At 38.0% G+C, this 72,089-nt stretch overlaps 5 protein-coding genes and 1 non-coding gene across 6 annotated transcripts; 4 read left to right on the forward strand and 2 right to left on the reverse strand.

Annotated features, from left to right (window-relative positions):
* The first annotated feature begins 20,895 nt into the window (after positions 1-20,895).
* LOC113340826 (protein NRT1/ PTR FAMILY 6.2-like) lies at positions 20,896-23,799 on the forward strand. Its single transcript, XM_026585888.1, has 6 exons — positions 20,896-21,029; positions 21,145-21,245; positions 21,827-22,043; positions 22,155-22,705; positions 22,779-23,116; positions 23,191-23,799. Exons 1-6 carry the CDS (start codon positions 21,027-21,029, stop codon positions 23,757-23,759), a joined length of 1,779 nt encoding a protein of 592 aa, XP_026441673.1. The 5' UTR covers positions 20,896-21,026; the 3' UTR covers positions 23,760-23,799.
* Positions 23,800-26,918: 3,119 nt separating this feature from the next.
* Positions 26,919-28,142, reverse strand: LOC113340955. The gene has a single exon (XM_026586001.1). It carries the CDS (start codon positions 28,140-28,142, stop codon positions 26,919-26,921), a length of 1,224 nt encoding a protein of 407 aa, XP_026441786.1.
* Positions 28,143-28,782: 640 nt separating this feature from the next.
* TRNAS-AGA lies at positions 28,783-28,864 on the forward strand. The gene has a single exon. It is a non-coding gene; the product is annotated as a tRNA-Ser (tRNA).
* An 18,333-nt stretch (positions 28,865-47,197) lies between these two features.
* Positions 47,198-50,600, forward strand: LOC113341013 (protein NRT1/ PTR FAMILY 6.2-like). Its single transcript, XM_026586055.1, has 6 exons — positions 47,198-47,520; positions 47,630-47,735; positions 48,484-48,701; positions 48,819-49,369; positions 49,449-49,786; positions 49,891-50,600. The coding sequence occupies exons 1-6, from the start codon at positions 47,518-47,520 to the stop codon at positions 50,433-50,435; spliced, it is 1,761 nt and encodes a 586-aa protein (XP_026441840.1). The 5' UTR covers positions 47,198-47,517; the 3' UTR covers positions 50,436-50,600.
* Positions 50,601-51,623: 1,023 nt separating this feature from the next.
* Positions 51,624-53,908, reverse strand: LOC113341014 (3-ketoacyl-CoA synthase 1-like). Its single transcript, XM_026586056.1, has one exon. It carries the CDS (start codon positions 53,420-53,422, stop codon positions 51,824-51,826), a length of 1,599 nt encoding a protein of 532 aa, XP_026441841.1. The 5' UTR covers positions 53,423-53,908; the 3' UTR covers positions 51,624-51,823.
* Positions 53,909-55,057: 1,149 nt separating this feature from the next.
* Positions 55,058-58,104, forward strand: LOC113340956. Its single transcript, XM_026586002.1, has 4 exons — positions 55,058-55,360; positions 55,758-56,237; positions 56,325-56,556; positions 57,632-58,104. Exons 1-4 carry the CDS (start codon positions 55,058-55,060, stop codon positions 58,102-58,104), a joined length of 1,488 nt encoding a protein of 495 aa, XP_026441787.1.
* Positions 58,105-72,089: the final 13,985 nt, after the last annotated feature.

Here is a 72,089-nt window from a genome sequence, read left to right on the forward strand (position 1 = left end):
TGCAAATCTTAAAGGATGCTGATGAGCGAAAGCCTTTTCTTGCTGATCTCTTAAACTTCTGAGAGATGTTAGGTTTATACTTGGGTTTTTGATATTTAGATGGTTTTGGATTGACTGATGGTTGAAGATTTTCTTGTAGATTTGATAGAGATTTTCTTTTACGAAATATGAACCGAATTTTGATAAATTGCTGAATTCAAATACTGATTGCAAGTATTGCAAATTTTTTGGAGGAATCGAAATACAAATGAAAGAAAATCCTAAATGTTAAGTCCCAACGCCATGAGTGCTTCAAACGCCCAATACCTTAAATGTCCAATAATTTCAGATAAACGCCTTGAGCCAATTTTCGTGAATTACTGGTAGGGTTCTGCCATCTGTGTTGGTCAATTTGTAGTATCCTCCGGCCACAGATTCAGCGACCATGAATGGTCCTTCCTAATTGGAGTTCCTTGTAGAATGAAGACCGCGTTGAACTGCTTTGAGAACCAGGTCTCCTTCATGAAACTTGTTAGCCTTAGTCGATCCTGCCTTGAATATCTCCCACTGATTCGGAATTCCCTGTTTGATGGAATTCCTTGACTGTGGCCCGTATGGACACTCACGCAGAAGAGAGTATCCAGCATAGCATTGATCATGCTTAGCCAAGTCTTCAGCAATAAACCTCTCGACGGAGTGACCGATTTGAAGAAGTTCTGAATCCAACCATTGAGTGTAATATTGTTGAGGTGAAGTTACCCACTCGTAGCTTTTGATGACTGCTAAATTATTGATGGGGAGAAGTCCCTCGACCATAGTAGCGTATTTGAACGTTGGTAATATTGGAGCAAGAGGAGGAATAAGACTTGCCTGAGATCGAAACTTTCTGAAAAAGGTGTGCGGATTATCTCCAAGTTCCTGCGTAAGTCCCATCAGAGTTTTTACTTCTTCCAGATGCTCAAACGGTGATGCGTCCTCTGCTTCGTCTTCCGACTTGGAATCTTTATCGATGACAGGATGTGTTGAAGGCATCGTTGTCCTTTCAGCATGAATCCAAGTTCTCCCAAGGACCATGTCGTATCCAGGATCTTCCCGGATTATGAAAAACTTGGCCTCAGTGCAGATCGATCTTTCCGTAACTTTGAGAGTGATGAAGCCGTATGAGTTTCTGGAGATTCCTTCGTGGTCCCTAATTGCTATGGGAGCGTGGGTGGCTTCCCATCGAGTAATACCAGCAGCTCTGAGAGTTTTCAAAGGGATGATGTTGACGGCGGTACCAACATCTATGAACGCCCTATTGAATTTATTTCCTTTAGTGTGCACTGTGGTGGGCAGTCCCCAGTCATACATTTCTGTTTCGGTGGCTGAAGGTTCAGTGGTGGTCTCTTGGATCAGCGGACGCCTTCCGGACACGATGTGGTTCAGTGCAGCAAACATGTCTTTTCTTTGAGCTCTCGAAAGATACAACAGCTCGCAAACATGTTCGATCAGAGATTGGACCGTTTCCTTGACAGGAGGTTCGGAGATGGTAAAAGTTCTGACAGGGAGGGGGTTTTTGTGCACCCCCTCAGTCCCCAGGTTGAGCTCTCCGGATTCGACCTTTTCTTTGAATATGCGCTTCAAAATTTTGCAATCATTCGTGGGATGGCTGACGTATCTATGGAAGTGGAAATACCGAGGATTTTCCATGCCTCTTTAGTTGGTTCCTTCTTAACATAAGGCAATTTAATTGCGCCGTCTTGAATCCAGGCATCGAGTAGTTCGTTAACTTCTTCCTTTGAACAGGGAAATCAGGAGCTTCTGGATCTTCCGTATGCTGAGGAGGGATTTTCGAATTCTCCTTCTTGTGTGTCTTTGAAGGGGTGGAGGAAGTCTTCTTGTGTTGTGGTTCTGCTTTTCGCTTACTCCCTTCCCCGACAGCATTGGTTGAAGGTTGCAGGTTATACTGCTTGTTGATCAGACGTCTGCTTCCTTGAGTGTCTTTTGAATCTTCAGTCTTTGTTGACTTTGCTCTTTCCAAAAGAGCGGGTGCAGTGGTTGCCGACCTCTTCGCAGCTTCGTGAAGCTCTGAGAAAGTCTGGAATCGAAGGTTTTCCAGTAAGGCCTTGTACACTGGAGCATGCCATTGATGCACAAGTCCACCGATTGTTGTTCCGTGACGTTTGGGTCATGACAATCCAGGGCTTGGACTCTGAACCTTTTCACATAATCATTGGGATTTTCGCTGACCCTCTGAAACATTCTTCCAAGGTCGGAGAGGGTGACTTGTTCTGACACGAAGAAGTATTTCCTATAAAATATATTAACCATTTCTCCCCAATTGTTAATGGTCCCTGGTGTGATGCTGTTATACCAGGTGTATGCCCTGCCTTTCAGAGATTTTGAGAATTCTTTGAGACGGACGACATGATTATGTTCATGTTCTCCCAAGGCTTCGATAAAACGAAAAACATGTTCCCGAGCATTGCCAGTTCCATCATACAAGGTGAAAGTTGGAGAAACGTAACTTTTGGGGAGTGGAATCCTCTACGTAGCGGTAGGATAAGGAGGTTGATGACGATGGTCATGCGATGTCTTGCCTTTTCCATGGTTCTCTAAGAGGTGCTCCAGATCCTCGCGAGTGATGAAATTCGGTGATCCCTTCGCTGATGAGTTGTCTGCAGCAGTTTTGTGGACTTCGTCGTCTTCTACTGTATGGATTAGAATTACTTCAGGACCGTCGTCTGAGGATTTCTCCTTCTCCTTTCCCTTCTCTTGAGTCTTTTCTGACATCTTGTCAGTAAGAGTTTTGAGATAATTACACAGCTCCTTCTGTGTAGCATCCATGTCAGTCTGGTTCTTTGCAAGAGTCTCCTACTCTTTGATAAGATCAGCAATGGTAGGCGGTGGATCTCCTCTGACTTCTTCAGGGTGTCGTCCGGACAGTGGATGGTCTTCGGCGTGAGGAGGAGTAGCGTCACCACCATCAGTGTTGGAAGTCGGAATTGTCTCCGGGATATTCTGATTGTTGTTGTTGCTAGTGCTAGCACGGTTTGTGTTAGGATTTGTAATTGAACCTGACCTGAGATCAACCATCTTGTGATATTCTGAGATTGCAACCGAGAGAATGACCTCCCACCGTGGTCGCCAATCTGTAGATGGGGAAAAACGATTTGTTGGTTTTTAAGGAATTAAAGAGATGACCGTACGGAGGAGACTCCTCGAACCGAGCGAAATGTTAAACCTCACACAGATGCACCGCCGCAAAGGGGGTGCTTTAGATGCGAGAGATCAATCTGTAGTACTCCGGCCTAAATGAAGACAATGACCGTTCCAGAGTAAATTCGGTCACAAGAGAGGATGGGTTGATCTGTAGGAGGGAAGCTGAGAATGTGTGGAATTAATGGTAATCAAAGATTGTGGGTGTGTGAATTCCTAATACGATAATCTCTGAGTGATTGAAATTGCTCAATTGAGAGTAGTTGCTCGATTGATGAGTTGATGATCTCGTGTTGTCAGTTGATGATACTGATGATGATGATGATGATGATTCAATCATGATTCAGAGACTTATTTATATTGCTGGAATTTTTAGACACCGTGATTCCATGAAGTGTGACAGTTGATGGAATCAAGGAGTGGGGAATTGGAGATCGTGTTTGAAACCAGTTGCTCAACGTGTGGAGACTTGGTCGATTTTCCACCCACTACCTCGTAAATTCCTTTAACTGATTGCACGACTTGCTCACATTCCAAAGTGTGTTTGTACACACATGCCGTAGACCGCCAGACCAAAACCCTAAGTTATATCCCCCAAAGTGACACGATTGACGTCTCGTGGTATGTTAGTCAATTGATGACTTCGTGGTTTGATGGGACGATGAGTCCATGTAGTTGCTGAATTGAACATGATATTCTGAAACTCATGAGTTGAACATGTCATGAGACAAAGGTATAGTTCTTATGATGAAGCGAGCAAGTATTGCTCATTCGACGGATCGTTGAATATTGGTTGTTGAACCAATATTCTTTGGCTTGAGAAAATATTTATCATCTGAGCAAGTGTTGTTCATGTGATGAATTGTTGAATATTTGATCGTCTGAGCATGTGTTGCTCATCTGATGGATTATTGGCAGCGTTCCAAAAATATTAATTAGAATACTGGTCGTTGAACCGAGCATAATTAATAAAATTAATGACCATGAGGTCGTCGTAAAATTATTAAGGTTGGAATCTGGAATGATGATCCTTGGATTCAGAAACCCTAATTTGATCAATTGATGATCAATTCATGGTTCGTCAGAAGTTTAACCATGGGATGAAGCAGGGAGCGACTACATGGGACCGTGGATCAACCATGTAGTTTCCATATGCTCACGTGAGCAAATACGAAGAACTCCTGAAGAGTTTACGATTTGTTGGTGGAAGAATGATTAAATGCTGGCTTAATCATTTATTCAAAAATGCTCGTCTGAGCCTTAGGTGAGAAAACCTAATTAATTATGACGAGGCGAGGGGACCGACCATGGAGTCATGAAACCGGCCCTGGGTTGTCACGTGACGCCTGACGATCACTTCATGAAAATCCAAAGTGTTTGGAGAGTTTTGGACCTAATACGAGCAATTGTGCAAATTAGGTCAAAACTGTGAAAATTGATGGGACCGGCTTCCGTGAGCCAAAGAGCCAATCTTGGTCGGTCAAGATAGCGTGCTCGTGTCCCAAGGCGTCCGTCTCAGTCCTGAGAATTTTGATATTTTCTGGCGTGCAATTGAGCATCCATTCGAGAAAATATGCCAAAATTAGGGTTTCGACGAAACTGAGGAAAACACCATGAGATGATGAAAAATAATTAAAATAAGGAATGAGGAGGCGTGGGGACTCCGTGGTCAAGGCATGGTCGGCCGGTCGTGACCACGGTCCCGTGGTGCCTTTTCCTTAATTTTATAATATTTTGATGATTTTATGAAAAATTCATGAATTTTGAGAATTTGATGAATTTTGGGAGTTTCCATGAATTGAAGGAGTTTCATGAGTTCAAGGAAGCAAAAAATATTAAAATAATAAAAACAAGGGTGTTTGGGATGTGGAGGCATGGCCGGACGGCTTGGTGGTCCGGTCCCACGAGTTTCATAATTTTTAATATTTTTAGGTATTTTGATGATTTGAGGGAATTTTTCCTAATTTGAGAGAAATACCATGAAATCAAGGAATTTGATGAATTCAAGGAAAACTAATAAAATAATAAAACAAAGGGGCGTGTGGGACCGGCTAGGGCATGGCCGGCCGGCCAAGGCCCGGTCCCACAAGTTTTCATAATTTATTTTATTTTATTATTATTTGATGATTTGTGCAAAAATACCATGAAATCAAGGAGTTTTTTCATGAAATTAGAATAATAATATAATAATAATAAAATAATAAGGAACCGTGGGTGTGGGGCCGGTTGGGACCAAGGCATAGCCGATTGGCCAACGGTCACGCCCCACACTCCTTTCCTTAATTTTATATTAATTTTATGGATTTATGGAAGTACCATGAAACCGAGGAGTTTCCTCGAGACGAAGGAGATTCGATAAAATGAGAGGATTTTCATCAAATCATGGAAAATAATAAAAATGCATTAAAAATATAAAACTGGCGTGGGATTGACCACGACACGGTCGGTCGGTCGTGTGTCCGTGCTCCCAGCACCCTGGTCAATATTTTAAATTATTTGTTATTTTCTTCTCTATTTTGCATAGGTTCATCGTTTTGTTGTATTTTTGAAATACTCGTTCTTTCGGTGACTGTTAGTGTATCATCGTTGAATACACCTTCACCATTCGAATCGGGGTTTACTTAGAGGTAGCTCAGACGCCCGATTGTTGATTATTTATTACTAATTGTGGAATTCAGTGGAGAATAATTCACAAAACTGAGTAATAAGATGTTTATTATTAATTCATAGGATCAGCTGAGGATTCGACTACGAATTCAGAATAATAAAGTGAGCATTACCATTCCATGGGATCGTAGATTCGACCATAGAATCAGAGTAATTAAGGTTTATCTATTACCATTTATGAGACCAGTTGTGGATTCGATCATGAAATCATAGTAATGAGATAATATAGTTATTGTTATTCTATGAGATCAAGATGTGGATTCGATCATAGAATCAGAACAATTGTTATTGCCATTCCATGGGACCAGTTGTGGATTCGACCATGGAATAGGAGCAATAATAGATTATTCCGGGAATTCGGTAGTGAATGTCACGGCAGAATCAATCTTAATTAGGAATAATTAACTTTGTGGCTCTATACTAGCAGAGCAAGCTGTCTAGGAGCATTAATTATCCCGATATGAGCTTGTCGGTAAGTCATATCCTTTATATAGTCAGGGTAAACTCGTTGTTTGTTTCTGAAGATGTTATCGCTCTAGCAGAGCAAGCTGTCTAGGAGCTGTCCATCTCGTGATACTATATAGAAATAATCACTGAAAGTATTCAGTACTCATGAGATATGCCGTTGTCCAGTCGTGAGACTACATATCTACATGTACTCTGAGAGAAAGTACTCTCCGTTGAGAATTCGATGAGAGACTCGTGTCTCGATACTCACGTCCGATTGTTGAATCGGAGTTTCGTATAATTATGAGTTTACGAATTTAGCCTTTATCGAAAATCCACCATCTACAGCAGTATGTTGGATAATCTATTATTTGATGTTCCTATTAGTGAATCGGAGGAAGTAACTATGATTAACACCTTAGTTAATGAGCCTTTACTAGAAACTTTCGATGGTAATCCTTTATATGATTGTGATGATGGTTTAGAGGAAAGAGTTTACCCTGAGAATAATGTTTTAGAGTCTAGCGATTTAGAAATACTAATCTTAGAAGACCATAAACTCGTAGAGATGAGCGAGGATGAACCAGACTTAGAAGAATCAATTGACCATTTTCAGGAATCTGATGACCTAGAAATTAGGGAAGTTGTGACTAGTCTTTCTAGATACACAGAAAACTCTAAGTTTGGGGGTAATTCTCCGTGTGCTTTAACTATTAGAAAGTTCCCTCGTGTAGGACTTGACATTTGTGCCTCAACCATCTTACAACATTATCTTCATACACATTTTACCGAACCTAATGATGTCCAGAAAGAAGCTCAGTTGTTAGAAACCCATCCTCTGGTTGATGTGGTTTACCCAGGCGATAATACCCAAATTGACTTTGTTTTCCCGCCAAAAACTTTTTCAAACGGAGAAGATGGGTGATGTGGATTAATTTGGGCTACACATAGCCGTGGGTGCTGAGAATAAGGGTGACCCTTAGCAAAAGTGGGGGTCCGTATAGCAATTGTCCTCCGGGGGTGCTCCGAGCAACTTTTCGCGCCGAATTTTCCAACATTATTTATTTTCCAAAAATACCTAAAAACACACAAAACACCATAATAAGTACGAAAACGAGTACTAACAATACGGAACATTGAGGATAAATTAGACACATAAATGCTTCTATCAGTAGTTTATTCTTAGGCTCCTTGTATTACAACCTGGACTCCTTGATTATAGACTCCAGTGTGTCGAACGGCTCTATGAAGATTGAGTGTTATGCCAACACGATGTTTCTTCAATCTTTGATGTGGGAGCACTTTAAGAATTATGCACCTACTCCACGTAATGTTCTTCAAGGACCGAATACTGATGCGCCATACTTTCCCTGAGAAAGATAATGCTAGGATCATGCATTGGTCCACAAAGCAGCCTTGTTCTAAAATACGCTTCATTGATGTGTTAGATGAAGAATCTGAGTTCAATTTTCGCATGGGTGTCAGTCCCTGATTATGTTTCTCAGCCGATGAATTTCAATACTGGAGAAAGCACGAGTTTGACGTCTGGTGCCCATCTGAGTGATGGCGAAAGATCTTTCATGTTGAGTTGCACCTCTGGTCATTTGCTATCAGCCACGTTTGGAGAGCTTTCAGTGGAGGAGTATAATATTGATAGAGCAGCTCGACAAATGGGTATGGATCAGTATGTTCCAACCATACGGAGAAGGAAGCCATCAGTTGAGCAACTCAGGACTCATTTGGATCATACTCACGTGGAAGGGAGTAGCTACTGGTTTCCTGGTTCTGATAGATTCGCATACGTAACCCCAGGTTATGTAGAATTCTGGGATCAGCAACTTGGGTGTTTGCGTGGCTTTGTAAGGTTTCCCAGACCTCCATTCAAGGATCTTCCTTCGGCTGAGATGATTTCCATTCGACCAAGATTGAAGTATCTTTCTGGTGATAAACGAAAGTCGTCTCCAGGATGCTCTCAGGTATGTTTCTTCATATAATCTTCACGAAATTATAAGAACTGTATTCTGATTATATTATTGGATTTCACCACAGGACGGTCGTAATATACGACCTCGAATCGGTGTAGATCTCTCAGAGACTGAGGCGGTTATTCATGGCGGAGAAGGCAGGCATAAAGGATATAAGTTGTTACCCAATACCGTAAAGTCCCCAGTTGGTGCTTTGGTGAGTTTCCAGTATTTTCTTTGTTGTGACTCTTTCTCTCCCATATTATTAGGATCCTGAAACCGATATTGTTATCCCGTTGCAGAGTTTTGCTCCATCAAGTATTGATGGTCTTCGGTTCTCCGCCTTTGAGCAAGCAATTCCTAACTTGAGCGATGAAGAAAAAGTTGTAAGTATCTCTTCACATGTTCGATTATGATGCTTTATCGATGAAACACTAATTGTTTGAGAATATGTCTTGGAGGATGTCGTTATGGAAATGGAGAGTGTTACTACTCGACCGTCTCTTGAGAATAGAGACACAGGCGGTGCCAAGGATTTGAAGCCGAATGAAAGTAATGATCCTCCCATCTCCTTGAACGCTTTGGATACCTCTCAAGTAAGCATATACCATGTACCTTCTTCATAGAAGTATAAAAGTGCTGATTTTTGAATTAATGAATGTGAATCCATGTGCGTATATGAAAACTTAGTCAAATTTCGTCGTTAGAAAATTCGGAACCCAGCTTTTTAGTAAGAATGTCGTAGAATCTTCGTGCGAAATCGGATTTTGATGATATGTATGTGAAAATTCAAGCCCGGAAAATTTACAAGCTTTAGCAAAGAATCTTTTTAAGTTTTGAGCACGTTCAGAGCCAGAAAAATGCAAAATAGTAAACTTCCAGGAGACTTCCAGGACTTTTTCAGATTGCGCATCACTTGATATTTTGGCCACATCTACTTGCTCGTTCATCGGATTGTCATGAAATTTTGAAATATCGTAGAGGACATCCATACGAAGATAATGGTATATGTTCCATCCTCAAATTCCTTATAGTTTGCTCCCAGTTCGTATCCTAGTACATGGGAGAGTTCAGTTTCTTCAGACGGACTCATCGTAAAACGTGTTTTCATGAATTTTATGTTATTTTCTCGTGCCTTGAATGTATTATGATGAACCTTGATGATGTTTCCTTGCTGGTATACTGCATTTCATAATCTCCTTTGGATTCGTGACTCTAACCTCATGTAATCTTCGTATTAGGTGCTAAATACCGAAGTTGAGGATACTGGAGCCAACGATGATAACTCTAACCATTCTGGAGTTATTGATGAAGAGAAAACCATCCCTAAAATGAAAGGCCATGAAAAAGTCTCTACTGATGTTATGGAAACCCAGATGGTTGTTTCCTCAGTGATAGAAGGAACCGAGACAGCAGCGGAGAATACCGAAGGAATTATCGCTTTGGTTGTGGAAGCCGCTCCAGTGACTGAGAACCGTATAATAGTGTATGAATATCCAACTTCAGAAGTTGCTTTCGATCCTCCATTTGACACTTCAATCCCATATCATGAACTGATAGGTGGATTCAACGTTCCCATTGGATATGCACGCTTGTACGAGACAATATGGAAGAACCACATGATCGTTGACAGGAATCCTGGGCGTGCTTATGCTTTAACCATGCAAGTAGGAGTTATCTTGCGTGTCGTGAGTGATATGCGTGCCAGACCTAGGAATACTGTGACTCCAAATATACTCTTTGATTGGGAGTTTAACTTAGAGAATTCAGAGAGACTTGGCCTCAACGTGAAATGGCTTCGCAAGCAAATAAACGTTATCAAGGATTCATGTGAGGAGAACATACCCTTTCCCAATGATGCTGTGAAGGAGAAGGAGGACAAGATTTCCAAGCTGACCGAGGATTTGAACAAGGAGAGGGCGGCTTTGCAAATCTTGAAGGATGCTGATGAGCGAAAGCCTTTTCTTGCTGATTTCCTTTGATTATCTCTTGAACTTCTGAACTTCTGAGAGATGTGAGGTTTATACTTGGGTTTTGATATTTAGATGGTTTTGGATTGACTGATGGTTAAGGATTTTCTGATAGAGATTTTCTTTTACGAAATATGTACTGAATTTTGATAAATTGCTGAACTCAAATACTGATTGCAAGTATTGCAAATGTTTTGGAGGAATTGAAATACAAATGAAAGAAAATCCTAAATGTTAAATCCCAAACCATGAATGCTTCAACGCCCAATACCTTAAATGTCCAATAATTTCAGATAAACGCCTTGAGCCAATTTTCGTGAATTACTGGGGGTTCTGTCATCTGTGTTGTCAATTTGTAGTATCCTCCGCCACGGACTAGCGACCATGAATGGTCCTTCCCAATTGGAGTTCCTTGTAGAATGAAGACCGCGCTGAACTGCTTTGAGAACCAGGTCCCTTCATGAAACTTGTTAGGCTTGGTCGATCGTGCCTTGAATATCTTCCGCTGATTCGGAATTCCCTGTTTGACGGAATTCCACGATTGTGGCCATATGGACACTCGTGCGGAAGAGAGTATCCAGCATAGTGTTGATCATGCTTAGCCAAGTCTTCACAATAAACCTCTCGATGGAGTGACGATTTGAAGAAGTTCTGAACCCAACCATTGAGTGTAATATTGCTGAGGTGAAGTTACCCACTCGTAGCTTTTGATGACTGCTAAATTTTCATGGGGAGAAGTCCCTGGCCATAGTAGCGTATTTGAACATTGGTAATATTGGAGATGAGGAGGAATAAGACTTGCCTGAGCTCGAAACCTTCTGACAAAGGTGTGCGGATTTCTCCAAGTTCCTGCGTAAGTCCCATCAGAGTTTTTACTTCTTCCAGATGCTCAAACGGTGGTGCGTCCTCTGCTTCGTCTTCCGACTCGGAATCCTTGTCGATGACAGGATGTGTTGAAGGCATCGTTATCCTTCATCATGAATCCAAGTTCTCCCAAGGACCATGTCGTATCCAGGGTCTTCCCGGATTATGAAAAACTTGGCCTCAGTGCAGATCAATCTTTCCGTAACTTTGAGAGTGATGAAGCCGTATGCGTTCTGGAGATTCCTTCGTGGTCCCTGATTGCTATGGGAGCGTGGGTGGCTTCCCTGTCGAGTAATACCAGCAGCTCTGAGAGTTTTCAAAGGGATGATGTTGACAGCGGTACCAACATCGACGAACGCCCTCTTGAACTCATTTCCTTTAATGTGCACTGTGGTGAGCAGTCCCCAGTCATACATTTCTTTGTCGGTGGCTGAAGGTTCGGTGGTGGTCTCTTGGATCACGGACGTTTCCGGACACGATGTGGTTCAGTGCAGCAAACATGTCTTTCCTTTGAGCTTTCGAAAGATACAACAACTCGCAGACATGTTCGATCAGAGATTGGACCTTCCTTGACAGGAGGTTCAGAGATGGTAAAAGTTCTGACTGGGAGGGGTTTTTGTGCACCCCTCAGTCCCCAGGTTGAGCTCTCCTGATTCGACCTTTTCTTTGAATATGCGCTTCAAAATTTTGCAATCACTTGTGGGATGGCTACGTATCTATGGAAGCGGCAATACCGAGGATTTTCCATGGCTCTTCAGTTGGTTCCTTCTTGACATAAGGCAATTTGATTGCACCATCTTGAATCCAGGCATCGAGTAGTTCATTAACTTCTTCCATTGAACAGGGAAAATCAGGTGCTTCTGGATCTTCCGTATGCTGAGAGGGATTTTCGAATTCTCCTTCTTGTGTGTCCTTTGAAGGGGTGGAGGAAGTCTGCTTGTGCTGTGGTTCTGATTTTCGCTTACTCCCTTTGCGACAGCATTTTTGAAGGTTGCAGGTTGTACTGCTTGTTGATCAACGCCTGCTTCCTCGAGTGTCTTTTGAATCCTCAGTCTTTGTAGACTTTGCTCTCCAAAAGAGCGGGTGCAGTGGTTGCCGACCTCTTCGCAGCTTCGTGAAGCTCTGAGAAAGTCTGGAATCGAAGGTTCTCCAGCAAGGCCCTGTAGACCGGGAGCATGCCATTGATGCACAAGTCCACCAGTTTGCTCCGTGACGTTTGGGTCATGACAATCCAGGGCTTGGACTCTGAACTTTTCACATAATCATTGGGATTTTCACTGACCCTCTGAAACATTCTTCCAAGGTCGGAGAGGGTGACTTGTTCTGACACGAAGAAGTATTTCCTGTAGAATGCGTTAACCATTTCTCCCCAATTGTTGATAGTCCCTGGTGCGATGTTTATACCAGGTGTATGCTCTGCCTTTCAGAGATTTTGAGAATTCCTTGAGACGACACATGATTATGTTCATGTTCTCCCAGGCTTCGAGAAAACGAGAGACATGTTCCCGAGCATTGCCAGTTCCATCATATAAGGTGAAGGTTGGAGAAACGTAACCTTTGGGGAGTGGAATCCTCTGCGTAGCGGCAGGATAAGGAGGTTGATGACGATGGACATGCGATGTTTGTCTTTTCCACGGTTCTCCAAGAGGTGCTCCATATCCTGCGAGTGATGAAATTCGATGATCCCTTCGCTGATGAGTTGTTGTAGCAGTTTTGGACTTCGTCGTCTTTACTGTATGGATTGGAATTACTTCAGGACCGTCGTCTGAGGATTTCTCCTTTTCCTTCTCTTGAGTTTCTCTGACATCTTGTCAGTAAGAGTTTTGAGATAATTACACAGCTCCTTCTGTGTAGCACCATGTCAGTCTGATTCTTTGCAAGAGTCTCTGCGCTTTGATAAGATCAGCAATGGTAGGTGGTGGATCTCCTCTGACTTCTTCAGGGTGTCGTCCGGACAGTGGATGACCTTCGCGTGAGGAGGAGTATGTCACCACCATCAGTGTTGGAGGTCGGAATTGTCTCCGGGATATTCTGATTGTTGTTGTTGCTAGTGCTAGCACGGTTTGTGTTAGGATTCATAACTGAACCTGACCTGAGATCAACCATCTTGTGAAATTGTGAGATTGCAACCGAGAGAATGATCTCCCACTGTGGTCGCCAATCTGTAGATGGGGAAAAACGATTTGCTGGTTTTTAAGGAATTGAGGAGACGACCGTACGGAGGAGACTCCTCGAACCGAGCGAAATGTTAAACCTCACACAGATGCACCGCTGCAAAGGGGGTGCTTTAGATTCGAGAGATCAATCTGTAGTACTCCGGCCTAAATCAAGACAATGACCGTTCCAGAGTAAATTCGGTCACAAGAGAGGATGGGTTGATCTGTAGGAGGGAAGCTGAGAAATGTGTGGAATCAATGGTAATCAAAGATTGTGGGTGTGTGAATTCTGAATATGATAAGCTCTGAGATTGAAATTGCTCAATTGAGAGTAGTTCTCAATTGATGAGTTGATGATCTCGTGTTGTGATGAGATGAGATTGATGATACTGTGATGCGATGATTCAATCATGATTCAGAGACTTATTTATATTGCTGGAATTTTAGACACCATGATTCCATGAAGTGTGACATTTGATGGAATCAAGGAGTGGGGAAGTGAAGATCGTGTTTGAAACCAGTTGCTCAACGTGTGGAGACTTGGTCGATTCTCCACCCACTACCTCGTGAATTCCTTCAACTGATTGCACGACTTTATCACATTACATCGTGTGTTTGAACACACGTGCCGTAGACCGCCAGACCAAAACCCTAAGTGATATCTCCCCAAGTGACACGATTGACGTCTCGTGGTTTGTTAGTCAATTGATGACTTCGTGGTTTGATGGGACGATGAGTCCATGTAGTTGCTGAGTTGAACATGATGTTCTGAAACTCATGAATTGAACATGTCATGAGACAGGTTCTTACGATGAAGTGAGCAAGTATTTCTCATTCGATGGATCGTTGAATATTGATTGTTGAACCAATATTCCTTGGTTTGAGCAAATATTTATCATCTGAGCAAGTGTTGCTCATGTGATGAATTGTTGAATATTTGATCGTCTGAGCATGTGTTGCTCATCTGATGGATTATTGGAAGCGTACCAAAAATATTAATTAGAATACTGGTCGTTGAACCGAGCATAATTAATAAAATTAATGACCATGAGGTCGTCGTAAATTATTATGGTTGGAATTTGGAATGATGATCCTTGGATTCAGAAACCCTAATTTGATCAATTGATGATCAATTCATGGTTCGTCAGAATTTCAACCATGGGACGAAGGAGGGAGCGACTACATGGGACCGTGGATCAACAATGTAGTGTCCATATGCTCACGTGAGCAAATAAAAAGAACTACTGAAGAGTTGACGATTTGTTGGTGAAAGAATGATTAAATGCTGGTTTAATCATTTATTCGAAAATGCTCGTCTGAGCCTTAGGTGAGAAAAGCTAATTAATTATGATGGAGTGAGGGACCGACCATGGGTCATGAAACCAACCTTGGGTAGTCACATGACCGCATGATTATCACTTCATGAAAATCCAAAGTGTTTGGAAGAGTCTTGGACCTAATACATGCAATTGTGCAAATTAGGTCAAAACTGTGAAACTTGATGGGACCGGCTTTTGTATGCCAAAGAGCCAATCTTGGTCGGTCAAGATAGCATGCTCGTGTCCCCAAGGCGTCCGCGTCTCAGTCCTGAGAATTTTGATATTTTCTGGCATGCAATTGAGCATCCATTCGAGAAAACATTCCAAAATTAGGGTTTCGACGAAACTGAGGAAAACACCATGAGATGATGGAAAATAATTATAAAATAAGGAATAAGGAGGCGTGGGACCGCCGAGGCCAAGGCATGGTCGGCCGGTCGTGGCCACGGTCCCGTGGTGCCTTTTCCTTAATTTTATAATATTTTGATGATTTTATGAAAAATTCATGAATTTTGAGAAATTTGATGAATTTAGGGAGTTTCCATGAATTGAAGGAGTTTTCATGAGTTCAGGGAAGCAAAAAATATTAAAATAATAAAAACAAGTGCGTGTGGGACCGTGGAGGTGCAGCTGGCCGGCTAGGTCCCGGTCCCACGAGTTTTCTTAATAATTATTTTTTGTAGGTATTTTTTCATGATTTGAGGGAATTTTTCTTAATTTGAGAGAAATACCATGAAATCAAGGAAAATACAAATAATAATAAAACAAAGGGGCGTGTGGGACCGTCTAGGGCATGGTCGGCCGGCCAGGGCCCGGTCCCACAAGTTTTCATAATTTATTTTATTTTATTATTATTTGGTGATTTGTGCAAAATACCATGAAATCAAGGAGTTTTTCATGAAATTAGAGAAATAATAATAATAATAAAATAATGAGGAACCGTGAGGTCTGGGGCCGGCTGGGACCAAGACGCGGCCGGTTGTCCCATGGTCACGCCCCACACTCCTTTCCTTCATTTTATATTATTTTTTATGGATTTATGACAATACCATGAAACCGAGGATTTTCCTCGAGACGAAGGAGATTTGATCAAATAAGATAATTTTCATCAAATCACGGAAAATAATGTATTAAAAATATAAAACTGGTGTAGGACTGACCACGACACGGTCGGTTGGTCGTGTGTCTGTGTTCCCAGCACCTTGGTCAATATTTTTAATTATTTATTATTTTCTTCCCTATTTTGCATAGGTTCATCGTTTCGTTGTATTTTGAAATACTCGTTCGTGCGGTAACTGTTAGTGCATCTTTGTTGAACACACTTTCACCATTTGGATCGGGGCTTACTTAGAGGTAGCTCAGACGCCCGGTTGTTGATTATTTATTACTAATTGTGGAATTCGGTGGATAATAATTCACAAAACTGAGTAATAAGATGTTTATTATTAATTCATAGGATCAGCTGAGGATTCGACTACGAATTCAGAATAATAAAGTGAGCATTACCATTCCATGGGATCGTAGATTCGACCATGGAGTAATTAAGATTTATCTATTACCATTTATGAGACCAGTTGTGGATTCGATCATGAAATCAGAGTAATGAGATAATATAGTTGTTTCATTGTTATTCTATGAGATCAAGTCGTGGATTCGATCATAGAATCAGAACAATTATTTATTTCCATTCCATGGGACTAGTCGTGGATTCGACCATGGAATAGGAGCAATTGTTATTGCCATTCCATGGGACCAGTCGTGGATTCGACCATGGAATAGGAGAAATAATAGATTATTCTGGGAATTCAGTAGTGAATGTCACGACAGAATTAATTTTAATTAGGAATAATTAACTTTGTGGCTCTATACTAGCAGAGAAAGCTGTCTAGGAGCATTAATTATCCCGATATGAGCTTGTCGGTAAGTCATATCCTTTATATAGTCAGGGTAAACTCGTTGTTTGTTCCTGAAGACGTTATCGCTCTATACTAGGAGAGCAAGCTGTCTAGGAGCCGTCCATCTCGTGATATTATATAGAAATAATCACTGAAAGTGTTCAGTATTCATGAGATATGTCGTTGTCCAGTCGTGAGACTACATATCTACATGTACTCAGAGAGAAAGTAATCTCCGTTGAGAATTCGATGAGAGACCCTGTCTCAATACTCACGTCTGATTGCTGGATCAGATATTCGTATAATTATGAGTTTATGATTTTAGCCCTTGTCGAAAATCCACCATCTACAACGTTGTTGAGAAAAAAATAAACCAGAAGAAGTGCGAGTCGCCTCAATGCCAAGAAAGTAAGAAAAAGAACCAAGATCTTTAATTGCAAATTCTTGTTGTAAGCGAGTGAGAACAGAAGCAATACTTGTGGTACTTGAACCGGTAACAATAATGTCATCCACATAGACCAACAAATAAATAGTACCATAAGTTCCATTGTAGATAAATAAAGAAGAATCACACTTTGAAGTAATAAACCCAATTTGTAGAAAAAAAGTACTAAGTCTGTGGTACCATGCACGAGGAGCCTGTTTAAGTCCGTAAAGAGAACGATGTAATTTGCAAACATGTGTAGGAAAACGAGAATCCACATACCCCGGAGGCCGTTTCATATACACTTCTTCTTGAAGTTCTCCATGTAAAAAAAGCATTCTGCACATCTAGCTGATGAATTGACCAGTTTGAAGATAAAGCCAATGTAAGTATAATTCTTATAGTACATGGTTTAACAACCGGACTAAACGTTTCAGAAAAATCAATTCCCTCTTGCTGATTGTAACCTTTCGCAACCAAACGAGATTTACGACGTGAAATTGTACCATCATGATTTCTTTTGATACAAAATACCCATTTGCATCCAATAACATTCATGGAAGGATCATATGGCACTAGAGACCATGTACCATTCGGAAATAATGCATTAATTTCGTCATCGGATGAAGTACGCCATTCCGGATCCTTATGAGCATGTGCAATACAAGTTGGTTCACTAAGCGAATCACATACCAGTGCATATTTAGAGTTGGGTTTAAAAATGCCATCCTTAGACCTTGTCACCATTGGGTGTACCGGAATAATTTGTTTTACATCAGCAACATGATCACTGGAGTCTGCTGCCAGTTGTGTGGACGCTAACATATCAACGGAAGATACTGGAGCTGGTTGTGGAGACCGACCATTGGGTGAAACAGGTGCATACGGGACAAAAGTATGAACATGTTCTGCGTCAGTAATAATGCTGGCAGATTGAACCGGTTGTGAATGCGGTGATGTCAGCTGTTGTTCAACTGATGTTGGACGTTGTGGAGACCGAGGAGATAGTGGATGCTGAACAAGCATAGGTTGGCGGACTACAGATGGAGTTGTAGATGGTCGAGTAGAAGCTGCTGAATCTGACAGCAACGGAGATACAGTAGGACGAGGAGAAGAAAACAAAGGCAAAGAAACAGATAGGGGAGAAGATGAAGTTACCTGTGAAGAAGTCGATGCCGGTGAAGGTAAAGTCGCGGGTGCAAAAGGAAAAGTAGTCTCATCAAAAATAACATGACGGCTAACTATATTCGACCTGTAAGAATATGAAGACACTTATAACCTTTGTGAGATGGACTATAGCCAATAAAAACACAAGGAGAAGAAAGAGACTCCATTTTTGTGAGATCTATACGGACGTAAGTGAGGATAACACAGACAACCGAAAACACGAAGAGAAGTATAATCCGGTGGGAGACCAAAAAGAGCTTCATATGGGGAAGAATTATTAACAGAGGTCGAAGGAACACGATTCATTAAATAACAAGCAGTGTAAAACGAATCATACCAATACGAAGATGGTACATAAGCCATATTTAGAATTGTAAGACCAGTTTCACGAATATGACGATGACGACGTTCAACCAAACCATTTTGCTCAGAAGTATGTGGACATGAGAAACGATGAAAAATCCCAAGTTTCTGGAGATGCGGAGTAAGTTTGAGATTCTCAAGCGCATTGTCGGACTGAAATATCTTTATCTTGCGATTAAAAAGATTTTCAACATGCTTTTGAAACAAAAAAAAATAGAAAAAACATTAGATTTTTGAGACATAGGAAACATCCAAGTAAAACGACTATACGCATCGATAAATATGACATAATATTTGTAACCTTCATTACATAAAATATGAGAGGGTCCCCATACATCCGAGACAATTAAATCTAAAGGATTCAAATAAATAGTTGTACTGGATTTAAATGGTAACTTATGACTCCTATATTCATGACAGAATGAACAAAAACTAATAGTTTGGTTTGAAACTGGCATGTCAGGCCTGTAAACTAGCACGTTCACCTACGCAAGCTTGAGGAGATTGAGACGAAGTATCAAGTTGATAGAGACCACCCTTCCTACTGCCGCGAATAAGAACCAACCCGGTACATCGATCCTTCACAAGACAAAAATTTGGATGAAATTCAAATAAGACATTATTATCAGTGGTAAGACGAGAAATAGATAAGAGATTATGAGAGATTTTTGGTACAAAGAGAACATTGCGAAGCTGCAACTTACAATTGGGAGTTCCTAAAATAGAGGAACCAACATTAGAAATTGGTATAAAAGAACCATTACCCAGCTGTATTTGATCAGGACCAGTATATTCAGTTGGAAATTGAAGACGAGAGAAATCATTAGTGATATGATCTGTAGCACCACTATCGGGAGTCCATGAGGGTGATGGAAGTAAGTCGGGTCCATGAGCAGCATAATCACGAGGTACAGAGGCTTGTGGTTGACGACGAGGAGGACAAAAGCTTCGATCAAAGCGATTCCAACAGTCTGGAGCTTCATGGTTTGGACGAACACAAAGCTGGCAAGGAAGTTCAGCTGGAGCAACAGGACGTCCACGTTGAAATTGATTAACTGAGGGACGATGTGATGCAGTAGCGAAGCGGTTCGGGGTTGGGGCATTAGAAAATCTGTTTGAAGCAGCACCAGACGAGACTGAAGACGAGTTGGTAGTATCAGAATATCGGTTCGAGTTTGAGGCACTGGGACGGGATTGCGCAGCAACATTAGCAACTGGCTGAATAGCTTGTTTGTTGGTCTGATGCTCTATACGGAGTTCAAAAGTTAGAAGAAAAGTAATAATATCTTCCACAGTTAGAGAACCTATTGTTGTAGTCAAGGAAGTAACAATAGCATCATATGAACTGTCAAGACCAGCGAGAAGACAGTGTCGAAACTCCTTGTCGGTGACTGTGGTATTAGTAGCAGCAAGATTATCCACCAAATTTCGAGCATAATTAATACATTCTCTCATGGTTTTAGACCCTTTCTGAAGAGTACGGAGCTCACAATGAAGATGGTGAATTTGAGCATCAGATTTAGAGGCATATTGAGCTTCAAGAGAGTCCCAGATTGCTTTTGAAGTTGTAAGACGATGAACATGACGAAAAACAGCCGGTGTAAGAGAAGAGAACAACCAACTTACTAGTATTTTATCTTGTTTTATCCAAGAGAGAAACTCCGGTGTAGGGATTGCACCATCAACAGGAGATGCTGGACAAGGTGTTGTGCCAGTAATATGACCATCGAGATCGTAACCTTGGAGATACGGTAGGAACTGAGAGCGCCACAACGAGTAATTGGTTTCATCCAATTTGACGGTGATGATGTGATGAGGTTGGGAAAATTGTACTGACGACATAACAGAAGATTGTAGAGAAGAGATACTTGAGTTGATAACAGCGGAAGTAGTTGATGACAGAGTTGAGGATATGGTTGAAGATTCAATTGACATGATGTAGGATTGAAGGTGGTTGATGAAACTAGGGTTAAAAGGACCTAAACCTAGTTGATACCAAGCTAGAACTAAGTTAGGGTTTTGATTAAGTTTAAGAAGACACAGACAGAGATAAGAAGACGTAGACAAAGATAGAACTAACTGAAGAAGACTTTCTTTGATTGAATTCGTACATACACTTTCATAGGAGATACAAGATATTTATACAGAGAGTTCCTTGAACTTCAAGACAGATAACTTTCTAACTAAAACAGGTTTCCTAAATTACAATTTCTGTAACCAACAAGGTATCGTGTGTCACTTGACACACGTACTAGATGATGAGTTAACATGGAGAACCAAAACTTGACAAAACATCAAAATTTATTTCGTAATTATACAGTTCAAACAAAATTGTAGTTAGGACGTCAATTTCGTTTTAAACATGTGAATTATTGAACCTCTCAATTTAGTACGATTTACTCGGTAAATCCAAAATCTCAGATCTAAACTCCTAGTAATGTGTATGTTATTATACTCAATAAAATGAATTTTGTGTATAAAAGGAGGACTCATTAGTCATAGACATACTTAACTGTAAGTTGCAGAGAGAACTTACACAAACACAAGTACTAGTAGTATCGGCAACAGCTTTGTTTTGTGGCTGCCTCTCCAACTGAGCTAGCTTTTAGATAAATGGTTTGCAATATTCTTCTTGTATTTTGAGTACATTTTAATTATTCAAAGATATATATATATAGTACTTGTCATAGAGAAACATCAGCTAATTTGCTTAGATTCGTCTCATCGTCAGGAAGAGAGCCGGTCGATTGCAGATACTGTAGATTACAAAGGATCTCCGGTCGATAAATCTAAAACCGGTGGTTGGGTACCAGCTGCTTTGATCCTTGGTTTGTTCCCGTTTCATTATTTTTCTTAATTGGTACAAACTATCATATACATCTATTTATTGGTCTAAGTTCGATTCATGAATGAATATATACTGGTTCACAAAAGAATATACATGCAGTTTTCCATCATAGTCCATCTAAGCCGTAAATCTTGCTAGGAATGTTGATTTATTTCGAAAATGATGAGCCCTGCACGAAAATTATATCAAGATGACAACCTTAACTGATGATACAGTAATGGTGTAAACATTTTGAGTCAAACATAGGAGTAAGTGAGGGTCAAATAAAGGAGATGACAACCTTAAAAAATGAAAGGATAGCATATCGGGGTTAGCATATCGGGGTTGTCCTCATTCCAAGATCTAAGATTCCCATGGCAGATATAACATGGGTCGACGCTTATTAATATTAATATATCGCAATAAGATTAAGAATTCATATTTAACTCTAAACCTCAAATAACTGAAAGTATAGACTATAGAGTCAATGAATTATGATTTTGAGAAGATCATCACTGATTATGATTGTATTAATAATGTTACGTGTTTATTTTGGTGATAAATACTGTCAATTTTTTTTGATAAGAACTGAAATATGCGAGAGGTTAACGACCATGGGTATAGCAGTAAACCTTGTAACATATTTAGGAGGGACGATGCATCTCCCAAGTGCTACATCTGCAAATATCGTCACCGATTTTCTGGGAACGTCGTTTCTCCTTTGTTTACTAGGAGGTTTCCTTGCGGATTCATACTTACGCAGATACAGAACTATTTTGATTTTCGCTCTTATCCAAGGACTGGTAAGTCTTAATTATACTGCACGTACGTACCTAGATTTCTAGCTTCAGCTTCAGCCCCAGTACTGCATATAGTTGCAACAACAATGAATGACGATAGTTTTTTTTCTTCAGGGTACTGCCGTATTATCCATATCGACAAAATTGCCGCAGTTACGTCCACCACCATGTAATAACACCATAAGCCCTGAAAAATGTGAAAAGGCCAATGGATATCAAATGGGAGTTCTATATCTTTCACTGTATCTGATTGCACTTGGCACTGGAGGACTTAAATCGTGCGTATCAGGATTTGGAACCGATCAGTTCGACGAGAAGGATGAGAAGGAGAAAGTCCAAATGGATCACTTCTTTCAACGACTATTCTTTTTTGTTAGCTTAGGTACACTAACGGCTGTCACGGTTTTAGTCTATATACAAGATGAAGTAGGTCGAAGTTGGGCTTATGGTATCTGTACAGTTTCAATTCTTATCGCCGTCTCTATATTTGTATCGGGGACTAAGAGGTATAGGTACAAGAAAATCACTGGGAGTCCTGCTGTTCAGATATTTCAAGTCATTGCGGCTTCTGTAAAGAAAAGGAAACTTGAATTTCCTTCTAGTATCGAGTTAGCGTACGAGGATTCATCTGAGGATCGGAGACTTCAGCGCACGGATCAGTTTCGGTATGTGACCTCAAGCCACAAGGGTTTTACTAGAAGTACGCACTTGTACTAACGTTTACGTTTTGATTTACAGTTTCTTGGACAAAGCTTCAATTATTGCTGGAGACAACGAAAAACCTAAGCATTTGCCACCAAACCCCTGGCGGTTATGTTCAGTGACAAAAGTGGAGGAAGTGAAAATGATGATCAGATTGCTGCCGATTTGGGCGACAACAATATTTTTCTGGACAACATATGGGCAGATGATGACGTTCTCTGTTGAGAAAGCTGCAACCATGCATAGGTCCATCGGGAATTTCCAGATTCCAGCAGGCTCTCTTACTGTCATCTTTGTAGCCGCGATTTTGATAACTATAGCAGTCTATGACCAGCTGGTGATGCCACTTTGGAAAAAGTGGAAAGGAACTCAAGGTATTACACACACACACAGAACTTGGTCTCCTATATAACTTGGTCATGACATGGTTGAGCTTTATTTGAAACAGGATTTACAGATTTACAGAGAATTGGTTTAGGGCTTATGCTATCGACACTGGGAATGGCATTTGCAGCTATCTTTGAGGTTAAGCGTTTATCAGTCGCCAAGCATGCTGGTGATCATGTCTCCGCTAAGTCGACCCTGCCAGCAAGCGCTTTCATCTTGATACCACAGTTCGTCTTTGTTGGTTCCGGAGAAGCATTCATTTACACAGGTCAGCTTGATTTCTTCATAACCCGGTCGCCCAAAGGGATGAAGAGTATAAGCACAGGACTCTTCCTAACAACTCTATCACTCGGCTTCTTTGGTAGTAGTTTCCTAGTCTCAGTTTTAAAGAAAATAACTGGCCGAAATGGTGGATGGTTAGCTGATAACATCAATGATGCAAGGCTTGACTGCTTTTACGGGCTTTTGGCTGTGTTAAGCTTCATCAACTTTGGATTGTTTATCTGGAGTGCAGTTTGGTACAAAAGAAATGAACCTAGTAAGAATTCTTCCGTGGAAATGGAACGCATTAAAACTGTTGGCACAGCGGAAATCAGAAGTGAACACAGGTATGTTTTGGAGCAACTTTAATCTTTGTTATTGAAATTGTTGCTTGATTACAACACTAACAGCAAGCCAATTTATAGGCACTTACAAAGGAACCGAAAAGACTAGGTATTAAAACTCCAATACATTATTCCATTAACAGAAAGATTAAGAGTTTTGTAACTCCTGTACATTATTCCATTAACAGAAAGATTAAGAGTTTTGTAACTCCTGTGGAAGATCAATCTAGAATATAACCTAAGGATTAGATGATTCTAGATCAAACTCTTGGACTACCTGAAACAGTGGATTCAAGTTACTAATCTTTTTAACACTCCCCCTTAATTTGAAATCTTCATACAGCTTCTGAAAAAGTTGAACTTTTTAGTTGGAAGAGCTTTAGTAAAGATGTCAGCAACTTGCAAATTTGTATTGCAAAACTCTAGCTCCACTTCATTGCTTTTGACTAAGTCTAGAATGAAATGATGTCACAACTCTATGTGTTTAGACTTGCTATGAAAAACTGGATTTATTGTCATTGAGATTGTTGACATGTTGTCGCAGTAGATGGTGGTTGCTGACTCTTGTTGTTGTTGGAGATCATCCAAAACTTTCTGTAGCCAAATTGCTTCACAAGCTGCACTTGTTGCAGCAATATACTCAGCTTCAGCGGATGATAATGCCACTGTATTCTGCTTCTTTGATGACCACGTAATCACTTTAGAACCAAGAGAAAAAACATAGCCAGAAGTACTTTTTCGATCATCAATTGAACCTGCCCAGTCACTATCGGTATATCCGACAAGACTATTATCTTCTTCCTTCGAGTAGTTGAGACAAAAATTCTTAGTACGTTTGACGTACCTTAGAACTCTTTTTGCAGCAGTATAATGAATTTTGTTGGGGTCATGCATGAATCTAGATAACACTCCTACTGAATGAACAATATCAGGCCTTGTGTTTGTGAGATAAATGAGTGAACCGACCAGGCTTCGAGAGAGAGATGCATCTGCCTTTTGCGCTCCATCATCTTTTGAGAACTTTTCATTCAAAGCCATGGGTGTTGCAACTGGTTTGCAATCACTCATACTGAACTTCCTCAACAAATCGGTAGCATACTTCTCTTGTGATAGTGTTATACGATATTGTGACTGATTCACTTGAATGCCAAGGAAGTACTTCATTAGGCCCAAGTCAGTCATTTCAAACCTCTTGATCATGGATTTTTTGAACTCCTCCACCATTTCTAAATTGGTACTTGCACAGATTAAGTCATCCACATAAATGCAGACAATAAGAAGCTCATTATTACTTCTTTTCTTGATGTAGAGAGATGGTTCACTGGGGCATTTTGAAAAACCATTTTCCAGAAAATATTTATCAATCATGGTATTCCAAGCACGTGGTGCCTGTTTAAGACCGTGGAGTGCTTTCGAAGTCGATAAACTTTTCCCTCCTTTCCTTTCTGAATATACCCCTGCGGTTACTCTACGTACACTTCTTCTTCGATTTCACCATTGAGAAACGCTGATTTGACGTCGAGTTGGTGAACTGTCATGTCGAACTGAGCCGCTAAAGCGAGAATTACTCGGACTGTTTCCATCCTTGCAACAGGTGCAAACGTCTCGTTGAAGTCGATTCCAGGCTTCTGAGAATAACCTTTCGCCACCAAACGAGCTTTGTGTTTTAGAACTGAACCATCTTCATTAAACTTGGTTTTGTAAACCCATTTTAACCCAACAACATCCTTACAATCAGGCTTGTCAACAAGATCCCAAGTTCTGTTCTTGGAAATCATTTTTATCTCTTCATCCATTGCACTTCGCCACTTTTCATCTTTACTAGCAACTTCAAAACTTTCAGGTTCAAATGCAGCAAATACAACATCACAAGCATCATAGATTTCTTGTAAAGGTCGCATCTTTTTAAGAACACTTGAATCAGGAGATGATTCAATTTCTTGAGATGGTTGTCTTACTGGACTTGCTGGTGGAGTATGCGGGGTATTTGGTATGGTGCCAGATTCACCATTTTCTTGTTCTTCTTCAAAAAATTGAGGAGAGCTGATGTCACTGCCACTTTCCCACTTCCAAGATGTTAGTTCATCAAAAATAACATCCCTTGAAGTAACCAATTCATTAGTCACCGGATGAAATAATCGATAACCTTTAGATTTTTCACTACAGCCAACGAAAATATATTTTTCACCTTTTGTATCAAACTTTTCTCTTTTTTTGTGATGGAATGTGTGCATAGGAAACACATACGAATACTTTGAAAGAGTTTACCTCCGGCTTTCTACGATGCCATGCTTCATAAGGAGTTTTGTTCAAAACGGCTTTTGTTGGTGATCGATTAAGAATGTGAACAGCGGTATTGACAGCTTCTGCCCAGAACTTGTTGGGAAGTCCCTTTGCTTTGAGCATACTTCGTGCCATCTCTACAATTGTGCGATTCTTCCGCTCAGCTACTCCGTTTTGCTGTGGAGTATACCTTACCGTCAGCTCTCTTTTGATGCCGTTCTCGGTGCAGTACTTGGCAAATTCATTTGATGTGAACTCGCCTCCATTATCAGTACGAAAAACTTTCTAAGTGATGATCACTTTGCTTCTCCACCAAAGCTTTGAACTGTTGGAACTTGGAAAATGCTTCGGATTTGTGTTCAAGAAAATATATCCACATCAACCTGCTAAAATCATCAACAAAAAGAAGAAAATATCTTTTTCCGTTAAATGATGGGATTTTGGTCGGACCAAAAATATCTGCATGAACAAGTTCAAGTGTCTTTCTTGCTCTCCATGAAGTCATAACAAAAGGAAGTCGATGAACCTTCCCGTACATGCAGCCTTCACAAACTTGCTTGTTGTTGTTAAAAGAAGGAAGACCAATCACCATATTTTTCTTTTTGAGAAGATTGTGTGAGCCATAATTAAGATGACCATACCTCATGTGCCAAAGTACAGTTTCATCAACATTTTCAGCACTCAAGGAATAATTTTCGTTTGGTGCCATAATAAGAGGAAACACCTTGTTTGATGCCATTTTCACAGTAGCCACTAGCCTCCGTTGTCGCCTACTTGCATCAAAGATTTGACACTCTCCATTTTCAAAATTCACAACATAACCTCTTTGTATGAGTTGCCCCACACTTAGAAGGTTTTGAGAAAGACCAGGAACATACAAGACATCATGGATTAATTTCTGTCATACTTTAGATGATACAAAAATAACACCTTTTCCTTCGGCTTTGTGTAGTTTTCCATCTCCTAGTTTAACATGATAGTTAATATTTTCATCCAAACTAACAAAACAAGTTTTGTCTCCAGTCATATGGTTACTACAGCCACTATCCAAATACCAAATTTCTGGTGATTCGGATGTTTCTCGGTTTTCTGGTATTTCTTGGTGTGAATTAAAGCATGAAAAGAATAAACTTTCAAAAGTATTATCCTTTTCGGAGAAATTTGCTTCATTGTCTTGCTTAGACCAACAATCTTTCTCCATATGGCTTAATTTCTTACATATGGTGCACTTGTATCGACAATTTTCACTTTCATGGCCAGATTTCTTACATACATTACAGTAAGGTTTTGAATTGTCGTACCTTGAGGTGTTATGAAAAATACCTCTTCCCCGTCCATGGTATGATTTTCCTCCACGGTTGAAATTTTTCTTTCCATTAGAGTGAAAAATGCTTTTGTTGTGAGATCGATTTCCATTTTCACCATGGTTGTTGTTGTCTTTGATGTGCAACTTGGACTGAAATGCTTGCTCTATCGGCTTTTCGACGTATCTACTTATCCGTTGTTCATGAGCCTCAAGGGAACCCATAAGCTCATACATTGAAAGTGTGGAGATGTCCTTTGATTCCTCAATTGCAGCAACAACATGCTCAAACTTAGATGGTAAACTTCTTAAGAGTTTCTCAACAATTTTCTTCTCTGTTATTGTATCCCCAAAAGCTTGAATCTGATTTATAATGGTTGAAGCTCTCGAGAAAAATACTTGAATTGTTTCGCTTTCTTTCATCAACAAAGTATTAAAATCTCTCCACAAGGATTGAAGTTTTATGGAAATAATTTTCTTTGAGCCATGGAAAGCTTTCTGTAGAATTTCCCATGCTTCTTTTGCATTTGTGGCGTTTGAAATTCTGGGCAAGATGTGTCTACTTAACCCTTGCTGAATGAAACGTAATGCTCTTGCATCTTTCTTTATGCTTTCCTTGTGATCTTTTAGTTGTGCTGGATTAAGTGTTGCAATCGCTTCCGCATCTGGAGCATCATATCCATCTTCTACAAATTCCCAAAGATCTTGTGAGATGAATAAGGTTTTCATTTGAAGACTCCATAAATCGCAACTTTCACCTTCAAAAACGGGTATCGGGTTTTGAGAGTAATTGAAAAGATTTGAATTAGAACTTGAAGCCATATCAGGAGGCTCTTGATACCAAATTTGTTGGCACAGCGGAAAACAGAAGTGAACACAGGTATGTTTTGGAGCAACTTTAATCTTTGTTATTGAAATTGTTGCTTGATTACAACGCTAACAACAAGCCAATTTATAGACACTCACAAAGGAACTGAAAAGACTAGGTATTAAAACTCCACTATATTATTCCATTAACAGAATTAAGAGTTTTGTAACTCCTGTGGAAGATCAATCTAGAATATAACCTAAGGATTAGATGATTCTAGATCAAACTCTTGGACTACCTGAAACAGTGGATTCAAATTACTAATCTTTTTAACAAAAACTAACTCCTGCAGTCAAGCAAAGTGATGCAGATTTTGGAATAGGTTTTACATAGCGTGTTCGTTTCCTTGTTATTGCTCATGTAATTCATCATTTGATTTATGAGAACCTTTCTGCCTGAATAAAGCTTTGGTGCCCGAAAAGCACTCTCTGTAAAACCACTGAACAAAATGTAGTGGACTGTATTTCACGAGGAACGCTTTCATGCCTGCATTGCATTGTCAAAAAACATTGCAGATATATTAGCCTAGGGAAACCACAAAAAATAGTTGATGCTATCAACGAGTAACTTGATTTGTTCGTAATCAACAACAAGGTGGTCGTGCCGGAGTGGTTATCGGGCATGACTAGAAATCATGTGGGCTTTGCCCGCGCAGGTTCGAATCCTGCCGACCACGCTTTTTTTTTTTTTTTTTTTTTTTTTTTTTTTTTTTTTGCAATTCTAATTTGATCTTGGAAGAACCAATCTTCGGATTAGGAAATATTTTCTTATGCAAAAACAAAGTAAATTCTAAAGGATTTGCTAGCTATGCGGATAAGGGTTTACATTACAACAGTACCAGTACTCTTATTCTTCTTCATATGTTCCCTCGCGGTAAGACCAGACCCATTTAAACTATACAGTTGTAGCACTGGGATGAATCACATGGCAGTTGCTGAGTGAACATGGTCTAAATAAGGTGGTACAAAAGACACTAACAAAGATATCGAATATATGGTTATTCTCCAATGGAATAACTTTGATCGAACATGGTTGATATCCTTTGTCTTCATGCCGTATACCCACATACATGTGCAAAGATCTATAAGAAAATATTGACAACATCTGTCTCTTGAAAAGTACATGAACACTCCGGGAATCCAAGATTGATTGACCAAAAGTTGCACTCCATGACAATAAGGATTTCAGAAGTTTTTTGTAATGGAACATCTGACAGTACTTGAGATTAGGACGCAGCTTCTGTTTCATCACAGGTTTCTACTGTTGCTCTTGTTTGAAAATAAATAATCTCAAAGTTGGTCCTTCGATTTGCATGGCAGCTAGATATTGGTACAGCCCAGGCAAATTAATATCTCCTATTAGTAATGTTTCACATTTCAAAATTTAAATCTCAAATTTTACTTTCTTGATGATGGGAAATTAAATGTATTGGAGAATGTAAGCAGTGGAGAGTTTTACTATGGGTTTCTTCAGGTACTTTCCAGAAGATCACAGTACTTATGCTCCCAGTAGTGGAAGCCTTAATCTGATCAACTTGTACTCTGAACGATGCGTGTTGCTTAAATGGCTGGTCTGGTGGACACTACTTATGATTATATTTTGTATACCTCCATCGACTGAAAGGAACGTGACCTAAGTTTTTGCTGGTACAAAACTTTACATTTGTGTAAGGTGAAAAATATGTATTTTCACCGATCTTTTAGGATTAAGAAAATGACTATAGGGGACCAAATTTCACTAACCATGAGATAAAATTAAAGTGGGTGTTGATTAAAACATGGGTACTCTGGCCTGGAAGTGTCGGTGTACACACACGAGTCTCTCTGTGGGTGAGTTATGTCTGCGTGACAATGAAAGTTCGAAACACTTGTCAATCAAGTGTTGCTTCACAAAGCTAGTCTGGCCATGAAATGTTGCCTTAATCCAGAGGTAGCAGGTCAAGAAGTGTAGCAAACAGTTGAAAGAAAAGAACTCTCAACAAATACTTTTGCAAACATACTTGAAAGATATTGATCTCTCCATGATTAAGGCAAAAAAAAGTCGATTGATTGGCATAATTGCAACATTCTAGAAGAGTGGAGGGCCGGGATTCTTATAATCATTCAAGCTAAAATATTAAAAAAGGATTAATAAAGTGCAAGTGATTAGCCACGTATATAATATGGATTGGAGTTTCAGACCCACCCCAGTCCCATTGATAGAAGATCAAAAATATCGTAACAACTTCTCTAAACTAATTAAGTGTTGTAATTGTTGTCGATCATTGTTTTCTTATTTATGTGGTTTGGACTCTTTGGAGTCCATTAAAACCTTGGCTAATTCTCATAAAAACTAATAAAAAAAATAAAGAATACTTAATTTTATAATTTATGCACACTTTCTAATAAATGTTTACGTGATATTTTAATTTCAATTTTTTTTTTTATTCATTTCTGAGAGAACAATAGGGACGACATCCTTTTTCATTCCAGTAGGACCTTTTCAAGTTCATTCCTTCATTTAAAAATGGCTAGGATTTTGCACTGTTGATTTATAAATGCTCAACGTGGTTGTCTAATCATCCTCGTAAAAATCAATCTTAGTCCCACGTCCATGATGAAAGTCGCCTTCAAATGGAACTTACAAAGCTTATTAATTTGCATGAGTAATTTTCAACTTCCTATGATTAACTATTTCATCGATATCTCGGTTAGCTGACTCAGTCGTAGGGTATACATTGCATAGTCGAAATTATGGGTCTTCAAGATAAGTATTAACTGTTTGTTTTGTTCCCTTTTTTATCGTTTATAGAAAACTTTGTATTGAAATCTTAAACTTACCGATTTAAGAAATTAATCATAATTAATACTACATCATTCCACAAATACCCTTGAATGTAAAATATTTTCTTTGTTATATTTTCGGTTAACCATGCATGAGATCTTACAGCTTATGCCTTTCTTTAATCCCTTTTCATCCTCTCTTCTCGGGTGACGGTTATTATGGAACTGCCATTAAAAATCCAAATGAGAAAAATCAAATCAGCTATTGCCTATGGGTTTTCTGGGTTCAGTTGGTTAAAATATTTTCTTAAACTTCTACGGCTGTGTACTTAGGCTAACTCCTATGGGCTAGATATTTAGCTGTTAAATTGACCGTCCACGTCAGATTGGACAATCTTCTAACTCCTATGGGATGGACAATCTAACCGCGAAACGCCTAACAATTCGACGTTAAACGCCTAACAATATAGCGTTTCCGGAACGCCGAACCAAGCGTCGTACCGTAGGCAACTTTGATGCTAACTAACGTGCCCAAAATCAGCCACCTGTACTAAAGTTTATACGGTTCTATCGGAAGAGACGAAGATTGGCTTGGTCTTACTCCGGACCTACTCAAGACCACTGAAGTTTTGTGCACATGCGTTTATCTTTTCTCGTTCACTGCATCAAGTTGCCTGATGGTCGGGCCTGGTATCACAGCTCTTTATATAAACGCCCAATGGCTCGGCACTGATTCCAGGGAATATTCGGAAAACGCCGTTCTGTTTAGCGTTTGGACCATTTTTTGAGCGCCGAACGGTTCAGCGTTTCAATCTCACTGATAGTCGGACTGTGAGCACCTGGTAGGAGAGAGAACTATGAACTATCACTGTTAACTTTTTTCCAACACTTATTTTTTAATTTGCAATACTTTTTGGCCAATCTAGCACTCCAATGTATTCCATAGGGCTTAGTCTTAGGAGTGGTAAATGAAGAACATAACAAATATATGTGCTCTGGTGTTCAATGGGGTAGAAAATATGGGTTCTGTTGATAACCATGGAAAGATTAAGAAACAAAATTCCACCTTAACGTTGACCACCCAAAAAAATTTACCCCATGATTGTTAAAACCCTATAGACGAAAATCATAGATTTTATTCAAAAATCAAAGATCTATCCCTATCTTAGATAAAACCCTAAGAAAAGTTAATGAATTACTAACTGTGTATCTTTTTCATCTCCAGACGAAATAGATCATCTCTAATTCTGTATAGACGAAATCAAAGACACCGATTAGGTTAATTGTAAATAGTAAAAAAAACAATTGTGTCTGAGGGGTTTTTGAGCGTCTCATAATCCATCGAATTATTTTGAAATAGTGTGATCGGATTACACTTTACATCATCGTAAAAATGGAGAAGAAGAATAAAAAAGGAAGGAAGAAAAGCAGGATACGAGAGAGAAGATAGTGAAAAGCAGGATACGAGAGAGAAGATAGTGATTGTTTTTATCGCCGTTGTTTTTCTTCATTAATAAAGTCTAAGGGTAATAGTGGAAAACAATCTTAATTACAGAAAAATTTTAATGAGCTATTATTTGACGAATTGATTTCAATTTCCAACATAACTAAAGGTCCATGATATCCATGTTAACTTGTATACATGTGTACAAGTTAACAGGACCCCAAAATTATTTATCACAAATTGTCCACATTTGTACCGAGAACAAGTTTAGACACGTGGACGACTAACGTTCTATAACAACGTTGGTCTGGTTTGACTAAAACGAATAGTCAATAAAAATACCTGGCGTTTTTAGGGGCCACTCGAAAGGATTTAGGGGCCAACAATAAAATAAAAAAGGTCACCCAAAGGGAAAATGTAGCCAGCCCTTATCTCGTGTAATTCGTAATGGCGAAATTACCCTTATATATTCGGAGGATATGATAACATTGTTATCCTCCGATTGCAATCGGAATCCAAAATATTTCCCAGACTTCCGATTGTAGTCGGTGCAGTATTAGAATGATTTGTGTTTCATTTTTTCCATTTCTTTTTCATTTTTGAGTTGTTAGAGTTATAGAGAAGAAGGTGAAGGCTGCTATAATCGGAAGGGAATACAACTTAACAACCTACCGATTATAAGGAGCCACAGATCGAACCCTTGCCATATTCCATATGTTTTGAGTGTACACAGCCAGCCATAACCACTTGGTTCGTGTTTTGGATGCAGCGTTAATCGGGAGTTAAATATATTACAAAACCTACCGATTATAAGTTGCCCCCCAAATTCAAATTTTGAAAGCTACCATAATCGGTAGATATGCTAAATACAATACCTAGCGATTATTGGTTTCTCCACATTCAACTTTCGTCAAATTACCCGTTGGAGTTTTTGGGAAAAACAAAAAGAGTCGTTGGACCCTAAACCTATATGAAGAAACTCATATCTATCACCCCAATTGCACCAAACTCTTTCCTCTCTTCAGTTTTAATTTTCATAACAAAAAACATGGATATTGCTTTTGCCGAAGAAGAAGATTGTGCTATTTATAGAGCGTGGGTTGTGGTAACTGCTCATGATCGTGTTCACAAGCTCCACAAATCGGAATCCGAAGAGCAGATATGGAACCGTATCTTAATGGTATTTGAGGCCTTAGATGGTAATCGAATTCGAAGATCATCCAATGACATTAAGATGAGAAAGAATGCGCTCGATAAGGAGATTTACAAACTTGAAGATGAGGAACGGTTTGTTAGGAACGCTTTTCCTTGGTGGACGTATGAAAAACGAGTAAGTATCTCTGTAACTCCAACTCACATTAACAAAAGTTAGTACTAACTTTTTACTCATTCTTAATTTCAGAGAAATCTTGCGGATCGCCGGTATGTGGACCTCTACGGGAAACGATTTGAACATGAAGGATGCTACAAAATCAAGAGGGACAATTTCTATGGTCACTGGAAGTTATGATCTGTTTTAATACTTTTATGGTCAATTAGGAATATGGATTTAGGTGCTTTTGACGAAATTGTAAGGTTAAGGCCGTTTGAACTTTATGTAATGGATGTAATCGGAGTATTATTAATATAAAAACTAGCCGATTATACGAAATCGGTAGATTATTTTGTTAAACAACCTACCGATTGTAATATTCGGAGGATAATATTTTTGTAAAGTTCCGAATGTACGATGGCCCAAAAATCAGAATTTGGAAAAACTTATACTTTTCAAATTTTGTCTTTGAAATAATCAGAAGTTAAATTAGTTACCAAAACGTCCGAATATGGGCTGTCTAACCTTCAATATTGGCCCTTGGAACCACCTGGAGCCATGGCGTGGTTTTGTTTTGAATTTGTAATATTCGGAGGATAATATTTTTGTAAAGTTCCGAATGTACGATGGCCCAAAAATCAGAATTTGGAAAAACTTATACTTTTCAAATTTTGTCTTTGAAATAATCGGAAGTTAAATTAGTTACCAAAACGTCCGAATATGGGCTGTCTAACCTTCAATATTGGCCCTTGGAACCACCTGGAGCCATGGCGTGGTTTGTTTTGAACTTGTAATATTCGGAGGATAATATTTTTGTAAAGTTCCGAATGTACGATGGCCCAAAAATCAGAATTTGGAAAAACTTATACTTTTCAAATTTTGTCTTTGAAATAATCGGAAGTTAAATTAGTTACCAAAACGTCCGAATATGGGCTGTCTAACCTTCAATATTGGCCCTTGGAACCACCTGGAGCCATGGCGTGGTTTTATTTGAACTTGTAATATTCGGAGGATAATATTTTTGTAAAGTTCCGAATGTACGATGGCCCAAAAATCAGAATTTGGAAAAACTTATACTTTTCAAATTTTGTCTTTGAAATAATCAGAAGTTAAATTAGTTACCAAAACATCCGAATATGGGTTGTCTAACCTTCAATATTGGCCCTTGGAACCACCTGGATCCATGGCGTGGTTTGTTTTGAACTTGTAATATTCGGAGGATAATATTTTTGTAAATTTCCGAATGTACGATGGCCCAAAAATCAGAATTTGGAAAAACTTATACTTTTCAAATTTTGTCTTTGAAATAATCGGAAGTTAAATTAGTTACCAAAACTTCCGAATATACCACACAAATCATTGTCATTTGAACTTGTCTAACTTAGTTACCCAAACAAATTTCCGAATGTACAACAAAAATCATTGTCATTTATCTTCTCTTCTTTACTTTACGACCGTGACTACCTCCCAGTCCTGCACGACCACGGGTTTGAGCACCTTCAGTTGGAGCAGCTTCAGCGCTCGATGAAGCTCGAGTTCTTTTACCCGTCTTTGATACTGCCACCTTGGGCGGATGCCTCTTCGTTACTTTCTCCCCAAACTGGGCAGCATAATCTTCGTTATCCATATTATCAACTAGATCTCTAGCCTCTTTGATCTTCTCAGCTGGCATGGGATCTCCGCTCTTCAGGCATGCAGTTAACATTTTGGAAACACGCTTGAACCTATTCACCTGTTTTTTATACGTAATGACAGAACATCAAACGGTAATTACCTAAGATTTATAGGAATAATATAAAATGAACAAAAATATAAGAACACGCACCAGTCTATCATAACCAGCTGGTTTGTCTTTGATGATACAATTATAACTTGAACCCGCCGCAGTAGTGTTGGATTTGATTTCACGGATAACCAAAGGATGTGATACCTTGTTATACCAACTCATATAGTCTGGAGAATTTTCATCACCTCGGGTGGTTCGTCTACCAGTGTCGATAATGAAGTCATTCCTCTTATCCCAGTTATCAAGAACAGTAGGTGGGTCTGTGTGAACAATCGTGAGATTTTCACCACTAGAAGAACACAACTCCAACTCCAATTTGTAGTAATCCCCCATTTTCTCCAGAGGTTGATGTTGTATATACCCGTGTTGTCGCATCACCCTAGAGGGGTTATACATCACATATCATGTGGGGTGCCACAATGGTCCAAAATAAAGGGACAAGTCCGACCGAACATTTATATGCCCACTGACTCGATCTTCCTTGTATGGATCAAAGCATACGTCCGAGGCCTTCAATTGGTCCAAAATCTCCCTTCTTCTTCAAGTGTTGAGGGACAAGATGTGATGCCTGTTGGAATACCCTTCTTCTTCAAGTGCTGAGGGACAAGATGTGATGCTTTCTTAGCAATATCCTTCTTTACACCATCTTTTCCTTTTTTGGCTTTTTGGGTACCACTTGGTTGTCCTTCTTCTTCTACTCTTGGCACTGGATCAACTGGTTCAATACTTGGTCCTGCACTTTGTTGAGCGGCTTGTTCAACACTTGGTTGCACCCCTTGTTCACTGCCTTGTTGTTCAACACTTGGTTGCACTCCTTGTTGACTGCTTTGTGCTTGTTCTCTTTGTTGAGCACTTGAATTATCTTTGGCACTCCTTTCCCTCCTAGCACTAGCTGTCACTTTCTTCCTCCCTTCTCGACTTTGTCTAAACAACAAAGAAAGGAACAATATTTACAAACTATACAATCGGAAGACAAAGTATGGAAATATAACCCGAATGTACACATTCGGACGTATGAAGACACATATTGTTCTCGAATACAAAACAATCGAAAGCTAACTAAACATATTTTCAACCGAATATGCATCAATTGGAGTTCGAAAGCTGTAAATTTTTCATCCTACACAATCGGAAGACAAAGTGCACATCTATAACCCGAATGTACAAATTCGGAAGTAAGAAGACACATATTTTTTCCGAATGAAAAACAATCGGAATATAACTAAACATGTTTACAGCCGAATATTCATCAACTGGAGTTCAGAAACTCTAAAATTTTATCCTATACAATCAGAGGTATAAAACATTATATTGTCTTCCGAATAAATACTGGCCCCAAAATGGGATTTTTCCTATATCAGAAATTTTGAGATTTTTTCAATATATACATTCGGTAGTGAGTGTTCTTCCGAATACTGTGTGTCTACTTAAATATATTCGGTAGCCAAAAAATTCATTAAACTACCGATTATTAGCAGTTTGTATCCAGGAAGATATGGCCACCAATATTCGGCAGATAATTATCAAATCTTTCTCCCGAATACTGTCGATGTTCTTGAGAAATGAAGAAAACGACTACATTCGGAAGTAAATGAGCATGAATATCGTCCGAATCTGGATAAATAACCGAAAACCCTAGAAATTTATTTTCTCGATTCGACGAATTAAAGCGAAATAAACCCCAAAAATGATAGATTCTTACCTAATTGGGGCCATTTGAAGTTGACGAAGTGTTTGACTATCGGAATCGCCACCACCGACTACATTGTCGGGTACTTCGCGTTCTTCGCGTTCTTCTTCATTTGCAGCAACAATTTCTTTATTTCTTGCTAAAATCCCAATATTAGGATCGATACCCCGAGCAACATTTTTGGTTCTAGGTCTGTGGGTTTCATTTCTCTTATCCATTGTTTTATAAACGAATCGACGATGTTTTGATTTTACGATTCGCGGCGATGTTTCGGTTGAACGAGGAAATTTTTTTTCCCACAATCGGAAGATAATAGGAAACTGGAAGAAGAAGAGTTGAAATGAGTAGAATTGTTTTTGATTTGGTTTTTATACAGTTTTACCAGAAGGGCATTTATGTAACTTCAATATCATATAGGGTACCCCTTAACTAGAGTCTTTGGCTGTGTATAAATTGATGGCCCCTAAATCTTTTCGGGTGGCCCCTAAAAACGCCAGGTAAAAATAGGAGAGAGAGGGTCTGTGAATTGGAGAATCTATGAGTAAACTCACTGTTTAAATTTTTCCTTTTTTTATGAATTTTTGAGTTTATAAAATTTTAATCTTCCAAATGTTTTTTTTAAGATTCAGATACTTTATTTTTTTTTCCTTGAAGAAATATTTGAAGTTTTATCACTTTAATTCTCCTTATTTGTTTATTATCCTCATTCTATGTCTAACTAAGATCTTCTATCTCTTCAAACGTGTTTACAGATTGTACGCTCCATAATAGAGTTTGCCGGGATTTCCATTATGGTTATAAAGTTTGTTGGTGTTGCTGTGAAACTTGTTGAAGTTGATGTGTTATTAAGGAAAACCATTCTTTTCTGGACTGGTAGAACTTGTTCAGTCAATAGTATCGATTTGAATCGGAAGGAGTGCAAGCATAAATCTGGCACTTGTGATAGAAACATAATCCTTCTCAATTTGACTCTCATTTTCCTTATTATGATAATTGTATCCTTTGCCAGCTACCCTCATTCCTTTCTTGTTCCTAAATCTCACTCCTCCAATCTCTCTATGACAGATCTTCAGAAAAATTTTCTCGAAATCCTAAATCCAAAACCTATAATTACGGGTTATAATCGACTCACGGATGATCCTCACAAAGAGTTTGTGTTTCCGCAAATTAATTATCAAACCCTAACTATGACTGCTGCAAATCAAATTGAGGTCACTGATCTTGCTACCAAGTTCAAAAATGCAACCCCAACAATAATAAGTATTGAAGAAGCGATCATTCACTATTTAGAAGAAAACTCTGCGATTAAAGATGAAGAACAATAAAAGATAAGTTTAATAGGAAATTATAGAATGAAAACTGGGGTTGATAGCTGTGGAGAAACACATACGCTTCACTCGGACATTTATCCCTTCGGAAGAGCTGCAAATATTTGAAATTATCATAAATACTATGGTATTTAAGTTGAAGGATTGGGAGACTTTTACAAAGGTGATTGATGAAAGTCCATGGTGTATTGATGGTAACATGGTCATCCTAAATGACTATAATCCTCTAAAGATGTGTCAGGAGCTTGATTGGGACACAGAATGATTTTTGATTCAATTGAAGAACCTCCTACCTGAGCGTATGAATGTTAAAGATGTGGAAGAGATGTAGAGAATCATTTATCCACAAAATATTATTTCAGTAGCAGCGGACCCAGTCATAAATCATTCAGAAGAAGCTTGTAAAGATACTCCAAACTATTTAGAAGCTCTTCACGAAAATCCACATATTTTTGGAAAAGTTGGTGCTAAACATAAAAACCATGTATTGCAAGTATGAAATAATGCTCATCCTGCAAGATAAAGTTCTTGAAAAATGCAAAACATGTCATTTTAGTTCCTCCAAAGAATGGAGCACTAGTGGATATTCAGAATCTGTTTTATGTGGATAATGAATAAGATTCAAATAAAAGTAGTAGATTTGGAAAAAGATAGAGAAACAATGTAATCCCTAATCTGACTTCTAACAAAGAAGCAACCAACAAGTCCAATTGCTTCAATGGTATTCATGAAACACTAGCAACACAAAGAGCCACATGCAAGGAGCCACAATCTAGTGACACAAATGGAGAGAATAAGGTAAGTTTCTGGCATTTACATAAAAATATTTTCCATTTGTTGTTTCAAAATTTGTTTTTGAATAATCAAGTTTTTAATTCTTTAAATCATTGCGCTAGACTAGTATTAAACTTTTGTTTGTCTCAAAATAACATGAAGGTTTTATCTTGGAATGTATGTGGTTTTGGTAATAAGAATACAAGAACTCGTCTTCAAATGATGGTTAGATCTCATGATCCAGATATAATATTTCTCTCAGAAACTAGAATCAAAACCAAAAGAATACAAGTCTGGAAGGCTTTGCTTGCTCTGGAAAGTTGGTCTTGGCATGAAGATTATAAATGCCCAATGCAATTAAAAAGGAGAGGATACCAAGTACACAACCAACTTTTTCATTTGGACATAATACTATCAACAAGTAGATCTCCAGAAAAAATCCTTGTATATGCATGAGTGTATATACGGTTTATCTTTCTTGTACAATCAGACGTATAGATCAAAGATTCATGTACCTGATTGATGTACAAGAATTCTCAGCCGAACTTAAAAACTAATATCCAAAATCAACCTAGTATGTATCGGAACTGTACATGAACAGAATTCCAACAACAATTTTTTTTTGTAATCTATGTTTCAAGATGCGTATTCACAGGAACAAGTCTTATAGGTTCTACACTGTTTGAGTTAAAACTTCCTAAGTTGATTATCAAATCACTTGATTTGAATTTAATTATATCAAACACAATACAATACAGAAGTAAAAATTATAGCAAGACAAAAGGAATTTTGTTAAGGAGAAAAACTGCACCTGTAGAAAAACCTCAGGACCTCGCCCAACTTGAACACCATAATATATTAAATAGCTATGGAGATTTAGCACACTATCATACTTTGGACTGGAATATAGTTGAGAAAGAATTAACCCTCCAAACGATTCAGCTGCAATCGTGATCCTTACGTTTCTTGAACCTCTCAAGACTCTATGCACTTGATTCCCTTAGCCGACGTCCATTACAACCAAAGAGTTGGTTCAACCTCAATGAATACTTTTCGATATTTTTCTTTCACAAAACATCTATTTGGTTTCCCTTTAGATGTTAATCAATATTTTGGAAATATTGTGTTTATTTTGAACAACTATCTGGTAAAAAGTATATATATATATATATATAAACTTGTAGATTAGGGTTTGTACTCTTCAAAACTTGTAGAGATACCTAATTTATTCTACAACAAGAACAACTAGAATAAATCTAGAGATATCTTGTAAAATTTCTTAAGGAATTATGAGATACCTTATATGAAGTTTTCTTTATAATCTATATTTGGACCAACTAGTGTCAGTATACGATGTTAGATTGAAATTTGTCAAATCTAGGGTTTATGATCAACAATCCTTGAATTGCCTTATATTAGAAGAGAAGGACCTTAGAATAGACAAGGATTATTGAAATCATCAAAATACAAGTTGTGTAACTATCTAAGATGATTATTACCAACCTGTGCTTTGCGATCCCCAAGCAAAGTCTTTATTGTCTTACTCTTTTTCTTGAAGAAAAAAGTTAGTAGAAAACAACCTTATACAACAAACACAAATTTTCCAAGGGATGACTTATATAACTTACATGAATAACCAAGGAAAGGTAGCTTGAATCCTAAGCAAGTTAGTGAATTATTTTACTATTTCAAGAATCTCCTTATTTTGAGAGTCATTCCTAAGTTACAACTCTAGCATAAATAATTAAATAAATAACTTTTCAGCATAAATTGTATTATTGTAATTGTCTTTTAATAAATAAGATACGTTATAATTTAATTTAGGAAGGGGTATACAACATCACACACACTTTAATATGACAATCAATTGTGTGTAAAAGAATAGCCATCTTGCCTAGAATATGAAATATCAAAAACTTGACCAGAATAGGCATCTAGTCAAGTTTTTTTGGTTTAGTGCGTGAACCGTCGGTAAAAGTTCGTGAACTATTTCATATTCCCGAACTTCCTTATCCATACATCGTAAGTGTTGCTTTAATAAATCACTCATAACTTCTTCGTTATAACTCGAAATTGAGTGATTCTTGGCTAGTTGGATTCGTATTTTCATTCATTACAACATGAGAACCTTTCCAGGGACAAAGATTATTCTCACTAAAGTCTAAGACTCAAATTTCCTCGAGTGTACACATAAAATGTATATTTACCGTCATAGATAGTGTGAATGTAATAAATGCGCTTAATGTCAATCACTTAACAGTCAGGTGGACAACTTTAAGTCTGATTTATGAAGCTTTTGTTATTTTAGTAGATTTCGATTTTTGATATTAGTCTCATGTTCACAGAGATGCAAACCATATTGGAGACTCGGTTGCAAAATTTGCAAGGTCTCAAATAAGCAGTTTTGATTGGTCAGACAGTAGTCCTGATTGGGTTAGCAATTCAATGTAACTGGATAAAAACTATCAGTAAGTTTTGATTTTTTCAATCTATTATTCTTTCCCATTAAAAACAGATTTGACTAAAACGGTATTCTGTGTGGAGCGGAATTACAACCTAGCGAAGCCCAAAAGGCAAAAGCCCAAAACCTCTTATTTTTTCGTTAGCTATACTAAAGTTGGAACGGAGACATATTTAAATACGGTGTAAAAAGATGGTCAAGCACTTCTTGTGCGAGTTTTCTGGATCCGTCACTGATTTCAGTTAGTGCTCAATGTAATGAAAAATTAGTGTTGCCTCCTAACTGCGAATATACTGATTATGTTATCTCTTTTGATGATGAAAATCACTAATACATCGTAGGTATAGCTTGGAGATGTGTTTTGCAGTTCAAGACACTAATATTAATTGTCGTTGTGGAAGATTGGGATCGATAAATCTTCACTAAATAGAAAAGGAAATGGAATTGAAAAGTAGTTCGTCTACATGATTGATAATTCATTTTTTATAAAGTAAGGAATTTAGTGTTGATAAATTTCGAACTCAAATCATCGATATCATAATTACATGGATTATATGCAGAAGTAGGCCTGGTCTGAACCCTCACTTTCATTTCTAGGCCACTTTTTTTATTTCTTGCAAAACTAGGCAAGTTAAACGGATTCCATCCACTTTAACCATCTCGGTCAATTTATCGCGTTGACTGGACAAATTCTCGTCAAATATCACTTAGCGATATATCGTGGGTGTGCGGAGATTACAGAATTAACCTTCTCTTCTCTCTGGTTCTTCTAAAACCGGAATCGAGAAAAATCATTTCTCTTTTCTTTTCTTCTTCTTTCTTCTCTTTCTTTCTTCCATGTTCTTCAGATGTTGGTGATTTTAGAAATTGAAATCGAGACTTTTGAGATCGAACGAGGTAGGGAATGGTCAGGGGTTATCTGATAGAGGTGGTGATGATACGACTATCGTATTCATAGTTCACGGAAAAGGTAAATCGGAGATTTACTTTAGGGTTTCGAATTTATTGAAATTGTTCTGTGAATGTGTTATGTTTTGATAGATTATAGGTGGTTTTTGATCTTAATTGTGCTGGAGATGATTGCATAGAGTTTAATTTTAGTTTTTCAGTTAACTGAATTAGAAATTAGGGTTTATAAGATTGAGTTGTTGATGTGGAATCTTAGATGAAGGAGATGAATTAATTAGTGGTGATTCGAGGAAGACTTGAGGATGTTAAATCTAGGGTTGTATACTGATTTGGCGTTGCTAATTTAGACTATTGCAGAAGACAAATTAAAATTGGGGATTTCAATGAAGTTCTGAAATTGTGGAAGAACAAAGGAATTCAGGGAATGGGTGTTGATCAAATTCAAGTTGCAGGTAAAGGACATGAATGATTTGTTGGTGTTCTATGTGCAGAAATGGAATTGGTGATCGATATTCAGGTGTTGATGAATTTACTATGTTGGTTGGTGGTAGTGACGCTGCAGGGAGTCTTGAGAAGTAAATGATGAGATTAATGTGCATTGTTAGAGTGATGAATGAATCAAAATCCAGAAGATGGTGGCTGTTTTTATCAACATGGGCTCAATGGCCGTGAACCATGTTTGAGGAAATGCTTGAGTTCTAGCTGAAGCTGTTATTGTTGTGAAGCTTGGGTATGTGTTATTGTTGTTATTGTTGTGAACCATGTTTTAAAGTTGTGTGTATGTTGTTGGTTCGATATTTAATGATATGCTGTGGAGATGGTGAGCAACAGTATGGAGGATAAATGAAGTTGAATCAGTTGTTTGGACATGGATTTGATGGTGGGCGAACTGGTGGTAGTATGCAAAAGATATAACAATGGAGTAATGGGATACTAACTTTTAGGTTGCTTTCTCTGAATTATTTTACAGTGAATTGGCTGAACTTGGTTACACTTACAGAGATCATCTTTTCGCTGCTATTGACCCAATACCCGCTATTGCTTTCCCTCCAGTAGCAACGACACAATGGCAAGAGCAGGTACAGATGATCTATCTCACTCTCTTTTCTACCATCAGTGTCATCGTAATAAAATTACATAGCTTTGATCACTTTGTTTCAAATAAAGCGTCTCGAACTCCTTTTGACAGTAAAAGAATCTGCACTTAATGTTCCAACTAACCTTGAAGCACGTAGAAGGATTGCGTTCTTTACAAATTCTTTTTTTATGTAGATGCCACGAGCTCCCCCAGTTCGTAAAATGTGGTCATTCAGGTTTGAATTGTATTGCTATTGACACAATTAGCTTCAATAATATTTCTGTAGTCACTTTTCCTAGGTTTGAATTGTATTTCTATTGACACAGTTAGCTTCAGACATATTTCTGTAGTCACATTTCCTTTTCGGTATAGCACATCACATTATAGGATTTATACAAGGGGTATATCAACTGTTGGTTTTCTTACAATCATTATTTCATTGGTGCAGATAGAAATTTATAGAATTTCTACATTTTATTTTGTTGTTCCTTGGTAGATAGTTAGCAACCTAGTTCTTCGCTAACTTAGTTATGTTTGTAAGCTTATAGCTGAACGGGAAGGATGTATTCTTTTCAAACAACATTTATGAGGGGTTGCCGACTTCTCTAATAATATTCTCATGTTTATTCCTATTTTGAATTTATGGTGTCAGTGTTATGACTCCTTATTATAGCGAGGAGACTGTGTACTCTAAAAGCGACCTTGAGTTGGAGAATGAAGATGGTGTATTCATTATCTTTTACTTGCAAAAAATCTTCCCGGGTATGAAGTGTAATCAGATAACATTGACAGTGTGACTCACCTTGATACTGTTAGCATTTTTAGTGTTCGTGATTGGTATCACTAATGTTCTCTTGGCTGTCACTTGATTCTTCAGATGAATGGAAAACTTTATCATTCATACCACCACCCATTTTTCAGATCTGAAAATGAAGAGAAGCGGAAGTATGTGGTTGTGGAGATGTTCATTTATGATTTATGGAGAAGAAGATAAGAGTGCCACGTAAGCAGTGCCACGTAAGCAGAGCCACATGGGTCTTGCCACGTACGCAATGGGTGGTGACGTATAAAGAGTCAAAGTAGCTGGTTGGGTCGAAATAATCGATTCAAAGGACTATCTTGTCATTTTAAGTGCACTTAACGGTGCTAACTTTCCATCCATCACTTTTGGTCAAAACTTGCCTACTCTAACAATAAATAAAAAAAGTGGCCTATATTTGAAAAGCACCAAAAAAAACAGGCTTATTTCTGTGAAAAGCCCTAATTACATTTAGTAAGAAATACTGTTAGACAGTTACATGCATACTTTTAAAACCAAAGCTTATCCTCAAAATAATCTAAAAAGAATAAAAATAAATCAAGAGTGGCCAGGAGTTTGTACTGTTATTCTCTATGCTCGACGTGGTTGTATGATCATCCTCGTAAATTCAACCGTAGTCCCACTTCCATGGTGGAAGTCGCCTTCAATATGGGAACCTACAAGCTTACTATCTGAGTTGTACCAAATCCCCGGGCGGAAAGTTGAATGGGATTTGTATGTTTGATTCATGTTCATCGATAAGATACACAAAATAAAAAAAGCAAATCCAGTATATTTGTACTGTACACATCAAAGGCAAATAACTTTCAATTGTAGGGTATAAAATAACGCACTAACTTGTATCAATGTGGTTGAAATTTTTCATACCAAAATCCTTTGCCAAAATCAAGCAATATTCGTATTCCATCAAAGAAGAAAAAAAGCAAAAAATGAGGTAGTGATTAAACAAATCTTCCTAGCCATTAGAATGTTCAAAAGATTCCCATAATTCTTTCTTTCCCGATTAACTCAAAACACCTTTTTCTCCTCCAAAGAAGTCCAATATTTTTTTTTTCTTCCTCCTTTTACATAAATGAAGAGGAAGAAAGAAGAATCCCATAATAAACAATAAAAACTAGCTTGAGAGTTACCTCAAACTACCGGCTTACAAGATTAGTGTCTAAGACTTGTAAACCACACAAATACAAATGATTAAGGCGATGTGAGATTTTGCATGAAACTCACGGCCTTGTACGCTAGAGGGAGTTATCAAACTCCATATGATTGAAAAGTTAATCTTGCATGGTTCTAATAATTCCCTCAAAATGTGGTAATTCTTGGCGCCCAATCTTGGCAATGTACGTGAAAATAAAATTTAAAGGAATTAGGAAAGCTTGTTATAAAAGTGATAGAAGTGCAACTATGCATATTTGGTTGACTAATAGTCTATGTCGCTATCTTTCAGGTTATCCATGCTTTATTCTCTGGTAGTCAACTCTAATGTGGCAGTCGCAATTAGACATGAAAATGGGCAGAGAGCTGCAGACGTAATATTAGTTATTGTTGGCTTGTCATCTTTTCTCATATACTAAAGATAAATAAATGTCTTGTTGATTGACTTTTCTGTTGAAAGTTGAACCTAATTCAAATTTCAAACAGTACAAAGAATATACGTTTTGTGTGCATAGGTTGTAGGAAACAGAAGTGTGTTGATTGCCATATTTGAGGTCATTTCTGAATTCCGTGCAAGGCAAGGACGGACCCAGAAAGGCTAAATTTTCTCGTAAGGCCCAGGCTAGAAACCTTGTTGGAATAGAATTTTTTTTTTTTGGCTTGTGGACTGGGAGGACTACTCGGGCTAAAACCCCCTTTAGCCCAGCTGTAGGTCCGTCAGTGGTGCAAGGGTGAGCCATTGTAGATTAGATATAACGTACATGTCGTTAGGAAAATTAGGAAATGAATAAAATTGGATTTAGAATGGTTTGGTGGAGATATGAGACGATCTTTAATACGCAAAAACTTTTTATCATCAGAAAAGAAAATGAAGAACAACTATGAATTTCTGCAAGTAGGAGACGTAGGCACTCTGAATATAGATACATCGGGATTATTGTACCAGACAATTGTAGCATCTACTAATGGAGTTTGGAACTGGAATCTGCGACCAATGAAGTCCGAAGAGATGTGCGTAGTTAAAAAGATAAGTTATCGATAGACTCACACCGGCCAACACGGATCAGTCGGTCGGCATGCGTGTGTTTGTGGTGTTATAGAAGTCCCATCTCTGGCAGAATTGTGGTAACCCAAATGGCCATGCCGTGTGAAACTCATGGTTATTTTAAAATGGAAATGCAGTAGCTTGGTTCGAGACTTCTGAGTCCTCTAAATTGCCACTCTAACGTTAACTTCTACCAAACCAAACCAAACCAAATTATTTTAAATATGAACAAATATTCGAGCTCATGTAGGGTTCTAGAGCGGGCTCATACAGTATCCATAATACCGAATATCCACGTATGTAAGTGCCAAACGGTCTAAAAGAAGATAACGTTATAGATCAAAACGACATACATACTATATGATTGAATTTTAACGCTGCTAGCTAGCTTAAATAATTGAGTGATGATCAGTATTCTCGTGTCAGACCCCAAAACTCAGAATATTGTGTTCACATGGCTCTCGTCCAATAACCAAAAGACTTGGTCGGTATTGTTTTGATTAACCACAAAACAAAATAAAATAAAAATAAAAAAAAATAGATAGGTTCAAAATCATATTTTTGGGAATGAAAATCCAAATATACCCAGACAATAATGCGAGTGTGGTATACTCTATAAAGTGAGTGTCTTCAGAAGTTTGTATATAAAAGGAGAAACTTCATAGACATACTCAGTTGTAAGTTTCTGAGCATCTCCATCCAACTTGCACAAACACAACTAGTAGTAGCAGTTTTGTTTCTTCCTGCTTCTTCTCCAACGTCGGATAAATGGTTAGTAATATGCTTCTTTGCCAGTTCAGTGTAATCTGTGTACATTTTACTGTATTTGTCATCAAGAACACAGAAGCTAATTTTTAGTTAATTAAATTTATGTCATCAGGAAGGGAATAAGGCGAGCTGGTCGATTGCAGATACGGTAGACTATAAAGGTTTTCCGGCCGATAAATCGAAAACCGGTGGCTGGATACCAGCTGCTTTGATCCTAGGTTTGCTTCATGTTTCATTACTCATCGCTCTTTACAGTTTCAGATGATCAGAAAATATATATATGTTGGTCGATTCAGTTGGATTAATTAATTAATTATATGTAGTTAAGTAGATTCCAGTATTAGCAGCATTTCCATTATCATTTTGGCAAAGTTGGATTCATTGAAAATGAATATACTACATGCAGTTATTCACTGCAGCAGTCTTTTAGTATTCAATAAGTGAGGGTCATCAGAATGGTCAGATAAAAAGGCTTAAAAGAAGGAAAGAAAAGCATATGGGCAAACGGAATAGATTGTCTTCATGCCCAGCCTTGATAATTATATTCCCATGACAAAATAATGAGACATACAATCAGATAAAAACGTACACGGATCACTATAAGTACTATTTAAAAGAAGAAAAAAAAATGGAACGTCAGTTTCATTAACCCCAGTACATTTCTAGTCTAAGTAAAGTAGTTCAAGATTAATATTCAAGACATTGATTGATTTTTGAGGATGCGCCAAGAAGTATATTTCCATGGCCAAGACCAATAGTTTCATACACGAACTTCTGGTCCAGGCACGACCAAAAGAGATTTGTCGGTATCCTAATTTCTAATAGTTTTGTTTGTGTGATCTGTGACAAACCATGAGAAAAACAGTAAAAGAATTTCCGTGTTTCAGTCCGTTAACTGATTGAAGATTTTATTCATAAATGTTACATGTTTGTTTTGGAAATAAAATTGTGTAATTTGTTTTGTAGGAATTGAAATATGCGAGAGGTTAACGACCATGGGTATAGCAGTGAACCTTGTGACATATCTAGGAGGAACGATGCATCTCTCAAGTGCTACTTCTGCAAATATCGTAACGGATTTTATGGGAACGTCGTTTCTCCTTTGTTTGCTTGGAGGTTTCCTTGCAGATTCATATTTGGGCAGATACAAAACAATTGCCATTTTTGCTGTTGTCCAAGGATTGGTAAGTCTTATTATACATCACCTAAATTTTTAGCAATAAGTTTCAGGCTGTCGGCTCCAATGTTAGTGTATTGTACAGAATGCAGCGAACAGTTAATGACTATGGTTTTCTTTTTAGGGTACTTCCATGTTAGCTTTATCAACCAAACTGCCGCAGTTACGTCCACCACCATGTAACGAAAATATAAGTCCTGAAAAATGCGAGAAGGCCAACGGAATCCAAATGGGAGTTCTATATCTCTCATTGTATCTGGTTGCACTTGGCACCGGAGGACTTAAAGCGTGCGTATCAGGATTTGGAACCGATCAGTTTGATGAGAAAGACAAGAAGGAGAAGACTCAAATGGATTACTTCTTTCAAAGATTTTTCTTTTTTGTCAGCTTGGGTACTCTATTGGCTGTCACAGTTTTGGTCTACATACAAGATCACGTTGGTCGAAGTTGGGCGTATGGTATCTGTTCAGTCTCGATTTTTACCGCCATCTGTATATTCTTATCGGGGACTAAGAAGTATAGGTACAAGAAAAGCTTTGGAAGTCCTGCTGTTCAAATATTTCAAGTCATTGCGGCTTCTATAAAGAAAAGGAAGCTTGAATTTCCTTCTAGTATCGAGTTAGCTTACGAGGATTCATCCGAGGATCGGAGAATTCAGCACACAGATCAGTTTCGGTATGTCACCACAAGCCACAATGGGTGTTACTTAAAAATACTGACAAGTACTAACGTATATATACATTCTGTGTTGCAGTTTCTTGGACAAAGCTTCAATTGTTGCTACAGAAGACGAAAAGTATAAGCATTTGCCACCAAACCCCTGGCAGCTATGCTCAGTGACAAAAGTGGAGGAGGTGAAAATGATGATCAGATTACTGCCAATTTGGGCGACAACAATCCTGTTCTGGACAACATATGCACAGATGATGACATTCTCTGTTGAGCAAGCTGCCACCATGCACAGGTCAATTGGGAATTTCCAGATTCCTGCAGGCTCTCTCACTGTCTTCTTTGTAGGAGCTATTTTGATAACTATTGCAGTCTATGATCAGCTGGTGATGCCACTTTGGAAAAAGTGGAAAGGAACTCAAGGTATTATACGCCATGCCGAACTTGGTCCCATTATGCAAAACTTAACGCAGCACTAATTATGCATATAATTTGGTCATGACATGGTTGAACTTTAATTGGAACAGGGTTCACAGATATGCAGAGAATTGCCATAGGGCTTATGCTATCGACACTGGGGATGGCATTTGCAGCTATCTCTGAGGTTAAGCGTTTATCAGTCGCCAAACATGCTGGTGATCACATTGCAGCTAATTCGACCCTACCAGTAAGCGTTTTCATCTTGATCCCGCAGTTCATCTTTGTTGGTTCTGGAGAAGCATTCATTTATACAGGTCAGCTTGATTTCTTCATAACCCGGGCGCCCAAAGGGATGAAGAGTATGAGCACTGGACTCTTCTTAACAACTCTATCACTTGGATTTTTCGTTAGTAGTTTGCTAGTCTCAATTATAAAGGCAGTAACTGGCGGAAACGGTGGTGATGGATGGTTAGCTGATAATATCAATGATGCTAGGCTCGATTACTTCTACGGGCTTTTAGCTGTTTTAAGCTTCATTAACTTTGGATTGTTTATTTGGAGTGCAATTTGGTACAAAAGAAATGCACCTAGTAAGAATTCTTCCGTGGAGATGGAAAGTATTAAAACCATCTCCTATGGCGAAGAAAAGTGATTGCAGAATTTGGAAAAGGTTTTATGTTATGTGTTCTCAGCTTGTTTATCTTCAAGATATATTGTAATGGCTCAATAACTCCTGTAATTTTGTATCTGTGCACACTCAAATCTAAACTTGTGTAAAAGCATATCGCTTTCTGTTAATCAGTGTTTCTTATCATTTGATTCTTGAGAACCTCTCAGTAATGAAACATGCAACACTGTATGAAAGCAACAGATACATGCAAACACGGCCTCTCCATAGCTTTCGTACCTGAAAGGCACTTCCTGAAAAACCACTGAACCAAAGCAACAAAAAGAAGTAAATGTGATTCACGCTTCCGTAACTTTCCTGCCTGAATCGTTGAATTGCAATTTCAAAAAGCAATACAGATAGTTAAGACTACTGAAACCTCATAAAGTAGTGGGTGGTATTCAGAAGCGAGCCTCTCCAAATCTTTCATGCCCGTAATGCACTTCTAGAAGATGCAGGCATACTCTACTGGAGCCACAAAAGGTAGTGGATGAGATCCACGTTACTCGTAGGCAAATCAAGTTATATTCCTTCATGCTTATCGACTACTGCACCAACTCCTACATCTACTTACCACAAATCTCAACTGATTGGGGGTCCCCAAATAGCACTTGGATCAGAACAATTGGAGTCTTGAGGACACCTGGCCTGGATGTGCAGGGCAAGATTTATATGTCAACTATCAAACTTCAAAGATGGCTCAACCTTCAGGCTCAAGGGTCCCAACAGCACTTACAGCAGAAACTTGGTCTTTGATATTGGCTGTCAGTGCAACATCTCAACATCACTTGACCCTGAGTTCGTTTTGGTACTGCAGCTGAAACAATATCCCAATTAACTTTAGATCATGAAGCTGGCCATTGAGATAATTAAGCTCCAAGAATGAGCTAAATCCTCCATTGAATTTGGAAACGCTCATGCCCGTCTACCTTGAGAAACCAACATGGACCAAAATCTGTGAGCTATTCTGCAATGCACAAAAATATGATCCTGTGTACAATCTTATCCCTTTGTGTTCAAGCATATGCAAGGAATTAAGCCTTCCATGGACAGCACACCACATTAAGAAGTTGATTTTAGGGGGACTGGTATTCTTCCAAATGAAAGTGCCGAGGAAATTGCCAACTCCTCCTCCTGCAATTATTTTGGCATAGAGAGATTTGACAGAGAAGGTGCAAGAAGTATGCAGACTCCATTTAAAATTAGTACTTCCCCAAAAACATGTACATTTCAAGATCTTCAAACATAAGAAATACAGAAAAAATAAAATGAAAAATTATATGAATATGAATGAGATTATCCAAATTCTAGTAAGGAAGATATATCCAAATAGTGGATTCTACTTCAATGTAATAGTGCTGCAGTAATCCGAATCAGCCAACCGGAACCTTAACTGGATAACGATCGACTGAGTCAGCCCATGGGTTGGTTTTACACTCACCAACAGGAATCGCTCTAAGAGCTCTCCAGACAGCACTATTACATTTAAATCCTGAACCAAAAGCGATTTGCCAAACTCGGTCACCACTAGAAACCCTTCCTTTTGCCTCAGTATAAGCTAACTCATACCAAAGTGAACTGCTTGATGTGTTACCGAATCGGTGTAGTGTCATTCTTGACGGTTCCATGTGCCAATTGCTGAGTTGCAAATTCTTCTCTAACTCGTCTAGGACAGCTCTACCACCAGCATGAATACAGAAATGTTCAAAAGCAGTCTTGAAATCAGGAATATAAGGCTTAACTTTGGCCTGCTTCAACACTTTCCGTCTCACCAGAGAAACGAAGAACATGAACTGCTCCGTAAACGGCAACACTAACGGACCAAGAGTAGTAATGTTTGTCTTCAGAGCATCTCCGGCAACAGCCATTAATTCTCTAGCAAGAGATACACCGATATTTTTCTCTTCATCTTCCCTCTGATAAACACAGTTATAACTATTATCATTAGCACCTTTATGAGTTCGAACCGTATGAACAAGCTCGTATTTCGATTTCGCTTGATCACGGTTCATATTGGAGAGCAGAACTGCTGCACCACCCATTCTGAATATGCAGTTACACAACAGCATTGATTTATCATTTCCGAAATACCAGTTTAAAGTTATATTCTCCATGCTAACAACAACTGCGTAAGTATTCGGGTTCGACTTCAGTAAATCCTTCGCGAGGTCGATCGATATTAACCCTGCACTGCAGCCCATTCCACCGAGATTGAAACTCTTGATATCTGTTCTCATTTTGTAATGATTCACAATCATTGAAGAGAGAGATGGAGTTGGACAGAATAAACTGCAGTTCACTATAAGAATCCCGACTTGACTCGGATGAATACCGGTTTTGTCGAAAAGAGTATCTAACGAACCAAACATGACCATTTCAGCTTCAGCTCGTGCTTCCTTCATGTTCAGATTCGGTGGTCTTGATGTAATTGCAATTGGAATATACGTTTCATCACCTAAACCGGAACGGAGCGATATACGTTTTTGAAACTGAATCGTTTGTTCTTCGAACGAACCGTGTTCTTCTGTCATTTTAATGAACGAGTCGACTGATGATTTCAAACTATCATCCGGTTTGAAACAAGAGAAATCAACTAAGTAAACCGGTCTGGGTCGTTTGACCCAGTAAAGAGTTGACAGAAAGAGTAAGAGTGTAAATCCAGTCAAACCAGTAGCCATATCAACAGCTCCTCTACTCCTCCATAAATCAGAAACTTGATCGAATCGTATACCAGTGATTTGAATCGTTGTAGCTATAAAAAGAGGCAAGATCACGAACCATCTAAGAAGTGTTGCGTAATCACATGTTAACTTGTAACCTAACTTGACATATTTCAGCTTCACTGAATGTAAGAAATCTGGTAAGCTTTTCTTGATCTTGATCACAATTGATGTTGTTGATGCTGGTGATGATGTTGTTGATGATGATACATCTTTAAAATCCATTTCAGCTGTTAATCTTTCTTTATCCATTTTCTATACAATCTTCTTTACTTTCTTTCTTTCTCTCAAGAATCTACTTCTATATTTCTTGTTTTTGATTTTACTTTCTTTCTCTTTCTCAAGAATCTACTTCTATATTTCTTGATTTCTTTTCTTTCTTGTTTTTGATTTTGGTTTTGGATTGAATAATGAAGAATGAGATTGGTAATGTATATAAAGATGAGAATTGATGGATAATGCTGCAATCAAAAAGCTGATCATAAATTTGAAAGCATAAGTTGGTTGGGTGTGAACATATAAGTAGAGTTTAATGCATTAACTAAAATGTGGGGGGGAGGATTCATTGGTATTGCTGATGACACTTGAGAGTAGGCATTATAGCTCAACCACCAAAGAAAATCTTAAAGATGATCAGTTAGTTCTCTCTTCTCTCTCTCTTTCTCTTTCTGTTGCTTGGATTGATGAATCTCAAGTTGTTGTGTGGTTTGTTGGCATGGGTTGGCTACTTTTGACAGCAGATTTGGAGACTAGAGAAAGTTGATAGTCTCTTCAAATTAAGAGGGAATAGGAGGAAATGGGGACCAAGTGCACCTAACTGACCATGTCCATGTGAGAATTACGTTCAAGAAAGCTGGCCTTTTTTTATGACAAGAATTATTCATAATTAATTAATTAATTTAATAAAGGGAAGTGGAATCGTGTGAGTATAAAGATTTTCCGATGGAAACAGAGCAGGTAGGTAATAGAGATTTCATTTCATTAGAAAATATAAAAACAAGATTGAGATTGAGTTTATTTTTTGGGATGCAAAATTAAGCATATTCTTAACTGCACTTTTAGCTCACAATGAAGCTTTTATACTGTTTTCGTCCAAATATGATGGGAAGGAAGGAACTACTACTTGCTATTCAATGACTTTTTTTTTTTTGTAAACTATCCGATGACTTTTTGATGTGCTTTGGAATTTCTTTCGAAGTCCCAAAATAATCGAAATGTGACATATTGAAAAAGATGACATTAAGGGATTGTTTGATAACGATTAAAATAATTGATTATGAGGTCATACGTCATTATAATTATGATAATCAATTCCGAGGGTGTTTGGTAACGATTATAATAATCAGTTAGTTTAAACATAATCTAAAAAATCAATTATTTCTTTACACAACTAAAACTTGTTTTTAAAAATTAAAATAATCGATTCTCATTTTTATAAACAAAAATTCGGTTTCCTTTTTCTTTTCTATTTATTTTCGATAAAAACTAACTGAGAGAGGGGAACTAGATAAGAAAAAAATGGGGAAGAAAAATCCTAGATCTGATTTCTCTCCTCTCTGATTTCATCAATCGTCTACTCTCCTCTGTTATCTGTTCATCAGCAACTCGAATCTCGACTATTAATCTCGATCTTCTCTCACATTTCTGTTGAAACCCAAACTAAGGTGGTGAATTCATCTTCTTCAAAATTTGAAGAACTTCGTATCAAAATCAAAATTAGGTAAGTTTTCTTTAGTGGGTTTTCAATTTTTTCTTTGTTAATTTCAATTTAGTATGTCAAGTGTTTTGCTCTGCTCTTGATTTTGGAAATCCCACCAACTGTTTGTGAAATTGCCCGACTGGTATTTACTAACATTTTCTTAAAAATTGGGTTCATTAGAATGTCGAATGAAACTGCCAAATGGTGTAATAGTTTGGAAAAAAAGCCTATGTGAACTTTTGATCGTTCAAATACCCTGTGGTAAGAAGCCTAAATCATTTGTGAAAGAAGCTTGGATTGAAGTAAAAGATGAATTCAACAAGAAAAATGGACAGAGTTTTACTATGGATCAGATTAAGAATAGGTATAATGTGTTGAGGGTTAGACACAATGACATGAAGAAACTCATGTCCCTTAGTGGCTTTGAATGGGATTCAGAAGATAAAAAGATTATAGTTGACGATGAAGGAGTGTGGGATGCATATCTTGGGGTAAATTTAATTGACATCACCCTCTTTGTTTTTATTGTAGGTTGTATTTTGATTTGTGAATTATTGTGGGAAGTAGTTAGTAGATACTTTGTAATGTTTTGACGTAGGAAAACCCGGATAAAAAAAAGTATAAGACAAATGGCTGCCCTATCTATGAAGAGTTGTGTACCATTTTTGGCGGTTCAACTGCAACTGGTTCTAATGCATATGTTCTGATTAATGCACTTGCTCTTTCCTTTGAATTCTGGTTGTATATGAGGCATGAAAACTAGTTTTAAATTGATAACCTGTTTATTCTACTGTTCTCTATTTTTCCTACTTTATATTCAATTTAGTACAATTTACTCTTCTTTAGTTTCCCTCTTACTGAGCCTTACCAATTGTTTGTATATATTAGGATATGGACTCCGAAGAAGAGCTTGAAGAACGCACTTTATTACTTGTGATTGCAGCAGTTATCGAAAACGTTAAGGGTCGCATATGTAAGGAACCCTGTAGAACTTCTATACTTACAGGACATCAACACATGCAAGAGATTTTGCACGGCCATCCCCGTAGATGTTATGAGAAGTATCGCATGGAGAAATTTGTTTTCTTAAGGTTGACTCACATTTTAAGAGAAAGAGAACTTTTACGTGACAGACGATGGGTTACCATAGAAGAGCAGTTGGCGATTTTCCTACTCACAATTGGACATAAAGAAGATAATAGAATGTTACAAGAAAGATTTCAACATTCCGGTGAAACTATAAGTAGATACTTCAATGAAGTATTGAGAGCCATCATGGAACTTTCCAAGGAACTTATAAAACCTCCTTCTTTTTCTGAGACTCCAACTGAAATACTCAACAACTCTAAATATTTCCCATGGTTCAAGGTACGTCAGATGATATCTCTTCTAGCTTTGTCTTTTTTTTCTTCTCATTTTTAACTTATAATTTAAATTTCCATAGATATTTTATAGGATTGTATTGGCGCTATAGACGGAACACATATTAAAGTGATTGTACCAATAGCCCAACAAACACCATACTTCGATAGGAAAGTAAATATATCGCAAAACGTGATGGCAGTATGTTCGTTTGATTTGAAATTCACATATATCTACGCTGGATGGGAAGGATCTGCAAATGACTCAAGAATTTTATGGGAAGCTTTGAGTAATAGAAGTCTGATGTTTCCTCATTCCCCTGAAGGTTAGTTAATTTTGCTATACATTTTGCTTATCATATGAACCTCGAACTACATGATTTTTTTTTGTATCCGGATTTGAGATAGTTGTTCAATGAATCTGTACTCTCTTTTGCTTTGTCATTGGTATTGCATTGTCGATTGTATGCTATGTATTGTCGATTGTATCCCAACTTTTGATTACCATATGTCTATATATTCAAAACGAATGTTGTTTAGAAAGTGTATCACTAATCTTGGAACACGCCATAGTGGAAGCAGATTTAGTTGCATTTGAAGAAGTCTGGATTGATACATTGAGTCACCGGTATAGTTAGTCTTTTTATTTTGGTAGAACTAGTATTGTAGTGGAACTCGGCCTAGAAATTTAAGTTGTTCCAGTGGTAAAAACAATAGCTTTATGTCATTGTCGCTCATTTTGTGTAAGTGTCGTGGGTTGCTGCTACGAAACATCTCTAAGGTCTGTTTTTGGTGATTAATTTATAATCTTTAGAAATTTCAGTGTGCGCCATTATTTATTTTGGATTTCCGCTTTCTTTGGTTGCCAACATATATGTATGGCACCGGCCTATTTGTTATTTAACCAGGATCAAATCTCTAAGGCGGGGCAGTAAGATATTAAGCCGGCAAAATGTAATATGGTCAGTAAGATAGGTCTCACCTTCCAATGCTAACTTGTTACATAAATCATAAATGTGCATATACTACTTACGTTTTTGGAAAAATGGAATATACGCAGTAATTCAGTATATGAGTTTGCACCTTTTATAATAGTCTTTAAAACAAGTTGTGTTAGTAAGAGTCTTATAATTTTGTGGGTTTTCTTTGGTCTGACATACTTTCAATGGATAGAATGTATAGTAGTATCTAATGGCAGTTTTCATTTCAACTTTTCGAAGTACAATATGTCAAGTCCTGGATTATAAGCATGAATAGCTTAGAACCTAAACCACTGTTGTTTGTGTACCATGTCTTCTTTCTGACCAGAATGCGTTTCCTTCTTGTGAATTCCCTCTACTTGTGTTGTGACTAAAGATGTTATTGTTGCTGAATATTCTCTGACATTGTTTACATTGTTAGGAAAGTATTATGTTGTTGATGTTGGATATCCAAACATGCCTGGTTTTCTTGCTCCATATCGGGGAGTTCGTTATCACTTACATGACTGTAGAAGAGGAAGCAATGGAAGGTTCACTGCAAAGGACTTGTTTAATTTTGGGCATTCTTCGTTAAGGAATGCAATCGAGCGAAGCTTTGGAGTTCTTAAATCTCGCTTTCCAATTTTGAGGGATCCTGCCTCATTTCCATACAACACCCAGGTACAAATATTAATAGCAACATGTGCAATTCACAATTTCATTAGGACGAAATCCAAGTCTGATGAACTGTTTGCATATTATGCAAATGAAGAAAATGTCATAGATATTGATACATCCCCGCCTGATGAACCAACGTTTAGTGGTATGTACGCACATCAACAAAGAAGAAGTGAAATGAATCACGTGAGAGATGAAATTGCCGATGCCATGTACAGGTTTCGATACCGAAACTAGCTAAAATCAAACTGCTGGTGTATTGAAGATCTATGATTAAATTTGTGTGTTGTGGTTTATAGAAAAGACACTAAAATGATAATGATAAACATGTGTACCAAACAACTTCTCATTTTAATCATTTTTCATTTTTTGATAATCTATTATTCCAAAACGTTGTTTGTTAAAATTTATTTCAAAAATGATTATGATATAATCATTTTTCAGTTTATGATTATTTATAATCATAAATAGATAATCATAATGGTTACCAAACAAGGCCTAAAGGAGGGGGGTTGGGGGTGCAGGTAAGGTAAGGTAGCCGTTAAGAGTTTCATCAATGCAGGACGGTGGGGAAGGGTGGGTGTGGAAGGTGTGTGTGGACTCAGTTTCTTCTTCTTCTCCCCTTGCGCATATGGATAGGTACTTCTCCCTATCTGTCCATCTCTCTCCATGGATGTACTGTACATATGCATAATGTTCAGTCAATCTCAAAGTGTGTCTAAAATGTGTTAAGAATTTGCTGTCCACGCACGTTTAATGACTCCCATCATTCCCAAATTGTGGAATGAAGAAGAATTCAAATCCAAGACTATCTTCAACTCATCCCCCACTGCCATTAATATTGTGCCAGCAGACTCAAATGTTAGTTTCTCTTTGCACATGGATTTGGAGTTTCATTTTTCACATTTGGCTCTACAGTCTAGACTTTTCCCCAAACCCCTCTCATGTTTGTGTCTTGGATGGAAACTCTGGGTATATATATCAATCAGTCGGTTGTTTTAGCATGTTCATATTTATGTTAGTATCCAATTAAACCAATTTGATTGATTATGGATCACTGTGGATACCAACGGTGAGTATGAAGTAGAGAAGATAATAGGAATATGTTGCGGAAACCTAAAAAGAAACGGTGGGTTGGGTTACCTAACATATCCCTACAATCTTCTCACTACATACTCACCATTGGCATGGACGCTTTTCGGCACATCTTCTTCTGTTTCTTCTATCCCATTATTCACAGTTGATCTTTTCGTTTGGTGGCCGCAAACAACCCAACACGATTTTCTTCTGTGGTATGCTCCTTTGATTATTTTGATTGCTGCATACAACTTTGTTTAGATCAGATCAACAACATGATACAAACACGATTTTCATCATGACAGAACATATGATATGGATGAGATAAAAATACTTGTATGTATATCAGATGATTTAAGATGCGAGACCCTAAAAACTTATCCATATTATAAAAAGAAGTGGTGTGTATAGAAGTATAAATCCGACCCTTGATTTCGTCATCCCACGACGCGGATCGTTTCCTTATAGGTTGTATATAGACGTCCGTCCGATCATTGGGTTTCCTGATTGACTTTGTCTCCATAAATTTTCCTTACTTGAATTCGTTTTTGATGTGCATCCGTCCATTGGCGAAACATACATCCGTCATGCGATTCTTAGATTTTCCTTGTATCACCCTGTTTCTAATTACAAAACAGTTTCCTAACATTTAATTACCAAAAACACGTTGATATTGATTTTATTTATAATTGTTTCCTACAATTTCATTCCCACCGTCAAGCTTCTCTCCAAACCCTCCAACCCTAATTCAATTCTTTACAATTAAAATTGACCCGTAAAACACATGGTCTTTACTGGGATACCAGTGGTACAAAGTGCTGCATGCTCTATCCGACATATTAGAGTTTCTCCACCAAACTAAAAAGAGACCTTTTGATTCCTTAAAAGTTTTCACTGGATAAAAAATCGTACTAACACCACCAGCTGGTTCGCTTCACAGTTGAAATTTTAGGACTATATGCCTTATCGAATACAATAAACAAAGGCAGTTTCAAACAGGGGATCACGTTTACTTACCGGGGAAGCTAATGTGACCATGCTTTGCCCCAACTAGATGCCCGACATTATCTCTAATTCCTAAAATTACTAAACTATGTTAGTTATTGGTGACCCTATAGTTTCGAACCTTGAATCGTTTCCTCATCGCTTTTACCAATCGATTTTAGATTTAGACTATGCGACAAAGATTACGATACATCCCAACTATCTATCTATATCATAAGTCTACAAAACTAGAGATAGTCGAGATCTCCCGAAAAATACAAAGAAAAGTTAGGGATTTTATTATCTTTCTTCTCCAAGATGAGGACTTTTCATTGTCGATCAGGATTACCGAAGTTAGGACTTACCTAAGCCCAACTTAGCATAATTTAATTACCGATTTTCTATTCAGACCAAATTTCTTAAGTTAATTATCGATTTCATAATTTGTCTGAATTTCTTAATGACCATATTTCCAATCATAACAACTCTCTATCGCAAACTTAAAAATTCACTACTCACAAAATAATTTTCAGGTTAAACAAGAGAAGCTTATGTAGTTGGTGATGTTGTGGAGAAAACGGATGCTGATCAAGGGAAAAAAAAGGGTTGGTTGATCAATTTATAAGTTTTTGGTGAGAGAAAAAAAAAAGAGGATCACAGTTGGTGCGTAAAAATTGCTACAACTAATTAAACAGCGCGAAGCTTTAGACCTCAAAATAAGCGACTTATACAGCTTAGTAGTTAATTAACTTAGAATTTGTTGATTAGTAATTAATTGGCATACTATATAAGTTTTATCAAGTGGTTTATGTGCATCTATATTATTGAAAAAAGTGGTGTTTGTATCCTTGTGGTAGTGATCGTTAGTTCGTGAGGCATAAATCTATCTAACCATTGTGTATACAAATGGGTTATGTTTTTTGTGACTCAATTTTTCTAATATAGCTTAATTTCCATAATTAGGTTTCTAATATAACTTAGTTTTGTAATTTAAAACATTTAACTTTAATGCTAAATATTAGTTTTGACGCTAAATTTTCTAACCAACAGCGGGGTCGTAAGCCTCGACTTATTTCACCCGACCACATCGAGGACGCAGTCCCCGCTAATTTATAGGTCTATTGCCATAGATTTCGACCTAATCACAACTAATTTTAACGTGCAAACATTACTTGCCACTATTGCTAATCCACGGTAGGGGCCGTAGGCCCCGACTTATTTAACCCGACCAGCGAGACATCCCATGATCAATCTATAAACTCAACTCCCGGGCTACATGCCTCGACTCAACCTCTGAATTTTAACCAAAATGGATACTATGTTGGACCCTTGATTTCCTAATCTACGGACGGGGCCGTAAGGCCCCGGCTAATTTGACTCGACCAGCAAAAAACTAAAACCGTAGGTCCTTTAGATAGCACTAGACCGTTCCTATTAGCCGGGGTTACTATTACCCAGCTAACTAAAAACAATATTATAACCTGGCTATTGATATCACCCCGACCAACTTGCATGTTGACTAAAATATTGTGGGAATAGACAAACCGGACGACCAAATAACCTAAAAGAAATCGATAAAGGTTGAGCCCCGGCCGTAGGCCGGGGTGATACCTAGTCTATATTATAAAAAGAAGTGGTGTGTGTGTAGCCTTACAAATCAGACCATCGATTTCGTCATCCAACGGCTCAGATCGATTCGTTATATGTTCTATGTAGACGTCCGTCTGATTCCGTTTTTAACATATAATTGTGGACGGCGCGGATTATTCCCGACCCAACCAAAATTCCCTAATTTTACTTTGACCAATTTTTAGGTTTCATGAACCGCACCCTAACCTTACCGTGACCAATTAAATTCGTGGTCTACTCGATTTGATTATCCAGGACGCATGCATACACATATGAGAACCCATTACTAAATTTTGTAGTGGGCTAGACAGCTATTACTAAATATCTATGTACATGGGCTCCACAGCTCTCCCAAATTTTGTATGGACGCATGCATAGGGGTGAGCATTTGATCCATAATCCGTGGATTTAACCGGAACCAACCGTTCATTTGCGGATGGGTGTCCGGACCGTTCGTTAATGGGTTGGATGCGGATGGAATTTTTGAAATCCAACGGATAAAGGATCGGGCCCAGATGCAACCTTGAAAATCTGTTGGACATCCATATCCGTTAAATTAAGGACATTTATATAGTTCTAGAAAATGTTATGGATCATTTAGGAATTTTTAAGATGTTTGCTTGGGGTGACGCACAACGCATTTTTATATTTGCATACATATATAATATATATAGGTTTTATAAGGAGTCATTTGTGTTAACTTTATTTTCTTTACTATAAATTATAAGTAAAACAAATCCATTGGATTATCCGCATCCAATCCGTCCATCCGTTGCATCCATTGGATGCAAATCCGTTGGATATGGATTGGATGCGGATGCCAAATTTGAAATCCGTAGTACAATGGATTGGATGCGGATGAGGTGAAAACCGGTCTATACCGGCCCATGCTCACCCTGGCATGCATACAGAGTTGCTAGACCTGCTTGCTAAAAGAACATCTACTTATCAAGTCAATAACTTCATTCCTCGTGTCGGTATTGGTGCATGCGGAGGACGACACGTTAATCATATTTAATATTAGTAAAGGAGATTCAATAAGCTAAGGTTCACGACAAACTTAGAGTATTACTACCCCATTACGGCAGTATCCTGTGCTAGATTTAATTAGTTGATTTACCTCAGTTATATTTTTCGTATAAGATATGTATTAGAATTCTATTTTAAATAATGGTTTCTAAATTAACTACGTTTAGAATATAGGAAACACGAAAAGGAAAAGAAAAGGAAAAAAAATATAAATTTTAGGAAGTTAAGAATATAGAAAATTAGTAAATCAAATCTTAATTAGGGAATTACATTTGACTCTTGATTTTCTAATCCACGGCCCCGGCTGCTATGGCCCGACTGACTAAACACGACCCGATCATTACATGTTGACTACATTTTAATGCGGGGACTATATTTAACTCTAGATTTTATAATCCACAGACGGGGTCGTAGGCCCCGGCTACTATGACCCGACTGATCAAACACGAAACGATCATTACATGCTGACTAAAATTTTATATGAGGATATTGACCGGCCGGCCGAACAGTAAACAAAACTCGAAAAAGGCTGATACCCGTCCGTAGGCCGGGGTGATACCTAGTTTATATTATAAAAACAAGTGGTGTGTGTGTAGCCTTACAAATCCGACCATCGATTTCGTCATCCCACGATGGAGATTGATCGGTTATATGTCCTATATAGACGGCCGTCCGATCCCTTAGCTTCCTAATACAAAAATGATTCTAAAGATTATTTAACGGCGTCGGATCCTTGAATTTCTTAATTTGACTGCAGCGTCGGATTTCCTAATTTGAGTAATTTCCGTTAATATAGGCTAACACTAAGTATATGTATTTATAGAACAGAAGAGCGTCATTCTTTAACGGTTTCACCAACAGATGGTCTTCTATCTATAGTTCTTCCCCTCCATTAACGACTTCTAAGTCTTAACTTCGTCTCTTTATATCATAATAATACTGAGTTATTAATACTAAGTTATTATTATGGATTATTTAAAGGATGGATACGGTGAAATAAAAGAAAAGAGAGTTGATGATTTAAAAAAAAAATTGGTCTAAAGAGGAAAGGAGAAGAAAGAAAACCTAATAGAGGAAGAGGAGTGAATTGGGTAAGAGGTTTTATGTTTAATACAACCAAATATCTCCTTACTAATACATCTTCACGGAAAACATATGGCTAAGGGTCTGTTTGGATTATGTTTGGTGGATGACCATCCATGAAGATTATTCATATACACCAGATATACTCTGTTCCATCGAACGTTCAATCATCCAATAAGCATAATGATTTGTACCATAACTTTCTCAAGAAAATTTAAGTTAGCCTCAACTAATCTAAAAGCTATTTTTAAAAAACAAAGAAAATAAAAAACATGGTAAAGATTTATGCGCGAGATTTAAGTGTCACAACCCCGACCAACAAAACATTAGGGAATGTTTAAGGGCCACGGTCGCGGCTGTAAGCCCCGGCTAATTTGACCTGACCAACAAAATACAATAGTATTCTCTCAAGGGACCACGGCCCCGGATAATTTGACCCGATCAACAAAATACTGTGGTATCCTCAAGGGACCACGGTCGGGGCTGTAAGTCCCGGCTAATTTGACACAACCACAAATATTAGGGACGCAAGTCCGAACTAACTTATAAGCTCGATGTTTGACCGTTATAATCTAATTAGTTTTTCGAATGACTAAAAAAGATTTTGGTAGAATACGGACCAGCCGATCAAACAACAAAACGAAAACGAAAAAGGTTGAGCCCCGGCCGTAGGCCGGGGTGATACCTAGTCTATATTATAAAAACAAGTGGTGTGTGTGTAGCCTTACAAATCCGACCATCGATTTCATCATCCCACGATGGAGATTGATCGGTTATATGTCCTATATAGACGTCCGTCCGATCCCTTGGCTTCCTAATAAAAATATGATTCTAAAGATTATTTAACGGCGTCGGATCCTTGGATTTCTTAATTTGGCTGCAGCGTCGGATTTCTTAATTTGAGTAAGTTTCCGTTAATATAGGCTAACACTAAGTAGATGTATTTATAGAACAGAAGAGCGTCATTCTTTAACGGTTTCACCAACAGATGGTCTTCTATATATAGTTCTTCCCCTCCATTAACGACTTCTAATTCTTAACTTCGTCTCTCTATATCATAATAATACTGAGTTATTAATACTAAGTTATTATTATGGATTATTTAAAGGATGGATACGGTGAAATAAAAGAAAACAGAGCTGCTGATTTAAAAAAAAATTGGTCTAAAGAGGAAAGGAGAAGAAAAAAAACATAATAGAGGAAGAGGAGTGAATTGGATAAGAGGTTTTATGTTTAATGCAACCAATATCTTCTTACTAATACATCTTCACGGAAACATATGGCTAAGGGTCTGTTTGGCTTATGTTTGGTGGATGACCCTCCATGAAGATTATTCGTATACACCAGATATACTCTGGTCCATCGAACGTACAATCATCCAATAAGCATAATGATTTGTACCATAAATTGCTCAAGAAAATTTAAGTTAGCCTCAACTAATCTAAAAACTATTTTTAAAAAACAAAGAAAATAAAAAACATGGTAAAGATTTATGCGCGAGATTTAAGTGTCACAACCCCGACCAAAAAACATTAGGGAATGTTTAAGGGCCACGGTCGCGGCTGTAAGCCCCGGCTAATTTGACCTGACCAACAAAATACTATAGTATTCTCTCAAGGGACCACGGCCCCGGCTAATTTGACCCGATCAACAAAATACTATGGTATCCTAAAGGGACCACGGCCGGGGCTGTAAGCCCCGGCTAATTTGACACAACCACAAATACTAGGGACGCAAGTCCGAACTAACTTATAAGCTCGATGTTTGACCTTTATAATCTAATTAGTTTTGCGAACGACTAAAAAAGATTTTGGTAGAATACGGACCAGCCGATCAAACAACAAAACGAAAACGAAAAAGGTTGAGCCCCGGCCGTAGGCCGGGGTGATACCTAGTCTATATTATAAAAAGAAGTGGTGTGTGTGTAGCCTTACAAATCCGACCATCGATTTCATCATCCCACGATGGAGATTGATCGGTTATATGTCCTATATAGACGTCCGTCCGATCCCTTGGCTTCCTAATAAAAATATGATTCTAAAGATTATTTAACGGCGTCGGATCCTTGGAATTCTTAATTTGGCTGCAGCGTCGGATTTCTTAATTTGTGTAAGTTTCCGTTAATATAGGCTAACACTAAGTAGATGTATTTATAGAACAGAAGAGCGTCATTCTTTAACGGTTTCACCAACAGATGGTCTTCTATATATAGTTCTTCCCCTCCATTAACGACTTCTAATTCTTAACTTCGTCTCTCTATATCATAATAATACTGAGTTATTAATACTAAGTTATTATTATGGATGATTTAAAGGATGGATACGGTGAAATAAAAGAAAACAGAGCTGATGATTTGAACAAAAATTGGTCTAAAGAGGAAAGGAGAAGAAACAAAACCTAATAGAGGAAGAGGAGTGAATTGGGTAAGAGGTTTTATGTTTAATGCAACCAAATATCTCCTTACAAATAAATCTTCACGGAAAACATATGGCTAAGGGTCTTTTTGGATTATGTTTGGTGGATGACCCTCCATGAAGATTATTCATATACACCAGATATACTCTGGTCCATCGAACGTTCAATCATCCAATAAGCATAATGATTTGTACCATAACTTTCTCAAGAAAATTTAAGTTAGCCTCAACTAATATAAAAGCTATTTTTAAAAAACAAAGAAAATAAAAAACATGGTAAAGATTTACGTGCGAGATTTAAGTGTCACAACCCCGACCAACAAAATATTAGGGAATGTTTAAGGGCCACGGTCGGGGCTGTAAGCCCCGGCTAATTTGACCTGACCAACAAAATACTATAATATTCTCTCAAGGGACCACGGCCCCGGCTAATTTGACCCGATCAACAAAATACTATGGTATCCTCAAGGGACCACGGTCGGGGCTGTAAGTCCCGGCTAATTTGACACAACCACAAATATTAGGGACGCAAGTCCGAACTAACTTATAAGCTCGATGTTTGACCGTTATAATCTAATTAGTTTTTCGAATGACTAAAAAAGATTTTGGTAGAATACGGACCAGCCGATCAAACAACAAAACGAAAACGAAAAAGGTTGAGCCCCGGCCGTAGGCCGGGGTGATACCTAGTCTATATTATAAAAAGAAGTGGTGTGTGTGTAGCCTTACAAATCCGACCATCGATTTCATCATCCCACGATGGAGATTGATCGGTTATATGTCCTATATAGACGTCCGTCCGATCCCTTGACTTCCTAATGAAAATATGATTCTAAAGATTATTTAACGGCGTCGGATCCTTGGATTTCTTAATTTGGCTGCAGTGTCGGATTTCCTAATTTGACTAAGTTTCCGTTAATATAGGCTAACACTAAGTAGATGTATTTATAGAACAGAAGAGCGTCATTCTTTAACGGTTTCACCAACAGATGGTCTTCTATCTATAGTTCTTCCCCTCCATTAACGACTTCTAATTCATAACTTCGTCTCTCTATATTATAATAATACTGAGTTATTAATACTAAGTTATTATTATGGATGATTTAAAGGATGGATACGGTGAAATAAAAGAAAACAGAGCTGATGATTTAAACAAAAATTGGTCTAAAGAGGAAAGGAGAAGAAACAAAACCTAATAGAGGAAGAGGAGTGAATTGGGTAAGAGGTTTTATGTTTAATGCAACCAAATATCTCCTTACTAATAAATCTTCACGGAAAACATATGGCTAAGGGTCTGTTTGGATTATGTTTGGTGGATGACCCTCCATGAAGATTATTCATATACACCAGATATACTCTGGTCCATCGAACGTTCAATCATCCAATAAGCATAATGATTTGTACCATAACTTTCTCAAGAAAATTTAAGTTAGCCTCAACTAATCTAAAAGCTATTTTTAAAAAACAAAGAAAATAAAAAACATGGTAAAGATTTATGTGCGAGATTTAAGTGTCACAACCCCGACCAACAAAATATTAGGGAATGTTTAAGGGCCACGGTCGGGGCTGTAAGCCCCGACTAATTTGACCTGACCAACAAAATACTATAGTATTCTCTCAAGGGACCACGGCCCCGGCTAATTTGACCCGATCAACAAAATACTATGGTATCCTCAAGGGACCACGGTCGGGGCTATAAGTCCCGGCTAATTTGACACAACCACAAATATTAGGTACGCAAGTCCGAACTAACTTATAAGCTCGACGTTTGACCGTTATAATCTAATTAGTTTTTCGAATGACTAAAAAAGATTTTGGTAGAATACGGACCAGCCGATCAAACAACAAAACGAAAACGAAAAAGGTTGAGCCCCGGCCGTAGGCCGGGGTGATACCTAGTCTATATTATAAAAAGAAGTGGTGTGTGTGTAGCCTTACAAATCCGACCATCAATTTCATCATCCCACGATGGAGATTGATCGGTTATATGTCCTATATAGACGTCCGTCCGATCCCTTGACTTCCTAATGAAAATATGATTCTAAAGATTATTTAACGGCGTCGGATCCTTGGATTTCTTAATTTGGCTGCAGCGTCGGATTTCCTAATTTGACTAAGTTTCCGTTAATATAGGCTAACACTAAGTAGATGTATTTATAGAACAGAAGAGCGTCATTCTTTAACGGTTTCACCAACAGATGGTCTTCTATCTATAGTTCTTCCCCTCCATTAACGACTTCTAATTCATAACTTCGTCTCTCTATATCATAATAATACTGAGTTATTAATACTAAGTTATTATTATGGATGATTTAAAGGATGGATACGGTGAAATAAAAGAAAACAGAGCTGAAGATTTAAAAAAAAAAATTGGTCTAAAGAGGAAATGAGAAGAAAGAAAACATAATAGAGGAAGAGGAGTGAATTGGGTAAGAGGTTTTATGTTTAATGCAACCAATATCTTCTTACTAATACATCTTCACGGAAACATATGGCTAAGGGTCTCTTTGGCTTATGTTTGGTGGATGACCCTCCATGAAGATTATTCGTATACACCAGATATACTCTGGTCCATCGAACGTACAATCATCCAATAAGCATAATGATTTGTACCATAAATTTCTCAAGAAAATTTAAGTTAGCCTCAACTAATCTAAAAGATATTTTTTAAAAACAAAGAAAATAAAAAACATGGTAAAGATTTATGTGCGAGATTTAAGTGTCACAACCCCGACCAACAAAATATTAGGTAATGTTCACGGTCGGGGCTGTAAGCCTCGGCTAATTTGACCTGACCAACAAAATACTATAGTATTATCTCAAGGGACCAAGGCCCCGGCTAATTTGACCCGATCAACAAAATACTATGGTATCCTCAAGGGACCACGGTCGGGGCTGTAAGTCCCGGCTAATTTGACACAACCACTAGGGACGCAAGTACGAACTAACTTATAAGCTCGATGTTTGACCGTTATAATCTAATTATTTTTGCGAATGACTAAAAAAGATTTTGGTAGAATACGGACCAGCCGATCAAACAACAAAACGAAAACGAAAAAGGTTGAGCCCCGGCCGTAGGCCGGGGTGATACCTAGTCTATATTATAAAAAGAAGTGGTGTGTGTGTAGCCTTACAAATCCGACCATCGATTTCATCATCCCACGATGGAGATTGATCGGTTATATGTCCTATATAGACGTCCGTCCGATCCCTTGGCTTCCTAATAAAAATATGATTCTAAAGATTATTTAACGGCGTCGGATCCTTGGATTTCTTAATTTGGCTGCAGCGTCGGATTTCCTAATTTGACTAAGTTTCCGTTAATATAGGCTAACACTAAGTAGATGTATTTATAGAACAGAAGAGCGTCATTCTTTAACGGTTTCACCAACAGATGGTGTTCTATCTATAGTTCTTCCCCTCCATTAACGACTTCTAATTCATAACTTCGTCTCTCTATATCATAATAATACTGAGTTATTAATACTAAGTTATTATTATGGATGATTTAAAGGATGGATACGGTGAAATAAAAGAAAACAGAGCTGATAATTTTAAAAAAAAAAATTGGTCTAAAGAGGAAAGGAGAAGAAAGAAAACATAATAGAGGAAGAGGAGTGAATTGGGTAAGAGGTTTTATGTTTAATGCAACCAATATCTCCTTACTAATACATCTTCACGGAAACATATGGCTAAGGGTCTGTTTGGCTTATGTTTGGTGGATGACCCTCCATGAAGATTATTCCTATATACCAGATATACTCTGGTCCATCGAACGTATAATCATCCAATAAGCATAATGATTTGTACCATAAATTTCTCAAGAAAATTTAAGTTAGCCTCAACTAATCTAAAAGCTATTTTTAAAAAACAAAGAAAATAAAAAACATGGTAAAGATTTATGTGCGAGATTTAAGTGTCACAACCCCGACCAACAAAACATTAGGGAATGTTTAAGGGCCACGGTCGCGGCTGTAAGCCCCGGCTAATTTGACCTGACCAACAAAATATTATAGTATTCTCAAGGGACCACGGCCCCGGCTAATTTGACCCGATCAACAAAATACTATGGTATCCTCAAGGGACCACGGTCGGGGCTGTAAGCCCCGGCTAATTTGACACAACCACAAATACTAGGGACGCAAGTCCGAACTAACTTATAAGATCGATGTTTGACCGTTATAATATAATTAGTTTTGCGAATGACTAAAAAATATTTTGGTAGAATACGGACCAGCCGATCAAACAACAAAATGAAAACGAAAAAGGTTGAGCCCCGGCCGTAGGCCGGGGTGATACCTAGTATCCTTATAAATATACTGTATGGACAACCACACCCAATATTTCGCTTAGCAATCTGTATGGACAAACTCCAATATACTTTTAAGAGAATCAAGTAGACAGTCAGACTCAATCTTAATGAAAGCATATCAAAGAGTTATATCTCTCTTTCTCGATTCAATACTTACTCAAACAAATTGAAATCTGCGAGTCTATTTGAATACCAGAGAAATCACTTGAACGGTACCAAAGACCAATGTTCAAGGATCAATGAATTTCAATCAACAACCAATGTTTGGATTTCCCAATTGATCGATTCAACGTACAACCTGTGATTTTTCAATTATATAACCAAATATAATGCGGAAAAGAAATAACACAGACACCAGAAGTTTTGTTAACGAGGAAACCGCAAATGCAGAAAAACCCCGGGACCTAGTCCAGATTGAACACACGTTGTATTAAGTCGCTATAAACACTAGCCTACTACAAACTAGACTGTAGTTGAACCCCAATCAATCTCACACTGATCCAAGGTACAGTTGGGCTCTTTACGTCTCTGATCCCAGCAGGATACTACGCACTTGATTCCCTTAGATGATCTTACCCACAACTAAGAGTTGCTATGACCCAAAGTCGAAGACTTTAATAAATAAATCTGTATCACACAAAAAAGTCTACGATAATAGATAAATCTGTCTCCCATAGAAATACCTACAAGTTTTTGTTCCGTCTTTTGATAAATCAAGGTGAATAGGAACCAATTGATAACCCGGACTTATATTCCCGAAGAACAGCCTAGAATTATCAATCACCTCACAATAATCTTAATCGACTAGCGAAACAAGATATTGTGGTATCACAAACGATGAGACGAAGGTGTTTGTGACTACTTTTATAATTTGCCTATCGGACAAATTAAGCTCAAGCCAATCTTACGATTGCACTCAAATACGATAGAAACAGCAAGATCATATCACACAACTACAGAGGAAATGGTTGGGTTTGGCTTCACAATCCCAATGAAGTCTTCAAGTCGTTAACCCACAGGGTCCCGATAGAAACCTAAGGTTAAAGGAGAATCGACCTTAGCTAATACAATGTTTATATCCTTTCAAGGTTATATTCTAAACTCTCATTTCAATCATTGAAACATTCTTAGAGGACGTTATATAGTTGTTGTTCACAAGCTATTTTTCATCAAAGCGATTTTCAAGTAATTGATACTAATATGACTTTCGTCACTAGTAAAGATGAACTTGGCCAAAGCGAAATCTTACCAACACATATTTCTATAAATAGATAAGCGAGATAAACTCGGTTCGAAATAGCAAATGTGTATAATCATAGTCTATATAGCAATACGACTTTTGTCTCAAGATATGAGATAGAGTAGGTAGACTTTTGAGTGATAGATAAGTTCAAGTCTCCACATACCGTTTAGTCGATGAAGTTCCACCAGTTCCTTGAGTAGTTCTTCGTCTTTGTATGATGATCGCCATGGAGTCTAGAGCTCAACTATACTTTCTATCCTATTCCGAGACTTAGCTAATAGTAGACTAGAAATCAAGACTTATAGTTTTCATCACTAACATTGACAAACATGCTTGAGATATCAACGGATGCGAGTTCGACCGAGCAGTGCTCTAACAATCTCCTCTTTGTCAATTTTAGTGACAAAACTATCAATACATATGGAATACAAAATAAATAAATAAAATTTTG

Source organism: Papaver somniferum, unplaced genomic scaffold (genome assembly GCF_003573695.1).
Source record: "Papaver somniferum cultivar HN1 unplaced genomic scaffold, ASM357369v1 unplaced-scaffold_24, whole genome shotgun sequence".
Taxonomy (NCBI): domain Eukaryota; kingdom Viridiplantae; phylum Streptophyta; class Magnoliopsida; order Ranunculales; family Papaveraceae; genus Papaver; species Papaver somniferum.

Coding starts and splice junctions, on each gene's coding strand:
- LOC113340826 (XM_026585888.1), top strand. Junction 21,246..21,826: donor GCTGCTTTGATCCTTGGTTT/GTTCCCGTTTCA, acceptor TTTTTTGATAAG/AACTGAAATATGCGAGAGGT. Junction 23,117..23,190: donor AAAGTGGAAAGGAACTCAAG/GTATTACACACA, acceptor TATTTGAAACAG/GATTTACAGATTTACAGAGA.
- LOC113340955 (XM_026586001.1), bottom strand. CDS start 28,142: ATGGCTTCAAGTTCTAATTCAAATCTTTTCAATTACTCTCAAAACCCG.
- LOC113341013 (XM_026586055.1), top strand. Junction 48,702..48,818: donor TTGCTGTTGTCCAAGGATTG/GTAAGTCTTATT, acceptor TTTTCTTTTTAG/GGTACTTCCATGTTAGCTTT. Junction 49,787..49,890: donor AAAGTGGAAAGGAACTCAAG/GTATTATACGCC, acceptor TAATTGGAACAG/GGTTCACAGATATGCAGAGA.
- LOC113341014 (XM_026586056.1), bottom strand. CDS start 53,422: ATGGATAAAGAAAGATTAACAGCTGAAATGGATTTTAAAGATGTATCA.
- LOC113340956 (XM_026586002.1), top strand. CDS start 55,058: ATGAAACTGCCAAATGGTGTAATAGTTTGGAAAAAAAGCCTATGTGAA. Junction 56,238..56,324: donor AATATTTCCCATGGTTCAAG/GTACGTCAGATG, acceptor GATATTTTATAG/GATTGTATTGGCGCTATAGA. Junction 56,557..57,631: donor GTTTCCTCATTCCCCTGAAG/GTTAGTTAATTT, acceptor TTACATTGTTAG/GAAAGTATTATGTTGTTGAT.